General features: G+C 42.3%; 1 protein-coding gene and 1 long non-coding RNA gene across 3 annotated transcripts; one reads left to right on the top strand and one right to left on the bottom strand.

Moving 5' to 3' along the window:
• Window positions 1-2,062: 2,062 nt before the first annotated feature.
• Window positions 2,063-35,406, bottom strand: NPY (neuropeptide Y). Of its 2 annotated transcripts, none has more exons than XM_078150872.1 (4): window positions 35,323-35,406; window positions 10,791-10,978; window positions 7,623-7,703; window positions 2,063-2,352 (listed from the first exon to the last, which is right to left on the bottom strand). In XM_078150872.1, exons 2-4 carry the CDS (start codon window positions 10,976-10,978, stop codon window positions 2,328-2,330), a joined length of 294 nt encoding a protein of 97 aa, XP_078006998.1. In that variant the 5' UTR covers window positions 35,323-35,406; the 3' UTR covers window positions 2,063-2,327. The 2 variants fall into 2 exon arrangements, with proteins under 2 accessions (XP_078006998.1, XP_020848831.1); XM_020993172.2 differs by lacking the exon at window positions 35,323-35,406 and adding an exon at window positions 12,902-12,991.
• On the top strand, window positions 13,143-14,582 carry LOC144456263 (uncharacterized). Its single transcript, XR_013485201.1, has 2 exons — window positions 13,143-13,884; window positions 14,197-14,582. It is a non-coding gene; the product is annotated as an uncharacterized LOC144456263 (long non-coding RNA).
• Window positions 35,407-60,948: the final 25,542 nt, after the last annotated feature.

The following is a 60,948-nucleotide window of genomic DNA, read 5'->3' as shown; positions in this document are numbered from 1 at the left end:
TCCTTTACATGTTTTAGATTCTGAAGTATTCTAGGCTAGATTAAGCCAAGGAACAGCAGAGTCACTGGGCTTTCATTAGAGGATGTTGCATATGTGTGTGTGTGTGTGTGTGTGTGTGTGTGTGTGTGTGTGTGTGTGTGTGTGTGTTCCTCCAATGACATCCTTCTTTGGTGCCTCATAATGACCTGGAGGTGCCTCTGGGCTCTCCAAAGCAGATGCCATCAAAGTCTGCAAGTCCAACCAAACTACAAAGGCTTTGAGGACAAGCCTGCAGTCTTTCATCCAGGAAGCAGCCTGGTTAAGTGGAGGGGGTGAGAAGGCCCCATGGAGTCACAAAGACCTGAATTCAAATCCTGTCTCAGCCACTTTCGACCTGTGTGACCCTGGGTAATTCACTTTAACCTCTGTCTGGCTCGGTTTCCTTATCTGTAAAATGGGGTTAATAATAGCATCTACCTTCCAGGTGTGAGGATAAAATGAGATAATATCTTAACTTGCTTTGCAAACCTTAAAACTTTGGATTCTACTACTACTACTACCACTACTACTACTACTACTACTACTACTACTACTATTTGTAGAGAGACACATCACCAGGGTAGCTACAGGGGGATGGACTCTGGTCACAGCAGCTCTTAAAGGCCATCTGCTATGACACAGAAGGGTGCCAGTCTGTGTGGAAGGAAGGCCCCCTCTGACAAAATCCCGGTTCCTTGCAGCAACAAACCTGGCATGTATGACATGACTCGTTTGGTTTTTTGGCTGTCCATGGGCCTTTAGTTTTAGAATTTTATATGAAGATATGATTTGTGGGCATTGCTTGAGTTTGATGAAAAATATCAAATGTAGAATGAGATCCTAGATTCTGTTACTTGGTAACTATACATTAATTTTAAACAGCCCTGAGTTAAATGTCATTGTAGCGGTTATTTTTTACTGGGTTGTTTGGATTGAAAATCAATGATTACATCAAGGGAAAGGGTTGTGGTAAGTATAAGCAGGTTACAGCATCTCCCTGAAAAGATTGGTCCAGTGTGAAAATATGTCATCAAGGAAAGAAATGGCAGGGAGAGAAGATGGGCTGGTCACATGGTGAGGATGAAGGATAACAGGTGGACAGCCAGAGTGAGCTGCCATAATCCTCACAATGATAGCGTGTTGGACAGACCTGACATGGACAAGGGTGGCCCAGGGTGGGCCGGCGGGGATGAATCATGAGATGCATCATTTGGTGGAATGAGCTAACAGATGCATGTAAGTACTCAGCACTCGAGCACGAAGGTGGAAAAGAGTTCCACAAATTTTAGCATAATTTGATTAACACATTCTATGTTGTGTCAAAAGGTGATAAGGAAGACTCTGTTTACTCCTTTCTTCATCTTTCTATCTAAATTCGGCTCATCCCCTGCACCTCCTTGGTTCCTACTAAGAAAACATCACCATATAACAGATAGATTGAGGCACATGTAGTCAAGAACTGGCGTTCACTAGACATATGACCCTGGGTAGGTAATCTTCCCTTTCTGAGCCTCAGACAACTACAATGATGATGGGATTGCTGTAGTGGATAGAACACTAGAACTGGAGTCAGAAAGACTTGGGTTCAAATCTTGCCTCAGACATTTACTAGCTGTGTGATCCCAAGCAAGTCACTTTCTCATCTTCAAAGGGAGGAAGTTGGACCCAAGGATTGGTGAGGTCTCTTCCAACACTAAATCTGTGATTCTGTGATCCTTTCTACAGAAAGCAAGAGGCTTCTGCAATGGTGGCATCAGGGGTAGCAGGGAAAAGCCAAAAATCTTCTCCGATTTCTCCCAAACTGACCATTAGTTACAGCATTGCTAGTTCTGCTCCCATTAAAATGGGAGCTCACTGAAGACAGAGACTGCCTTGCTTGTTTGTCCTTGTAACTCAGCATTTAACATAGTTCCTGGCACATCGTTAGCACTTAACAAATACTCTCAATTCTATAAATTAATTTGAGTCTTGGTCTCACTTAGCAGATTACAGCCTTTCTCTTCAGGAAAACCAGGGGAATGAATGTGCAGATGCTACTACAGGATATGATGATGTTTAAATAGCATTTAATAACTCACAACAATCCTTACTCTTCCAATAGTAAAATTTTCATTTGCTGTTACATTTTGAATGCATGGTGGTTTATTTAAATAAACATATATTCAAGACAATCATGGGAAATAAACTCAAGGGATGTGGGAAGGGGTGATGCATGCATTGGCAAGGTTGGTAGATCCAGGTAAACCAGGCTTTGTAGCCTGGAATACAGGAAAGAATAGGAAAAAACTGAAGATGAGCTGGAATTCCCATCACCACGTGGAAGGATCCTCAAACCTGTAAAAGAGGAGAATCAATAGCTTGCAAAATGTCCAGATGAAAACCTTTCAACCTCCTGAGACAGTAGAAACAGAAAGAAATGGAGCCTTATAATGGCAGGTGGTCAAAGGGCAAGGATGGGACTTTCCTGATGGGAAAGAAGGAAGGAAGAAAGAGAAAAAGGAAGTGAGGGAGGAAAGAAAGAAGAAGGAAAGGAGGGAGGAAAGAAAGAAGGAAAGCAGGTGGAAACCCTCTTTGGAGGAGCCTTCATTACCAATGGAACAAATCTATGGTTCTCTGGGGCTCAGGGACCATCTCAAAATTTAAAAACAAAGGTTACTATCATTCAGCAAATTGAGGGCATTTCTGTTTTCTTGCAAGTCATTTTATGTTGGAAGAACTAAATGTTTATATTATGAACAATCCTCTCTCTCTCTCTCTCTCTCTCTCTCTCTCTCTCTCTCTCTCTCTCTCTCTCTCTCTCTCTCTTCTCTCTCTCTCTCTCTCTCCTCTTCCCTCCCTCCCTCTCTTCCTCCCTCTCACAGCACACGGACACGTGCGTGCACGCACACACACACACACACCACACACACACACACACACAGAGAAAATTCACAGACAACCTCAAGGTTGTCCAGACTCACCCCTTCATTGTTCTTCCATATGATTTCATCATTAGAAAAGATAATGCAAGTTAGGATGCAATTAACTTTATTTCATTAAAAAAAATTCAAACGGAAGAGTATAAAACAAAGCCACGCATGACTCAGTTTGATTTTTTATTCTCTGAACACTGGGTGGATCTTACCTTCTAGCACCTACTGGAGCCAATCAAACGTACAAATTTACACCTGATTCTCCAACAAATCCTTTGTTACTTTACATACATTTGGAGATCAACAGTCTCCTCATCTCAGACTGAATGGGTGAGCTCAGTTAATTGACAGCATGTCAGTTTCACACAAACAAAAGTCATATACTGTGCCCTTAACCCTGGTCAAGGCTAATTGGTGGGTACTGGGTGAAAGGAGGTGCCTGGCTCAACTCAAAGTCATCACAGCCACTTAGTGCAGTTCACTTTGGAAAGAAATCATGGCAATGGTAGAACTGCTATGCAACTACAGAAAAAGAGGGGTTGCAGCGCCCTCTCCTGGTAACTTAGTTCTTGATGTTATGAATGGCAACTAATGGAGGTCTGGACCAGGATTGTTGGGGAGAAATAGTGGGAAGCTGAAGGTAGGAGAGCGAGGGCATCATCTGTAAGTGAGAATAAATGGTCCACTGGAGAAAGCACTGGGTTTGGAGTCAGAAGACCTGAGGTTGCTCTTACACCCTTGGGCACATCCTTTTCCCAGCTTGGCTCCATTCTCTAAGCAATAGGCAGGGTTCTAAGCAAGAACGTCTGCTTAGGAGTCCACGGACCTGGGTTTGAATTCTACCCCTGCCATGTGCTATCTGTTTGACTTTGGACAAGTCATTACTCTCTGGACCTCAGTTTCCTCATCTGTAAAATGAGGGGATTGGACTAGAAGATCTCTAAAGTGTCTTCTAGCTTTACCCCTCATCATTCACAGAGAATTCCAAAACTTCTGTTTGTCTACAGTTGGAGTTGGATTTGTCAGAGGTAAATCCTGCAATGACCATTCACTCATCCATTAGAAATTGTCCAACATACAGGCCTGTCCTGGCCCAATCTAGAATCTGATCGTTTTATCTTAAAGTGGTAGGTTCATTCTAGGACTGCCCACCCCACCCTGCCCCAAATTCAAGCAAAGTAGAATAGAAAAAGGGAAGGATTTTTTTTTTAAATTTCCCACTCCCTTCTCTGGCAGTCATAATAATTATTACTGTTTTTATTTAATTTGTAAAGCCCTGACATTGAGTTTCAACTCCCTAGTGGATGAATCCATTTTGACTCTGTCTTCATGCATGTCATTGCTATATTTTTGTGTGTATAGCAGAAATATCATTGGCATTGGAAAGAGCTGGGTTCAGGTCCTAATTCTTCCTTTTCTTAGCAGTGTGACCTTGAGCAGGCCAATTAACCTCTGTAAAGCTCAGTTTCCTTGTCTGTAGATGGAGACCTCTTGCATTATGTAAATATTAGTGATTATTTCTTAATGTGGCCCTAGAGTTTGATTCTTTAGATTTCAGTGAGAAATTTCAAAAAAACTATATACAATGATTTGGAGTGCTAAGGGAGCTTTCTAGGAGCTTATGATCTGGTACGTTGTTTCACATAGCCTAAACTTGTATTCTCCATATGAACTATGGGACTCTTGAGTCGGATGGAGCCTAACAGCTAGCTCTATTTTACAGATGGGGAAACTGAGGCTCGTGGGTTGAAGTGACTTCCTTGCTTTGCCTTAGGCCATAGGAATAGAACTCAGATCTGACTGCTAGTCCAGTGCTCATCCAAGTATTCCATTCTGGGTCTTTTAGTGATTAAAGAACCAGTCACTATATTTTCCCACAAACCTTTCATTCTGTCTTTAGCACCACAGGGAGACTCTTTATTGTGTCTTTTAGAGGTTTGAGTCTGAAGTTCATGAGCAGAACAGAACTATGCCTGGGGGCTAATCTTTTAGTACCTGAGATTTTCAAAGGGCACCCAAAATGCAGAGAACTTCAAGGGATTATGGGAGAAAAGACTGTAAGTCAACTTGCTGGGATAAGGTAGTATTTACAGTCTGTTCTTTTCACAGTATCACTGATTCTCAAAGCTAAGAGGGACTTCAGAGGTCATTTAGCCTAACCTGTATCTGAAACGGATTGAATCCCTAACCAGTGGGTTTTCAGCTTTTGCTTGAAGACCCCTAAGTGACAGTGAGCTTACTACCTGCTTGGACAGTTCCACTTTGAGATAGTTCTAATTGTTAGAAACTTTTTTCTTTCTATCAAAGCCTAAACCTACAATCCTGGAACTTCTACCTTTTCCTCCTGGCTCTATCTTCTGGGGCCAAACCAAACAAATTTCACCTCTCTTCCACACAACGGCCCTTCAGATATGAAAAAATGGTTCCCTATGTATCCCAGAAAACTTTCACTTTAATATCCCAATTTACTGTCTTTTCCCCAAGTTTAACAATAATAATGTGTTTATTCTGTACGCTGGAATCTCAAACTGAATATGCCCATTTGTTGAATAATAATGATAATTATAAAAAATAAATAAATGATTGCATTTTTATATAGCATTTACTTTGTGCAGGCACTGCGTTAAATACTTTATAAACAGCTTTTCATTTGATTCTCACAACAACCCTGGGAGATAGGTGCTATTATTATCATCCCCATTTTACATATGAGTAAATTGAAGCAGACAGGAGTTTAAGTGACTTGCCCAGGGTCACACAGCTAGTCTGAGGTTAGATTTGAGCTCAGGTCTATGCTCTATGCACTGTGGCTCCACCTAGCTGTCTCTATTATTAGGTTTTAGATATAGATATAGATATAGATATAGATATAGATATAGATATAGATATAGATATAGATATAGATATAGATATAGATATAGATATAGATATAGATATAGATATAGATATATACATATTTAACTAGTTTTTAAAGCTTGGGATAAATTTAACCTAAAAGTGTTAGGTTAATGGTAATTTACAGGACCTAGAGCCAAAAGTGGCCTTCAAGATTGTTGTGTTTGCCCACTTCATGTTAAAGATGCAGAAACTGAGAGGCCGAGAGCAGTGAATGACTTCCCAAAGTCAGACTGAGATTAAGCAGTAAAACCAGGATTCAGTCCCAGAGCTTCTGACCTCGACTTTCCTCCCACCTCACTCAGTTCTCACAAATATTTAGAGTTTGGAGGAGACAAATCATTGCTTACTAATTAAAAAGCTAAGAAGTTAACCTTTTTTTTTCACTAAGAACTCTTTCCCCAAGCTGGTATTTGATGGGGACAAGTTTTCTTAAAAGTTTAAATCATTTCATAGTTTCTTGCTCATGCTTTCACTTGATTACTTTCTAATTTGCTCCCTGGAGAATGCAAAAAATGGAAACCTAGATTCTTTGAGTCATCCAGACCCATGTGTGGATATAGACAGGGAAATAGACAGACAGACAGATAGATCAATAGAGAGACACACAGACGTGTGGGGGGGGAGGGGTGTTATCATGTCATGGGGGTAGGAATTATTCTGGTTTCTAGGGAGTTGTAGGAGACCTTGCCTAAAGACCTTTCCTCCACTGGCCCACCAACTGAACCTGAAATTCTATCACTAGACTTAATATTTTACATTAAAGCGCTGTCCACTTAGACAAGTCTTCTAATCCTAAGTCTGACTTCCTTTCCAGTTAAAAGGAGAAACAGTTTAACGGTACATTACAATCAAACAAACATGTTTTCAGTTCCTTCTATGCACTGAGTTCTGTGCTAGGGGCCCCAGAGACAAAAGGAGAAACAGTCCCTGCCCTCAGAGCACTTACATTCTGCCGTATAGTCATACACTACCACGCAGGCACCCAGCTACACCCTGTTCTTTGATCCTCGGCATGCTCACTCCAGCTTCCTTCTCAACAGGACTCTGCTCCCTCCCCGCTCCTGGCCACCGGGCATGCGGAGAGCTGCGGTCGGCCTGGGCTGTTTCCTGGGGCTACTTAGTAGTCTCAGTGCGTTTCATAAGAAAGTCCAGGATAAAGGACCAGGCAGACAAACTCAGCCTGGAAGATGGTTTGAAGGCTGCTACCTCACATCCTAGAAGGCTCTTTTAAATCGATATAAATATACACAATTGGAACCTTTGCCCCTCAAGCTCCATAGACTTCCCTAAGACCAGAAAAAACCCTACCGTCATTGCTCTGTGATCTCAGCTCCTAGAGATGCATGCACAAACACCAGCGGGGCTGAGGTTGGTTGCCTGAGACTTTATTGTCTTTGGGAACGACATCATGGGATTTTCTGGACTTGCTATGTTACTCTCATTCTTACTGTCATCACCTACATAGATATGCATGCATCCCATCCCTCTAACATCACTTTCAACATGACACCAGTACTAGTGACAACCGAGTTTTAACCTATTTTAAAACTACAACTGAATTTGCATTTGTTTTTCTTTTGGACTGTTCTTAAAGTATCTTGTCAAATGAAATCATCACAAATCCTTTACAGATCGTGCCAGAAGGAAAAGAGGGGTTTTCAGCTGAGGAGTGGGGAGAGGATCAGGAAAAGCAACATGAGATGTCTATGAGAAACACCATGACTTTATTTCACTAGATTTAGGTCATACACAAAGAGAACTGATGTTTTAAAAAAAATTAAACCCTTTTCATACCTGGATCTAGGAAGGTTTTCTGTGCTTTCTCTCAACAAGAGATCTGAGATCAGGGTCTCTGGGCTGGATCGTTTTCCATATCTAAAAGAAGAAATAATATAAGTTTAAAATGTCCACCCAATATAAGGAAATATTTTTGTGGTTTCATTAGCTTGGGGAACTCCTGGTCTCAGCAACTCCTTAGACCATTACAGTCTCTGACTTTGTTGTTGCTATATAGTCATGTCCAACTCTTCGTGACCCCGTACAGGGTCTTCTTGGCAAAGACACTGGAGTGGTTAGCCATTTCCTTCTCCAGCTCACTTTACAGATGAGGAAACTGAGGCAAACGGGTTAAGTGACTTGTCCAGAGTCACACAGCTAGTAAGTGTCTGAAGTCAATTTGAACTCAGGTCTTCCTGACTCCAGGCCTGATGCTCCATGCATTATGACACCACCTAAATCCTAAAGTTGCCTGAGACATTGAAGGATTAAATAATTTGTCCAGGGTCACACAGACGTGGATAGAAGGAGCATTTAAACCCAGATCTTCCTGACCGTAAGGCTACCACTCTCTCCATTAGGCTGCCAGGCAAATGAAATATATTTATTCATTTTTCAGTATGTGGCTCCTATTGATAATAGGATAATTGTACATATATAATATAATAAATATATAGCAAAATACTATATTTGTTTAACTCTAATCAGAAGACAATTTTTTCTCCAAAAAAAAGTTCTTTTGTAATATGTTCAATAAGCTTCAGTAGCAAGCTAAGGCAATTTCCTAGAAAAGATTACAGCTATTAACAAAATGCCTTTTGCTTTCTCCGGCTGTTTTATCTTCCACATTGTTCCTTCCCCTCGAATATGAAATTATTAGCTTTCTGGGAAACTGCTTAGTGTAAACAATATTATTGCTTTATTGGGAGCCGGAGCATCTTGGTTTGACTCCTTTCTTTATCACTTACCATCTGTGCTTCCTTGTATGAAGCGTGTACATCACTTCACTTTTCTGGGCCTCAGTTTCCCATCAATAAATGAGGGGTTGGACTAAACTAGACCACCTCTGAGGTCCCTTCTATATCTTTGCCCATACTTCTATATGATCCATTAGAGTATAAGCTCCTTGAGGGTAGAGCCTGTTTTATTTATTTTTTCTTTCTATTCTCCAGTACCTAACAAAATAGCTGTTTAATAAGTGTACATTGATTGATTGATTCTAGCTCAAACTGATGATCCCATATTAAATTCTTATAATTTTGCAGACTCCTAGACACATGATTTCATTGTGTTATTCTCCATTTCGAATGCTAAATACATTGGGATTGATTCAAAAGCCTTGCTGAATCCCATTTTTATTGGGATAGAGAGAGAACCTTATAAGGAAAAAACAATTGAACTAGCTTGGAATCAATTTCCAATTATTAAAAAAAAAAGACAATAAGTCACCTTGTCAAGAATACTCTGTATACAAGTAGCATTCCCTCTTCCAGGTAATATGGTGCCATTGGGTGTGAAGTTCTGGGTTCAAGCCCTTCCTCTGATACTCTAGGACACTTGCCAGCTATGTGACTCTGGATTAGTCACTTAACCTCTAAGCCTCTGGCAACTTCCTAGGATTATATACTCAGTTGAGTCTCAAGCAAAATGGCCATAATACCTCAGCTACCCACCATCAGAGCCACTGGCCTGCAGAAGGTGTGCTAGGACAGGCTTAGCTTTGTGTTTGCTGCTGCTTTCTGTTCTGAGTTCTAGAATTATTTCCCATTGTTTTGGGAATTTGACCAGACAAGATTTTTTATTTAAAGGTGAGCCCAAAGAAATCAATTAATTGTGGTCACTCTTTTGACTAAAATGCTCTTTCCACCATATGGGTAGAAGTATTTAGACCTTTCAAATGTCAACATGAAAATGGAACAAAATATTGGAATTAGCATAAGGCCCGGTACGTAGTAGGCAATTAATAAATACTGATTGATTGATTTATAGATTGATTGGTAGCCTGAAAGTGCAGCCCCAATTTTCTAATGGATAAAGTATGAACTCATGTCCTATAGGACTCCTTGGACCCAGAGTTGGGTCTTTAAAAGGAGAAGGAGGGACCTGGATTTTATCTCCAACTTAACTGCTTTCCAGGGACAGGTCTCTTGTGAGAATCAAAGAATCAAGTTGAAAGAACATGAAAAAAAATCAGGATGTGCCATGGAAAAGTGGACTGAAGACATGGGTTCAGATCCTGCTTCTCCTACTTACTACTTGTGTGCACATCACTTCATCTTTCCGGGCCTCATTTTCCTCATCAGGCAAAACCCTTGCCAGAATTTAGGATCAGAACAAGACCTGTAATTTCACTAAGATAGAAAACTGTACCACTGCAGGGCACCAACAACTTTGCAATATATAGTCTAGGAGATTTACATAATAACAATTATAATCATTAGTATTTACACAGTGCTTTAAGATTTGCAAAGTACTCTACAAATAGTATTTCATTTCATCCTCACAAACCTGAGGGGTAGGTGCTATTATTATTCCCACTTAATAGATGAGAAAAGTGACATACAGAGGTTAAGTGACTTGCCCAGGTTCACACAGACAGTAACTTCAGAGTCAGATCTTGAATCTAGACATAGCATTGCTGGGAGAAGCTGACTTCTGCTAGAATCTATTAGAAGAAAATTCTTTTTGTAAGCTTTTTCTATATAGTTCCTTCATTTGGAGCCTGGGACAAATGGAGAAATTTGTTTGTTTGTTAGGCATTTGGGGTTAAGTGACTTGCCCAGTCACACAGCTAGTAAGTGTCAAGTGTTTGGTCTGAGGTCAGATTTGAACTCAGGTCCTCCTGACTTTCAGGGCTGGGGCTCTATCCACTGAGCCACCTAGCTGCCTCCACAAAGGGAGAAATCTGCTTTGCCTTTTGCCCCCTCCCCCCCCTCAGTGCTTCATTTTCTGTATTTTCTCCCTTTGGTTCCCTTCCTTTCTCCAATCTGGCCTCGTTCTCTCCCCTGGCCAGGTTTCTTGGGCACAAGAAACCTGAGCATTGGAGAAAAGGAGCTGCGCCCTCCACAGGAAGAATGATCCTGAAGTCCAGTGGGCTGAAAGGGGGAATGTAGAGAAGTTGGAGGGGCCCTGACTGTGGGTGCCTCTGGGGCAGCAGATGCCCCGACTCCACGCTCTGGCTCCTACCTCTGTCGGGTGATGAGATTAATGTAGTGCCGCAGAGCTGAGTAGTATCTGGCCAAGTCCTCTGGTGGGGAGTCCTGCCTGGGGCTGTCAGGTTTGGATGGGTAAGACTCAGCCAAGGTCTCCAGGCCGATGAGCAGAGATAGGGCACAGGTCAGTACATACAGCCACAGCCGCCTGCTTCTCTCCATCTGGACAGCACAGGGAAAGGATGCTGGATGGACAAGTCTCCTGGTATGGTTAAAGGGAACAGAGATTCCCCTTCCTCCCTTGTAGCCCTCCCTTTTCATCTCCCTCAAGCCAATTCTCTTAGTGCCCCACCCCCACGCAACAGCCCTGAGCCCACAGTCCAGCAGGACCCCTCCGGGTTACAATGAATGTCTGCTTTAGCCTACTCTTCCTGCTCCAGGGTAATGGGAACTTTGGCAAAACTTTGAAGTCTGGAGTCAGGAGGGAAACGGTATTTGAGGAGCCTGGGGCTTCCTATTTCTTTGCTAAATAAGGTTGAGGACTTGGAGCTAGGAAGGGTCTAGGAGATCATCTAGGCCAACCCTTTTTATTTTACAGGCCAGGAAACAAAGGCCCTAAAAGGTTGGCTAACTCTGTGTGTGTGTGTGTGTGTGTGTGTGTGTGTGTGTGTGTGTGTGTGTGTGTGTTGAGGGTGGGGGATGGAAGTTGTGGTTTGGTCCCGAGTAGGTGGGGAGGTAGCTAGATGGCTCAGTTGATACAGGGGTGGGCCTGAGTTCAAATGCGGCCTCAAATACTAACTGTGTGACCCTGGGCAAGTCACTTAACCAGTTTGTCTTAATTCACCTGGGGAAGGAAATGGCAAACCACCTTAGTATCTTTGCCAAAAAAAAAAAACCAAAAACCAAAAAACCTATGGACAATATGGTCCGCAGGGGTCCCAAAGAGTCAGACACTGTTAATAAACGACTGAACAAAGTGGGGAGGTCTCTGTGAGGAACTCCCTCTACCAATAACAGGTCAGCACCTTTCCAGCCAGTTTGGCCTTGCTGAGTTACCTGGGAATAGGAAGAACCTATGTGACTCGCTCAGGGTCAACTAGCCAGGACGTGTGGCATACACATTAGGAAGCAGCAGAGCCAATATTTGAAACTGGATCCTCTGGGTCCAAATCGAACACTCTTTTCACTCTACTAGAAACTTTTTCTGCTACAGGTCGGGCTCTCTCGGGCTGGCTCGTCCCAGCTCTTCTTCCGAGTCAGCGCACCTCCCTGGCCCTACTCCAAGCTTCTGCCGAGATGCATCTGCTCCACTACCCACCTGCTATGTTTGCTAAGAGGAGTGAAGGAGGAAGCTCAGAATCCGAGGTGCACAGCTGGCTGTGCTGGGAGCAAGCGGGCTCGGGACGCAGGGACAGAGCCCCGGGCCCCTCAAATGCGCAGTTCAGACTGTCCATGTCTAGGAAAAGCCGAGGCTACAAGGACCACGGTAACGCAAGGGGCTCCTCCCTGGTCTCCTTCCCACCCTGTTCCCAACTGGAAAGTTAAAAAGATAATCATGGGAAACCCCCAAAGCAAAAACACCTCCCTCTTGACACCTTTCAGCCCAGACATCCACTAAGCATGTTTTGCACACAGTGGGCGTCTAATCAGTGTCTCTTGATTTTTTTTGGGGGGGGGGAGTCGGGACAGACTGTCCTTTGCGCAGTGGTTCAGATTTCTCCCTCTCCCCCAAGAGGTGGAAAGAAACCTCCTAGGGTGAGCCTTGTAGGTCAAGCAGGACCCTGAAATGGAAACTTGGGTGAAGAAAGGGAATACCCCCCCACACACACACACACGCCACCCTTGAAATCTCACTTTGACCTTTCTGGGCTCATAAAATTGGCTCTATGGTAGGAAATTCCCAGACCGGACAGAGGTGTCCTCGATAGAGCTGGGAACTTACGCTAGATGAGAAAGGGGGGCGGGGACAGGGAGAGGGGGACGCAAAACAAAGAAGCTACTCGGATAACCAAGACTTGGAAATCTAGAGAGAAAGAAGCAGCTCCGAGGAATCATCCTTCCAAAGTTCAGCCGCTCTGCCCTCTGAGGGAGGGCTGCCAGAGAGAGCCAGCTGCAGGTAAGCTGGGGTGGAGAGGGTAGACTTACGGTGGATGGTGGTCCTGTCTAAGTAAGGAGATGATGCTTCTGTGCTCTTCTTCTCAGCCGGAGTGAGTTCTCAGCTCTGGGTCGGAGCTGTGCCACGCCGGGGCTTTTATGGCTCTCCGCTCCCCCACACAAAAAAAAAAACCACCTCCCCAGTGGCTGCAGGAGGGCCCTTGGGCGATCACGTTCCGATGACTACCACCCCAACCATTTACCGCCTCCGCCCCTTTCCTGGGCTGCCAGAACGTTACTAGTACCTCCTCCCCTCCTCCTCTTCCCTTCCACTCCGTGCCGGGTGTAGCTGGGAGATCAGGACTCCAAGGTGATGTGTGAGGGTGCCCGTCGGGGGTCTGGAGTGGCATCCCCCTGGAATGAGTGAGAATGCCCCTTCGCCCTCTAGTTAGCTGTCCTCTCTCTCCCTCACCTCCTCCCGTGCCTCCTTTACGGCCTCTTTGGCGAGGCCAAAAACTTCCTTGACGCGTGGGAGCAAGCAAACCCCAGCCCTCGCCGTGTCACTCTTCACCTCCTGGACCCCTGTTTGTCAAGAGGTGAGAGGAGCTGCGCTTCTCCCGAAACCGCAGCCTCAACACCGGCCGAGCGTCCTAGCCTTGCCTAGCTCCTACTGGGACCAACTTTGTCCGCAACTTGCTCTGCTCTTCACGTTCCCCTGAAGGGTCCGACGGAGTTGGCTGTCCGGAGTTCCACTGACCCCTTTCACAGCTGACAAAAGTTTTTACTTCACCTCCAGACCTCCCCAAGCCTCCCCCCGCCCCAGTTTTCCTAGCCAAGAGCTCCCCTGGTCCGTCCCATCCTGCTCTAACTTGGCCTTTCCTCCAAAGCGCTCCTGGAAGGAGCTGGAGCAGAAATCAGCAGACGTTGGCTGCAGACTGTCCCCTCTCCTACGCTAGCGTCTGACCCCGCAGCCTTTGCCTCTGCTCTACCATACCGCGACAGGTGCCTCTGAGACCGTGACGGTGACCGAGCAGGTACCCCCTGGGAACTTGACGAGATTGTAACTGAGGTGCACTTTGTACCCTGGGAGAGAACAAGTAAACGCGTTCCGTCTCCCGAGCCCCAGGAACCCAGTCGGGCAGGCCTGCGATGTTTGACTCATTGGGTGGGTTGGAAACCATGGGAAAAAGCTGGGGATTCCAACAGCCACTGGGGAACAGGAGCCGCAGCCCCTGGGTGACGCTGCTAGCCAGCTACAAAGCCAGGTACAGTCACTTAAGGTTAACCAGTTCGGAGAATCTTTTTCTCAAGGTGCTCAAATGGGAATCTCTTTTTCACAACGGCAGAAACCCGAGCAGAGCCGGGCTGCGCACCCTCATCGCCACTACACACCTGTTGGAGCTCTGGTCACCCTGGCAGAGTTCAGGATTTGGCAAAGCAGGCTGAGCTCCTGCGCACACAACTACAACTCCCAGAATGCTGCCGGCGCAAGAGCGATAGTGCCTACTGAAAAGGCAAAGTCTGGCTGAACGCTTCCAATGTTCAGATACCACAGCTGCTTTTATCAGAGCGCGACCGCACCTCCTCACCTTTAAGATGGAGGGTGGTCCCAAACTGGGTGTAAGTTCTATGAGGTCAGCTTGGTTGGTTGCTTTTTAAATTTCTATAGCCCCAGCATCCAGCACAATGCTTTGCCCATAGTAGGTGTTTAATAAATGATAGTTGGATTGGACTTGACTGTGTCTTTTTTTTTACCTTAATAATAATAATAATAATAGCTGCCATGAACTTATATACCCCTTTGAGGCTCACAAAGCCCTTCACACAAATTATCTCATTTTGTTTTCATAACAAACCTGTGAAGTTTTTCCCCCTAATTTTACAGATGAGGCAACTGAGGCCCAGAGAAGTTAAGTAACTTCCTCAGAGTCACACAGCTACTAAATCTCTGAGGTCAGATCTAATCTTGGTTTTCTAGACTCCAGCTCTGCTCTGCAATCTCACACATTCACACACTCACACACACACCTCAGATTACACTTTTTGAAGATTAATGGTGGTGAAGTGAATAGAGCACTAGATTTGGAATCAGGAAGAATAATCTTTGTGAGTTCAAAGCTGGCCTCAGACACTTAGTAGCTATATGACTCTGGGCAAGTCACTTAACCTCAGTTTCCTCATAGGTGAAATAAGCTGGAGAAGGATATGGCAAACCACTCCAGTATCTCCGCCAAGAAAACCCTTGACTCACAAAGAGTCAAAACAATTGAACAACAACATATTTCGATCTGTTCCTGTGACATATTTCATCTAAAGGATACTGCTTTTCACTGCATGTTGTATTTGTGCAAGAAATACGCAAAAAGTAAGGTTCTCTTAGCTTCTCTGAAAAGTGACTCTAAACAGCCACTAATAAGAGAATTAAATATACTTTACTATTTGTTCTATTTTCTTTTATTAAAATGGAAAAGGAGATAGAACAATTTCTTTAAGATGTTTGAAAATTCTGAAGAACACTTTAAAATGGGAGGTTGATAGACCTATAGAATTTAGAAGGAACAAGATTTAAAACTGGAAGGGGTTCTGGAGATCATCGAGGCCAACCTCTCACACCATTTGACACATGAGGAAACAAGCCCAGAGGTATCACAGGATCAGAACTTCAAGGTCATGGAATCTATTTGACAGAGGAGGAGGCTAAGATTCAACTTGGCCTCATAGGTCATACAGGAATGGAATTGGAAACCAGATGTTCTGGTTTGAATTCCTGTCAAGCCTGTTTGCAAGAGACTGGCTGCCTTCATGAAGCTATTTGGAACCTTGATTTATTTTAATTATTTTAGTTTTTACTAATGTTACCTGTGCCTAAGGATTCAGGATTCAGGATTTCATCCTGTCCTCAGGATTGGACACTTCGGGAGGAAAAGAAAAAGCAGCAGGTTGGTGATGTGTGCTTTAGGCTCCTCTGTGTCCCCCATTTAGGGGACCCAACATGTGTGATTATATTACAGTAGCTCCAAGATACTGGACTTTGCAAACAAACAAACAAATAAATGGATGAGTGAATAAATAAATAAATAGATAAATCAATGAATGAATAAGGCTTAGTTCAGCCTAGTTATAATCTCCTTGCTCATTCATTTTAATACTTAAATATTCATGTATAAGCTTAGGGGCAACTTACTTCTTCTTCATCTATCATGAAAAGCATGACTAATAGCCATAAACTGAGTCTGGGAACATCCTACCTGGGAAATTTCCCAGTGGAATAGAAAAGCTAAGATGAAGAGAGAAAACTGGGATCTGGGAAGAAAAAACAGTGAATTAAATTTGGGTAGGAGTAGAACACAGACAACAAAAAAGATATAAAGGCAATGTGTGCAGAAGCCAGCACAGAGCTTATAGCAACAAAAATTATTTTTAAAAAAAATTTTAAGGTGAAGGATAGATACCTACATTATGCACAGGTTACCTTTCCCCCCTCTACCTTCATCCATTTCTTTGGGTGTATATAGAGCTATAACCATAGTGGGGTTTTTTGGTCCAGGGTTCTGAAATTTACATTCTGCTGATAGCACTTTCACAGTTGATCTTAACAGCTCATTAGCAAGAATTGTTCACGCATACAGGAAACTATCAGATAGCACTCTTCCTCCCTACTCATAATAACCCCCCAAGTTAGCTCTTTCAGGACTTTCCTCACCCCATAGCAGTAGTCTCTCCAGCAAGGACCTCACCATGTCTCCAAGGTATGTGTCTCTCTCTTTTCCGACCTCCCTATATCCAAGTTGAGAAGACCCCTAAGTGTGCCTTTGTGGGACCAAAGGGAGTACTTCTTATATCTTCAATCAATTTACAACTGCTTGTTGTATATGTTACAATGGGGGTTTGGGGGGAGGGCATGGTTTGGATGAGATAATCACTGAGGTTCCTTCCTGCCAACTCTCCAATGATGTAATTGTGTTTACTTTTGAAATGAAAGCTTACTATTTCATGCTGAGAAAGAAAGATACAGAATTTACACATTTACTTTTGGAATCTTAGTGTATGGATAACTTTCCTAGTTTAAAATCCCATTAATTTTAATCAAAGTGGCTTTGCTTTTTTATTGCCTTATCAGTGGTTGCTGAGAGATGAAGGCAATGCCTGAATGTTACATTTGAACTAGATTTTTCTTTTAAAATTGCTTTGAGCTGCTTTCCCCCAAAATATCTAGTTTTTTAATCTAGTTGGGACCTGGAGTATAGTATGTGTGGGTACAGGGAACATTATGTACCAGACATGAAAACAAGACAGAATGTTAATTCAAATTTGAGTTAAGTCCAGTACATGGACATCAACTGCTCTTATCAAATCTGTAAGGGGCTCTGCTCGGAAGGGGGACAGCCATCAGCCATTTGAACTCACAGGGAAGAAAATGTTCCATTGGTTTCTGTGCTGGGACCAGAGGTAAATGCCTCTGACAGCCTCTAATCCTGGGAAGAGGTCCACCTGCAGAACAGAGATTCTACCCCAAACTTGACTCCCCATTACAGAGGCAGTGAAGCTCAGTGGACAGAGAGTCTGAGAGTGCCCTGGACATGCCAGTCTGGGATTCAGAAAGATGTTCTCACCATCTAGGCCTGCTCTCTCTGTCACTTATACAGAGACATGAGATAAGAGCCATGAATTTCTTGGGCAACCAGTCTATCCACAAGGGTTTCTTCAATGCCTTCCTGTCTCATGCTCAGGTTCATAATGAAGGCTAAGAAAAGAGCTAAAAGAGACCTTAAAGGTAATTTAGTCCAGCTCAAAGAAGAAAGCTTAACAAAGGGGAGGTAACAGTGGTAGAGGGGCAATTTGAACCCAGGTTTCCAAACTCTCAGTGTAGTACTTTATAGAGCAGATAAGAAATGCAGGGGATTGAGCACCAGGCTTGGAGTCCAGAAGCCCTGAGTTCAAATCCTGTCTCAGATACTTAGGAACTGGGTGACTCTGGGCAAGTCCCTAAAAACTACTGTCTGCCTCAGTTTCCACATCTGTAAAATGGAAGTATGGCACACGGTTGTCGTGAAGAACCAGTGATATAATAAATGTAAAATGGCTTTGCAGATCTTTAAGTACTCTATTATTGTTGTTGTTGTCCATTTCAATACTCCAAAGAGCCCTGACTGGGGTGTTGGGGCTGCTCCCCTTGCTAATGCACATCTTGATTCCTCTATACCTCAGGAGACCATCTTCCTGAGTTCCTCTGCCCCCAAATTCAGCATACTAAAGCCAGCTTGGGGAAGTGCCTTGCCAGACTTTGCCAGGTTGCTTCTCCAGTGGTTAACCTGCAGGTGGCCACCTCCATTGGTGGGTTCAGACTCCAAGCTTTTCCATGTTGGCAGCTTATGCTCAGCCAAAATGCCTTGAAGTGCCCAGGGGCAACTCTATGCTATGATGAGGCACCAGAAATGGATGTTAGAGAAAGAAAGGCACTCTGGGGCATACGAAAGGAGTGGGAAAATGGTCTTCAACCTCAAACAAATACAACCAGGCTATTTTAAGAGGATTATAGTGTCTAGGACAGAGGAAGTGTCAGTCTCTCTGGACTCTGCCTCAGTCAGACTAAATCTGGGGTGTGTCCAGTAGAAGATGATCAAGATGGAGAGAAAATTGGAGAATATGCCATACATATGAGGCCTGAGCAAAGGAATCAATCAATGATAAGCATTTATTAATCACTTTCTATCTACCAGGTGCTAAAGATACAAGGGGGGAAAAATTAAGTGGTCCCTGCCCTCAAAGAGCTTAAATTCTAATAGGGAACAATGTGTAATCAGGTCATAGGACATATATACAAAACATTCACAAAATAAATACAAGGCAGATACTTTGCTTGGAAAAGAAGGTTCAGAGGGGACACAAAGGGCTGTCACAGCATTAACGTGCTCGATGCTGGAGAGTTGAGTAAGACCACTCACTACAAATGGCAGAGAGGCAAATGTAGGAAAAACTTCCTAACCACTGGAGCTGTCCAGGAACTCACAGGCTGCCAGGGAAGGTGTGCATCATTGGCAAGAGGGGTTAGAATTAGTCTGCGTGGCTCTAGAGGGCAGACCTGGGAACAAGGGGGAGAAGGTGCAGGAACGCCCAGGAAAATAGCAGGAAAAATTGTCATATGACATTGGAGTGCATCAAGCAGAGGCTGTATGGCTCCTTGTCAGGGTCTGGGAGGTTGGAGAAGGGGTGCTGTCATCACTGACTTGGGACAACAGGATGTATACAGATGAAGGAATCAGATGAAGCATCAGAGCCAGAGTATTACTGATGTAAACAGTGGCCATCTGGTCCAACTTGTACATAATGGAGAATTCCTTCTATGACACACCCAAAAACACTACTTAGGGTTAGAATTTAGGGTTAGGGTTAGATTAGAGTTTAGGACTGTGCAAGGACTAACTTTGATGACTTGGCTCTTCTCAGCAATGCAAGGATCTAAGACAACTCCAAATGCTATCCACATCCAGAAAAAGAACTATGGAGTCTGAACGCAGATTGAAGCCGACTATTTGCTCTCTCTTTTTTTGTTTCTTTTTTTCTCGTGGTTTCTCCCATTTGTTCTAATTCTGCTTTACAACATGACTAATGTGAAAATACGTTTAATATGAATGTATATGTAGAGCCTATGTTAGATTGTATGCCACCTTGGGGAGCGGGGAGGGAAGGAAGGGGGAGAAAATTTAAAACTCAAAATCTTAGAGAAGTGAATGTTGAAAATGAAAACTAAATAAATTTTTTTAAAAAAAGTTAGAGTTTTGGGTGAGGGCTATAGTTAGGGTTAGTGGAAAGCAAGCTGAATCTGGTGTCAAAAGACCTTGGCTAGAATTTTGGCTCTGCTCCTATTTATGTGAACTTGGGCAAGTCACCTTCCCTCTTTGGGATTCAATGCTTTCATCTGTAAAATGAGGCATTCAAACTAGATGACATTTGCAGTTCCTTCTATCTCCAATTCTATGCTATGTGGTTACACACTATGAAATACTCTTTCTTTATTTTTCTCTTTCTCTTTTCCTTCCTTTCTTCATTCTTTCATTCTTCCTTTCCTTCCTTCTTTCTTTTGTTCCTTCTTTCATTCCTTCCCTCTTTATTTCCTTCCTTTCTTCTTGAAGACTTCCTGAGGAAGCCCATTTAGCTTTGAGATAACTCCCAAAATTTGAGTATTAGAAAAATTTCCTGCCATTTCCTGCCATTTTCCTGGGCTTTCTTGCACCTTCTCCCACACTTCTCCCAGTTCTGCCTTCTAGAGCATTGCAGACTAAGTCTGATCCCTCTTCCATATGACAGTTCTTCAAATCCTTGAACATAGATAGCTATCATGTTCCATCCCAACTTCCCTGTTCAAACTTTTCTCTTCTTCAGGTTCAACATTCTCAATTCCTTCAAATGATTTTCTTGTGGCTTGGACTGAAGACCCTGAATCATCCTGGCTGCCAGCCTGAGAATGCTCTTTGGCTAACCAATGTCCTTCCTAAAATATGCTGCTCAAAATTGAACTTAGCTCTTTCAATGTAGTCTGACCAGTGCAGAGTATAGAGAGACAATCACTTCCCTTCTTTACCCCAGTACTAGATTCCATGCTTCTCTCACCACAGCCCAAGGTCTCATTTGCTTTCTCAGTTAGCTGTATCACACTACTGACTCTCAGTGAATTTGCAGACCCCCCAAATTCCCAGATCTTACCCTAGAGCTGTGATGGGAGTGGGGGCTTCTGGCTTTTATTGTTTAGAAAGGAGCTCGTCTCTCTCTTGCAAAGTGACAGCTTCCACTGTAGCATTATGGGATTGTCCCAGGAGCTACAGATCTCCCTTGGGCTCCTGCTCCAAAATATAAGTGCAGGGTTTGCAAAGAATTAAGGGGAGGGAAGGAAACCATAATAAGGTGGGAAAAGTAGAGAGAGACATGATCATTTGATGGATGCAGAATAAGTGGACAGAGCTTTTACTAGATTTGGGTACCCAACACTAAATGGAAAGGAAAAATAAAATGAGAAAAAGGCTCATCCTTCCAACACAAGTAGGACCTTCCTGCTGAGAGGGATTGCCGCTTGCTGGCTGAGAAGGCATGCACTCTGGCAGTGCTAATGTAATAGCTTTGTGTCAGAGTAATTTCAGAATTCCATACCGCAGTTCTGACTGCCCCATTAAAGCCTTCTTGGGGATGAAATAGTGGGTTTGCCCTCATCAAAAATACATTTCTATGTGGGAGTGAATTTGACAAGCTAATGAAAAACATGATTACAACAAGAGATGCTATAAGCTATAAGATGGCTCTGTTCCATCCAAGCAAGAAGCCTTGGGTATCCTGGGCTGTACAATTTTGCAAATGGCTAGGTGTTTTGGTTTTTTTTTTAACTCACAAAGAATCGTTCAAAGGCTACTATTTGTCTTCTAGCAGATATAATAGTATAGAGGAAGATAACTATATATTATATCTATTTATATAATATTTATTATTTTTGTTGTCCAGTCATTTCAGTTGCATCCATCTCTTTGTGACCCCATTTGGGGTTTAATTGGCAAAGATCCTGGAGTAGTTTGCCATTTCCTTCTCCTGCTCACTTTATAGACGAGGCAAACAAGGTTAAGTGACTTGTCCAGGGTCATACAGCTGGTAAATATCTGAGGCTGCATTTGAACTCATTTCTTCCTGACTCCAGACTACCACTCTATCCACTGTGTCACCTAGCTGCCCCAAAAAGTTAGGAAGGAGGTTTTCTCTCCTTCTTCAAATCTCCCTAGAGTTCTTTGGTTGGCTCCATCACACTTTCCTATTTATAAGCCATGGAATTCTCAGCAAATTGCATGCTCCATTAGGGCAAGGATTGAGCTAGTTTTAAAAAAACAAACTTTTCCATCCTCAAACTTTTCCAACACAGTGATGTATACACAATAGACAATTAAATATTTGTTGAATTATTGAGTAGTGTCCAATACCTACCAGTCTACATGCTATTTGTCCATTCATTCTGCACCTAATGCCATCACACTTCCTGATTTTACCCTTCTTTAGAAGGCACTTGCAAAGAGCTTCTGACTCCCTTTATTTAAAAAATTATTCATACAAAGATACTCCTTTAAATGGTCCTAGCCATACATTCATCCACACAAGACAGCTGAAAGCAATGTGAAGAGCCATACAAAGAAATTGGAAGGAGGCGATTATGGATTTTCAGAATCATGGTACCACGCAGGTGCCTAGGGCTAACAAATGAATATTTAGACCCCTTCCTATAATAATAATAGTAGACAATAATCCAGTGTCTTATATATTATAATACTTGTAAAGTACTTGGATAGGGCTATTTAAATGCTAGTTTAATTATTACTAATTTGATCCTCAAGAGAACCCTGTGAGGCTGGTATTATCGTGAAAAAACTGGAAGTTAATGAGGTCAAGTGGTTTCCCCATTGTTACACTGCTAGGATGAATTGAGGCAGGATTCGAATCCAAGCCTCTCTTGACTCCAAGCCCAGCTCTATCGACTTTCCTCTTGACGAGCATCTGAGTAAGGAGGCAGGCATGGAAATGGTCGCTCATCTCCAGAGGTGAATAGCAATGTATTCTAGACAAATAGGAGAAACTGAGGATTCATTCATTTGGTTACTGGTCTGTATAGACCCCAGGAGCCAGGTGAAAGAAAATTGTGGGTTTTTCTATTTATTTACTTTCCTATTATTCTGCATGCTCAGCACACAACAGATGCTTAATAAACGCTTATTGACTAACTAATAAAGCAAAAGGCTTTAAATGGGAGAGATTCAACTATCCTAAATAATTTTTCCAAGTTTGAAAACCAACCAAAATAACAATAACAACCCTATTGTGCAATTAGCAAGAACATTTTTTCAAAATACGTCACAGTGACCTCTTTTTAAATTTTCCCCACTGTTTGCAGGTAATCTGCAGGTTTTATGGTATGACAGAATCTGATTAGGAAGGGACCTTGGAGGCCATCTAGTTTAACTCATTCTTGAATTAGAACATCCTCTTCAGCCTTTCCAGCCAGTGGCCATCCAGACTGTGCTTAAGCAGCTCTTGAGGGGGAAGCCGTCACTTCCTCAGACGGCCCATTCCATATTGGGACAGATGAATGAAGTTGATGACAGCCACTCAGTGGGGTCAGTTATCCCAGAGGTCAACACAGCGTCAAAAAGAAGTTGGCACCTGCCAACTTGCTCTAAACCCTATCCATTGCCGGTGTATGGTAGCTATGTTTCCTCTCCCCATCTTCCCGATAAAAGAGGCAACTATGAAACCTTTTGATATTTCTCTGTCTAGGGTTACGGAAACACACAGCTACAAGCTTCTTTTCTAACAGGTTAACTAGTCAAATGCTTTCATTTTATTTCCATTATGAAAAATCCCCCTCTTAATGCAATGTCCATGGTCTTTGCCCATTTGGTAAAATTGGGTCTTTGTTCAAATATCTCTTCTCATCTTAATGTTAGGAAAACTTGTCAGGAAAACACTCAAAAGGCAGTATGATCATCTTTATACTAGCTTCCTTTTGTAGAGAATTACTGCTAATAATTCTGATGGAAATGAAAACATTCCCATCTTTCAGTAAAACAATGAAAAACCTCAGTAATAAAAATGCACGAATAGTAAACACACAGTGGGTGGTGTCAGTTTGACAAACCTCAAAATGAGCTTCCAGGGGAGAGGTGGAAGCAAGAGGGAAAAGGCTGATATCCTAATGTGATTCCCAGTTCAGTTGAGAATTACATAAGTTAGCTCACAGCATTTGAATATGGCTGCTAGCCAGATTTAAACCCAGTACACATTTCCCCTTGCAAAATAGTAGATGAGGCTCTCAATTACAAAATTAAATGACAATGACATGTTACTTTCCACCTATTGTTTTCTTCAAGCTCCTCGAGGGAATATTTCCTTCTGTTTACAAACAAAGGTAACAGATCAGTCTTCGGGATTTTTTTTTTCATTTTCTCCTGAGCAACCTCTCCATCTCTCTGAAGTTTCCTGGTGCTCAGCTTTAGGAGCCTGAGAACCACTAGCCACTGGATCTTAAATAGGAAAGAAGTTCCTGGCAGGAAGGGCCCAAGAGGGGAATTTCCCAAAGAGTAGAGAATATAAAAGGGTGGACCTGAACCAAGGATGTAACAATTAGCTTCTTTCAAATTCAATTTGAACATAATTGTGAGGCTCTTTCACGCCTTCATCCAACTCCATGTCATAATTTGAACACTAGATGCTCTTGGTTTTTCCTACGTGGACAGCACTGCCAAACTCTTCAGAGGGATTGTGGATTTCATTTAACAGGATCTGAAATGCTCCAGGGATTGACGAAGGCAGTACAATGTCATCTGCAAACAGGACCATCTGGAGACCCTCACAATCTATAGAGAATCCTTCTGCCCTTTGGACTCTTATGTTAGACCTCCGACACAATGCTGGCAAATGCCCCCGGTGAGCACACTTCCCTGCTTGAGACTGGTAATCAGTGGATCACCTATTAAAATTATTGCTACGTCTTCAAGAATTTTTTGCCCGGTTTTAATCATAGGCATGGATGATGGGATCCCATTGTTAGGGAAGTTTTAAAGGAGAATTTTTCTCTAGCAAATCACATTTTTAAAATAATAAACAATAAACGCACAGTGGGATGCTGTGCTCTGTCTTTTTTTAAGCCACTTACGATGTTTTCAGTAGCTCTTGTTTCGAAGAGTCGCAGTGACTTCACCCGGGCCCTGACCCATGCATAGCATTCACTCTCCCCCACTCTGCATTGCTCCAACCAGACTGCTGGTGTTTCCAAAGGAGTCTCTCAGGCTCCTGTATTAGACTGCCCTTAGGCTTGGCCCCACTGCTAGCCATGTTTTTTCTTCTTAAGAGTCTCTTGAATCTAAAGAAGTCAGGAATACCTGAGTTCAAGCCCTCTAGCTGATGTGTGGCCTTGGGCAAGGGATTAGCTCTCGGGGCCCAGCAAACTCCCTGAGCTTGTAACTTGTAACCCAGGTGCACCCTGGAGTTAGGAGAAGGAATTTCCTCCCTGAGAGTTCTGTTGCATTAATGAAATCATAGGTGTGAATTAACCCACCTCCCCCCAAAGTGTGACTCTCCTAGCATCCTTACCCTCAGAGCTTTAGGCTCATCACCCAGCCTGGGCTGAACTTGAACCAAATGTCCCTGCAAATGCCCCCTTGCCTACAGACCTCATTTAAGTTTCATCATCCCATGCGTTCCTTCACAAGGACAAGAAGTCCCAATCTAGCTACTTCTCACTGCTGTACTTAGCATCCCTTGGGGATCTTGGCATTCCTCGAGCCAGGGGGACTACCAGTACAACCAAGACGGCTTAGGCAAGAGGGTTTCTAACTTTTTTTGCATCATGAGCCCCTTTGGCAATTGGGAATCCTGTGGTGCCCATCTCAAATTTTTCTTTTAAATTCATGAAATAAAATACATAGGATCACAAAAGATAACCAATTAAATTGAAATGCAGTTGTCAAAAGACTAAAAAGAAATTCATGGACACCGGGGGTTGCACTAAATGATCTCTGCAGATCTAGCTCTGATACCCCCTTGAGTTTTCCATAGCTCCTTTCAGGCTCGCAATCATCACACCGCCCCCACATCTGCACATGGCTGGTTTAAGTGGTTAACAAATGTAGAAAAGATTCCTGGCAGAGGCACTATGCACCATTACAGACGTGCCTTTTGCTCCAGCCCGGGGGCCTCTGGGGATATCATCACTGTAACACAGGCAAGAAAATAAAAGTGGCTGCGTGAGAGCCATCTTAACATCAAATTCCAGGTAATTACCGAGAACATCTCTGCCTCTTCTTGGCAGCATCACAGAGACAGGATTGAGGAAACTGACAGGTAATTGATGACGGTGGGGGACAGTGGGGGAGAGTAAAACCCAGGAACAAAAAGTCTACTGTAATTTTGCAGGAGATATTTAATGTCTGCCCAGAGCAGAGCAAATGCTCAGAATGAGATGCCAGGAGGAGCATCGAGAATTATAATCTTACATACAGTAATCTATCCATCATCGTCATAGGCTTGTAAAGCACTTCCTATCCACAATTACAATTGATTTTCACAATAACCCTCTTTCTTCCTAATAGCCCTATGGGCTATTAGTGTTCTCATCCCCACAGTAAGACAGGGGCAGCTGAGGTTCAGAGTTGCAGTGATTTACCCAAGGTCACACAAACTAGAGAGTGACAAAGCCAGCGCTTAACTCAAGTCTTCTGGCTCCAGCTACAGCACCCCACACACCACAATCATTTCTTTACTAAAAAAGTAGAAAGGACGTGATTAGTTATTAGCTGTCTGCCTGGAGCTCATCTGAGTATTGAATAAAATTCAGTAGCTCTCTGTTCCCAAACAAAGAAACCAAATGGTCCAGACTTATTCAGAATATCTTTACTGTAAAGATTACTAAACACTGGAGACAGAGAGTGGTATTTATGCAAAATAGGCAACTGCCTATTGTGATTTCAGAAGTACAAGGATAATAGTAAAATTAATGTTACTCCTACTACTTATTACTACCACCATGGCAGTTTTGAAAAGCACATGTGTGTGTAAATATGTATGTATGTGTATATGCATATACATACATATATAAAACACATGTCATATATACTATATCAGTTTATTTTTATGTATGTATAAATATATATGCACACACATGTTTGTATGTGTGTATATGTGTAAATATATGCACATACACATGTATGTGTGTTATGCATACACAGACACTCCCAGTTAATCCAGTGTGGTAGGATACCCAGGGTATTACTATCCCCATTTTATGGATGCAGATAATTGAAGAATGACTAATTCTAATTATCCTGTAATTAGTGTCCATGGCAGAATTTGAACCCAGGTCTTTCTGGCTCCAAGTCTAGCTCTATATTCACTGCTTGAGACAGATTCCCAAAGAGTTGGTAGACTCACCTCCTTATCTGCATGGGAAGGTTTAGGGTCTGTTCTATTTGATGTCAGAGGGATGAGCTAAATGACCCATCATGGTCTTGACTGAACTTCATAACTGAGGGGAAGTAAGCCACTTTCACTCCATTTCATTTTCTGTAAGATGAGGTAATGAGGCTGAATGAACCCTCTGGTCAAAAGTTTACTAGCTTATGAACCTAGGAACTCTTTTCAATTGTATGATCCCATGAACACCCTACAAAAAGAAATGTCTTTCTTCCCTATAATCCTCATGAAAAAAAATGCAGCTTTCTCTATTAAGCAACAGTGGGGGGCTTTTCATGTGATTTTTAAAAATACATCTAAAACCTACAGTCCCATGCTTAAAGATACTGGTATTTCACCAATGAGCTTTTCCAAACTTTTCTAATCTTTTCCTCAGATGATCAATCAATAAGGCCTGGAGATATGAAAACAAAAGGGAATTAGTCTCTGCCCTCCAAGACCCTACATTTGAATGGGAGAGACAGCACATATCAATATAAGTATATGACTAATATATATAATATGAATACAAGGTGGTTCTGGGAGGGGCCAATCAGGGAAGGCTTCATGGAGAAATTGGCACCTGTTCTGAGTCTTGGAGACTAGGAACTTCCAGAAGTAAAGTGAAGAGGGAGGGGAGCCCCAGTTTTGGCGCTAGGCAGGGTTGAAAGATGGGCTGTGATCTAGCCACACAGTTCTACAGAATGGGAGAAGGGCGAAATGTGCGAGGTACTGAACAGGCCCAAGGGGACCACTTGGGAAGTCTTCAATGCAGGAAAAAAGGAGTTTATTTTTGACCCAGAGTCAATAAAGAACCACTGGAGCTTGCTGGGGAGTGGGTAGGATGACACAATTAGACTTACAGAATGGACATTTACTTTGTTTTAGGAAAACCTTGGCAAGTGAGAGAGAGGAAAGGGAAGAGACATGAGTTTTTTTTGGCTGGCCTTGCTGCCTTCTAGAATTCAGGGTCATCTTGGTACCATATTGAAGGATTAGAGGAGGATTTTGGTGAAGGAAAATCCCCACACTATATTAAAATGAACATTGGAAACTAAGGCATTGCTGGGATTCAAGTTTTTTAAAAATATTTTTTCCAATTACATGTAAAGATAATTTTTAATATTCTTTTTTGGTAAAATTTTAAGTTTCAAATTTTCTCCCTCTCTCCCTTTTTCCCCTCCTTCCTCCCTAAGACATTAAGCAATTTGACATAGGTTATATATGTACAACCAGATTCATATTTTTCTTGAGAACAATTTTTTAAAAAATTATTCATCAGAATAGTTAGATAGAGCAGTGTAGCAAGGTATTAGCCCTAGTCCAGCATCAGCCCCAGGTGCTTATTCTGGAAACAGCTACTGGCATCCACCAGCCCCACTCTCTCCCCCTCTTCCCTTCTGGAAAATTTTGAGAAGGAATCTGGGACATTTGCATAGGAAGATGGACAGATGAAAGGGCAGGAACATCTCTCTGAATCCCAGAGCCCCGATCTTGTGAAAAAGAGGCATTTGGCCCCAGTGCTGGAGGAGGCAGGGGGTAAACCCACTATAAGCTTACTGATAGTAGAGCCCTAATTGCCAACTCCAGAAATATTCCTGCAGTCACCTGGGGAGACCCTCTGTGGCAAAGAAGGATACTTTGGTCCCTGGAGCCATGAGTTATTAACCCTCATCTGAGGCCCTGGGCTAATCATAGACTGATAGAATAGCATAGTCTTACAGTTGAAAGGGACCACAGTGGCTCCATAATTCAACTTAAAACCAAAAAAAAAAGTAATTGCTACTATAATATATACAAAAAGGGGTCGTCCAATCTCTGTTTGTCAATTTCTAGTGAAGAGGAGAACCTTACCTCCTCAGTTAACCCATTCAGTGTTGGGATAACTCTAGTTTTTAGGATTCTTCCCCCTGACATCAGGCCTAAAATTGCATCTTTGCAAATTTCTGTCTTCGGAAACCCAAACAGGGCACATCTATCCATTTTCCACAGGTACTTGACATAGTGACAATTTCCTAGCCAGCTGCTCAAGAAGAAATCCTCCGAGAAACGATCATATACTGGTGGAGAGTCAAATAGTAGGTTATAGGGAAACAGAGCTGAAGACAATGAGGGGGGAAAAGACCCCAGGATACCTGAGGGGAACAAAGAAGAACAACAGGAGGGACCAATGGGACAGCAGCAGCAGGAGGAGTGCTGCCAGTGAAAAAACAGTGTAGTGCAGAGCAGTTCCATAGAGAAATGAGCTTCACTCTTTCTGGGTGATATTTAGGATGGTACTGTAAGATCACAGGGACAATACAGGGGCAGGGTAGCTATCAAGAGGAGAAAGGACCTAACTTTTTTTTTTTGGTGAGGCAATTGGGGTTAAGCGACTTTCCCACAGTCACACAGATTTGAACTCAGGTCCTCCTGACTCCAGTGCTCTACCCACTGTGCCACCTAGCTGCCTCAAGGACCTACCTCTTGACTCTCTGTGGCTCAGATGTGAGTTCTTTGCCATTCACTGAATAAGTAAAACTGTTCTATGCTTTGAACATGTATGAGCCTGACTGCTTGTAGAGAGAGCTGATGGCCAGCCCTGGAGTTATGTCAGACACTGACATTTCCAGGCCCCATACCCAAAAAGCCATAGAAATGATAGGTCCTTAAAGTGAACTCAGGCCCTTTATGACATGAGGGAGCCTTTAACCCAAAGGTGAAGCCAAACGAGAATCAGAAATTTGAGCACCTGGTTCAAGCAATACAAAGTGTCTCAGGTAAGTAACGATTAATTTTGCAATTCATGGTATGGAAATAATTGAAAAAGTAATTGAGACAAATTGGGAATTAGTTGTAACAGTGATCTACAGATGGGCATGATTAACAAGGCTTAAGGTGGTACTTCCAATTTTAATTGTTCTTAGTATTCCCAAGAATATGGGCACAATAATTCTCTCACTATACATGGATCCACTTTATGCAAACTATTGTAGTCAAATTGATCAGCTATCTGTCCCAGCAGAACATAAGCTCCTCGAAGGCACAGACTATTTCATTTTTCTCTTCATTTTGTCTAGGCTAGCCCCTATCAAGTTTCTGATTAATGATAATGATACTAATAATTAAAATTTGAGAATATTTTAATATGTTTGCATACTCAGTATGCAAAATCTCCAACCTACATAGAATGAAAAGCTTTCAAAATACAGAAACCAGGCAGAAGAAATCAAAACTGTGTGGGAGTAGGAAGAGGTCCATCCCATCCCTGTCATCCTCACTGCTACTGGAGACATCCCAAAGATGCCTTCAGTGAACCTACAAAAGACGAGCTTACATTCTAATATTTTTATTCAGCTACAAGAAACAGGCGTTTTATCCAAATGTGCAAATGCTCCACTGAACATCCAATGTAAAAGAACTAAAACTTGTCTCAGGACCATTTCTATCTGAACTCAATTGCATAAGATGAGCTCCTGAGAACCACCCTAATAGCATGTGTGTGTAGCTGAGGAGGATTAGAAAGCACTTCCCTGACTGATGCCTCCTTCCTCTTTTGTCTGGGGTCCCATTACTGGCCTTGCGTATGGACAGGCAGAGCTGGAGCAGAGCCAGGGACATTCACAGCCTCTGAGTCGGCAGATATCTCTAAGTCACCATGTTTGACTCCTGGTTTCTATTGCTAGTCCCAAAGTCTCTCCAAATTATGCTAGGGATTTTCATCAATAAAGCCATATAAAACTCACTTTCAACACAGCACCCCAACTCAGGAAATAAGAACAGGAAAAGACAGGTCAGACTCTGAAATCCTACTTGTTTCTCTGATGATTAGAGTTGAAACCCTAAATATTCTCAAAAAACATTCCTTATAATGAAAAGAAAAAAAAAAGACAAGAAATCATCTCATGAATAGAGAGGCAGGAGGGCAAGAAGGTGAGTAGCCTTGGAGTCAGGAGATTTGGAGCTGGAAGGGACCTCAGAGGCAACTGAGGCCAAGTCTCCCTTTTTACAGATGAGGAAAAGGAGGCACAGAGAGAGGAAGGGATTTTGTTCAAGGCCACACAGGCCATTAATGGAGCCCTAACTGGCACTGACTCGCAGCGCCTAAATGTGTTCTCACAAATTCCCCAGTTACTCCATAAGCAACTGCAATATGACTCTTCCCTAATACACTTAGCCTCCTTTGAAATTGAGTGAAAAATGATTGCATCATTTTAGAATTTCTGTCCTGTTGTATTTATGTATGAGAGAGAGAGAGAGAGAGAGAGAGAGAGAGAGAGAGAGAGAGAGAGAGAGAGAGAGAGAGAGAGAGAGAAGGAGAAAGAGAGAGAGTGTGTAAGGGAATGAGAGCCTGGGGGAAAGTGCTGCGTGATTCCTGTCAAGTCAGTCAAGGGAGCCCTCCACTCTACCAGAGACAGAGGAAAGGCTTAGAGAATTTTAGAAGAAAAATGATTAAATAATTACTGGTGAGGGCCCTGTCCAGCTCCAGGGGACAGGAAAGGAAACTTCTTTAGAGACATTTCCATTCAAGCACTGAACTTACAAAGCCCAGAGGAGACTGCATGGGGATTGTTAGGAAGGCTGTGGCTTCATTTCTGCCTCTATCTAAACACTAGAGTGGGAGAAAGTAAAGTGTGCTAGATTTACAGCAGAAGAATATAGGCTCAGATCTTATCTATTGCTTAGTCCTTGGGCCAATCACTTCCCCATTTGGGGGCTCAGTTTCCCTCTGTGATTCTAAGTAAGGCCCCATCAGTTTTGTAGGGCCTTCCTTCCCTCAAAATCTAAGTCTCTCTCTGTCTTTCTGTCTCTCTCTGTCTGTCTCTCTCTCTCCCTGTCTCTGTCTCTCTTCTCTGTCTCTCTTCTCTCTCTCCCTCTTTCTCTCTCTTTGTCTCTCTCTTCTCTTCTCTCTCTTCTCTCTCTCTGTCCCTCTCTCTCCTTTCTCTCTTTCTCTGTCTCTCTTCTCTCTCTGTCTCTCTCCCTCTTTCTCTCTGTCTCTCTGTCTCTGTCTCTTTCTCTCTGTCTCTATCTCTCTCTCTTCTCTCTCTTCCTGTTTCTCTCTCTGTCTCTCTCTGTGTCTCTCTCCTCTCTCTGTCTGTCTCTCTTTTCTCTCTTCCTCTTTCTCTCTCTGTCTCTCTCTTCTCTTATCTCTTCTTTTCTCTTCTCTCTCTCTCTGTCCCTCTTTCTCTGTCTCTCTCCTTCTTTCTCTCTCTCTGTCTCTTTTTGTGTCTCTCTCTGTCTCTCTGTCTCTCTTCTCTTTCTGTCTCTGTGTGTCTCTCTCCTCTCTCTGTCTCTGTCTCTCTCTCTTCCTCTTTCTCTCTCTGTCTCTTTGTCTCTCTCCTCTCTCTGTCTCTTTGTCTCTCTGTCTCTCTTCTCTCTTTCTCTTTCTCTCTCTGTCTCTCTCTCTCTGTCTCTCTCTTCTCTTCTCTCTCTTCTTTTCTCTTCTCTCTGTCCCTCTTTCTCCTTTCTCTCTTTCTCTGTCTCTGTCTCTCTCCCTCTTTCTCTCTGTCTCTCTGTCTCTGTCTCTTTCTGTCTCTATCTCTCTCTTCTCTCTATTCCTCTTTCTCTCTCTGCCTCTCTCTCTGTCTCTCTCCTCTCTCTCTGTCTCTTTTTGTGTCTCTCTCTGTCTCTCTGTCTCTCTTTGTCTCTCTGTCTCTCTTCTCTCTCTTCCTCTTTCTCTCTCTGTCTGTCTCTTTCATCCTGGCAAGAAGTTAGTGATCACATTTTTAAAAAAATGTTGCCTTACTTCGTTCCCAACAAGATAGAATCACCTCAGGACACAATCAATCAATTAACAAGCATTTACCAAATACTTACTCTGCACCAGTCACTGGGGATACAAAGGCAAAGCAAAACTTTTTGGGGTTTTCTTGGCAGATACAGGAGCAGTTTGCATTTCCTTCTCTAGCTCATTTCACAGATGAAGAAACTGAGACAAACAGGGTGAAGTGACTTGCCCAGGGTCACACAGCTAGTAAGTGTCTGAGGCCAGATTTGAGCTCAGGAAGATGAGTCTTCCCGACTCGAGGCCCAACATTCTATCCACTGCACCATCGAGCTGTCCCTATACACATAGAAGCATATATACAACAGATACAAGTACAAAATAATAGTAATAGCACAAGGAAAAGAGTATTGGATTTGGACTCCATGGTTTTGGTTTGCATCCTGGCCCTGCTATATATTACCTGGATCATTTAGGGCAGATCATTTCCCATCTTTAGGCCTGTTCATTCAATTAAAAAAAAAGTTGAGGTCCATCTGCTCACTAAGGGCCTGTCAAGCTCTCAGTGCTATATTCTCAGTGGTTTAGTAGATGCCATGGAGAAGGAAATGGCAAATCATTCAAGAAAACCACATGGACATGATCCACAGGGTCACAAAGAGTCGGACATAACTTAATAACTGAACAAAAATAACAGTGGATCGAGTGCTAGATTTGGAGTCAGGAGACACCTGGATTCAAATCTTGCTTCAGACACTCATTTTGCTATGCAATTCTGGACAAGTCACTTTTAACCTCTCAGCCTCAGTTTCTTCTTCAGTAAAATGGAACAAGATAGCATATAATCTCTCTGGGTCATTTTGAAGATCAAATAAGATTGCATGGATAAAGTACCTTGCAAACATTAAGATGCATGTCAATGTCAGTTTTCATGATTATAGGCACAGATCACTGATGTTCAGAACCGAAATAGTCCTATAAAGGTTAACTTTGTGCTTGTGGAGGGGATCAGAAAATCAGGCTTTAGCTTATTCCCACAAAAGAAAGTCCTTCAGGAAAGAAACGTCTCCAGACTGAGAAGAGATAGTCTTAGATGGGAAAAGAAATGAGCCCTTCCCTTTGAATGTCAGAGTTCAGGGCAGAGGCAGCAAGTGCCCATTTGATCTCCTGGCGCTAGAACTGAGTCACAGAGCTTTGTCTTTTCATAGATTCTGCATCCACCGTGATGAAATCGTTTTTCAGGAAACATCCCTGTCGTCCCCTGCACTGATGAAGATGAACTGGGCATAACCTTTCTAGGCACAGGTGATCAAGAGATGCAGTTCTTCCTCATCCACCAGCATACCTTCCGTCACAGAGCAACTGAATCTGAGCTTGCTTTTTGCTCAAGCTCTTGCCACAGCTAAGCATTGGCTGAGGCATAAAGAATCAGGCATACAGAAGAGGATTAATAACAGCACTGCAGCCCGCTAACCCACAATTTGTACAATCGGCTTTTCCTTGATCCCAATATAAAAGACGTGACATGTCAGGGATTTGAGGCTGTTGCATTGCGCTAATCCAGAACTGAATATCCCAGACTCACCAATAAAGCAAGAAAATCAGTGAGTACCATGGGATCTTTCACCACACTGGGAAAACCAGTGCTTAAAATGTTTCTAAGAAACAGATAACAAAGCCAAAAGCTGAATACTTGAACTTCTGTACCCTTTAAAACACATTCTTTCCTATTTCCCACTCATCCTCTTGAAACAGGTTCAACTTTTTGTGATTGCCAATTAAATTAAATCTAGTAAGCATTTATTAAGTGCTTACTACATGCAAGGCACTGTATTAGGTACTGGAGATACAAAAGCAAAATTGAAAATAGTCCCCATCTCAAAGAATTTACTTTCTATGCAGTGGTGAGGGGAGGGGGCGAGAGTGATACAACCCATACACAGATAAGTACATACACGCTCATTTTAAGGGCAGGAGCTAGCTAAGAACAAGGCTTCCCACAGGAGACAGTAACCAAAGCTGAGACTTGGAGGATGCTAAGAATTCGATGAGGCAGAAATGAGGAGGGTGTGCACTCCATGCAGGAGGGACAGAGAGTGGAAAGGCATGGAGGGGAGAAATGGAGAGCCAAGTTTGGGAAACATCCTCAAGCCCCTCCATATTGTCCTTTTTTTTTTTTTTTACCATACTAAGGAAAGCTTTTTAGAGACTTTTGTTTTATCCATTCATTCCCATTCATTTGCCTCCTTCATCTCAATGGCTTTTTCTATGTGATAGATTTCATCATCATTGATTTATTTCAAGTTCAAGGGTTAACAGTGGTTCTGAATCCAGAGCAAGGGATGTCAGCCTTTCTTTTTCAGCCTCCACATGAACGATACGCCCATCATGGCACCTTCCAAAGAGCTCTTGCTCTCATCATGAACTTCTCTGAATGGCACCACTTGGGGAATGGTAGTGAGTATCCCACCTGACTTCAGTCAAGAGATCAGCTCTAACCTTAGAGAAAGCAGCTTCCATCACATGATGACACTGGAAGTGAGTATGCAAGAGGGTGAGAAATGAGTGGGAGGTGAGAAAGTGAAAGCAAACCTCAATGACAACTACTGACAATTGATTCAACCCTCATGTTCCTTGAAGGCAGAGATTATCTCCTTTTTCCTTGTCTTGTCTTTGTATATCCTGTTCCTAGCATAATACTGGAATATCACAGCCATGTAATAAATGCCTGGAAGAACAAAAAATAGTTCGGAAATATGATCAACTTCTCCTTTTTGTATAGAGTATGCCTTACCTTCCTTGTCTCTTCATAACTTATTTGTTTGCAGTAGGCACTGCTGAGGAGAGAAATCTCCAGGACTTCATTTCTCCTGCTGCTTGGAGCCCAAAGAGCATCACTCAATGAGAACAATTTCAGCAAGTCCTGTCTTAGAAGGCTATGTGTCGGGATACATAGTGCTTGAGTCATGAAGACAAAACTTTGATTGGTGATGGTGGGAATCTTCTGAGAGTCACAAGGTCTAAAAAGGAAGCAGCTGGTTCAAGAGTTTTGGGGGCAGAGAGGACACAGCTGGGGAATGGTCAGACTAGGGTGGGGATAATGAAAAGTGCTTTCCTCAGCAAGTAAGCAATGATATTCTCAAGCCAAACAGTATACATAGAACCTTGACAACATGGGAGCAAGCGAAGCAAATGACCCCACCTAAGATCTCCATGAAGGCAACAGGAACGAGGCTGACAGGAAGATGCTGAACCACTGTCTGCCCAAACAGGAAGCAGCTTTCTCATCCTTGTACCAGTTTTCCAGAAAGATTCATTTGTTTGTAAGACTGGCTGAGAATTGTTATAATGCTTAAATTTCTCTTAAAATTTACTTTGCTACTTTGTATCAATTAAATATTCTAGCTATTAGATTTAAGACTGTGAGTAGAGCATGCACTGCAATCGGGCTTGAGGCATATTTGAATAATTGCAAAGTGGATAGAGGCCAGTCCTGGAGTCAGGAAAACTCCTCTTCCTGAATTCAAATCTGGCTCAGACACTTGTTAGTTGTGTGACCCTGGGCAAGTCACTTCACTCCATTTGCCTCCGTTTCCTCATCTGTAAAATGAGCTGGAGAAGGAAATGGCAAACCACTCCAGGATCTCTGCCAAGAAAACCCCAAATGGGGTCATGAAGAATCAGACATGACTGAAAAATGACTGAAGAACAACATTATTCAAAACATTTCACCTGAACCCAAAGTTTCAAAGGGTTCACCAACTAAGAAGTATACATGTTACAAATGTACATCCTAAGATGACTGTGTACACACGTTTGATGTGCTTTCTAACCCACACATTCCCAGTATTACCAGAGGAGAAAAATCTCCTGACTATCTTAAATGCTTTTCCCAATTCTGGTATGAGTTTTTTTTTTATCATTAAATATTCTTTTGCATAAAGGAATAATTTTTTTTCTAGCTGTACAGCAATAAATGTCTAATTTACATTTATTTTTAAGAAAAGAAAATAATTCAATGCTAACAGGTTTGGAGTCTCCCACTGAGATATTGAGCAAATGAATATCTCCTCTCCAAGCTATTAGCAAAAACATCAAATGAAGAATTCTAGAAATGAGGGGAAATGTGTATATTCTGTGTAATTAAACTGTCTATTTTATCTCCCAGGACCCATCCATGCAAGAGAAGTTCATTGCCTTTTGAGCATCTCCCTGCATAGCCCATCTTGGAAGCTGTGCATTAATAAAGCCTGCCCCCTTGGACCATCAGACATCATTACTTTCCATCAGACCTACTACTTTCAGAGTTAATTACAAGGTCAGCTAAGAATCCTGTTTGATCCTTTCTGACATTAAATGATTTCAAAAATGTATTGGATTTTTTGTTTATCTGGGATGGTACCAGTTTGGTGGGCCAAAAGATTTGTGTCTTCAAGGACTTGGTTTCTACTTGGGATGTTTATTCCATATTTAAATGCAGATTGGTTCTGGTAAAATTAGGTGCTAAATTACATTGAAAAAAAGTCACTGATTCAGACGATGAAGTTCTAAAGACAGTGGAAACACATTTTCTCTGTAAGCATTCTTTTTGTTTGGTTAACATCTTTTGTTCCAGGGATATAATGTCAAGAAACACAAATGTCACTTCAGGGCAGATCAATCCATCAATCAATGAATGAATATTTATTAACAACTTACTGTATGTGGGGCACTGAAGAGACAAAGGCAGAAACAAAACAATCACTGTCTTTGAGGAGTCATTTGCATATGTAACTTCCCAAATAAGCATATATGCATGTATAAAACAAGTACAAGGAAGGGGCAGGGGAAGGGAAGGGAAGAATGAGGAAGGGCAGGAGAGAGGAGGATCAGGAAAGGTGTCATGTAAAGGTTGGGCTTGAGCTGAGCTTTGAAGGGAATGAGGGATGCTAAGAGGTTGGGAGGAGGAAGGAGTGCAAGCCAGAGGAAGTAAGTTCAGACTTCTCCTGGGAGATCATTTGTGGGTCTGCCCAGAGCCACCAAGCAATCATCATTGCCCCTGAAACCTGTGGCACCCAAACCATCCTCCCTGGCACTCTTTTTCTGGGTTCTTCAGGTATCTATATGGTGAAGTGGCTAAAGCCCAGGCCTGGGAGTGGGCAGAGACCTGAGTTCCAATCCTACCTCCCACACTGACTAGCTTAGAGTAATCCGTGATCCTGAATAAGTATCTTAACCTCTGGTTACCTCAGTTTCCTCATCTATTAAATGGGGATAATAATAGTACCTACTTTCCAGGGTTATTGTGAGGATAAAATGAGATAATACTTGAAAAGTTCTCCGTAAACCTTAAAGCACTATATAAATGCTACTTATTATTATTCATAATATTGGCTGCTGCTCAAGCATCTCCATTCTCTCTTCTCATCACACGACCACTACCCTGATATCTGTGCTCAATTTTGAGGTCCACATTTAGAAAGTGAGCTCATGGAAGGGAGGAGCCACATTTCCTTTTCTTTTTCCTGTATCCCTTCCAGTGCTTAACAGTGCAATAAGGATTCAGGAAGGACTTACTATGTGCCAGGCACTGTGCTAAGCTGGAACTCAGCAATTGTTGATTTAAGTCATTTGTTAAACGTTATGTTCCGTCTATGGCATGAAAGCAAATTTTTCATCAATAGCTCTACCTTTGCAAACAGGAGACAAAGTAGATGTCTGTCAGTTGAGAAATGGTTAAACTATGGTGCATTTATATATTGGAAAATGACTGTGCTTAAGAAGCAATGAATGTGAATAATACAAAGAAATATGAGAAGATCTATGTGAACTGATACAGACTGAAGTCAGCAGATCCAGGAAAATAACACACCCAATCATTACAACTATCCATGGAAACGGAATAGCAGCAAGCCAAATGAAGCTGAGCCCTGCAATGATGACTACACTTGGCCCTGGGAAGAGAAGAGAGTAAGCATTCCTGGCCTCTCCTGAAGTGTGGACCATGAGTGGGAGCCATCACATAGACTGTCAGACATGGTGCAAGTGATGTTTAGTTTCACTGAACTTGTTTTTCCCCTGTGCTACTCTCTGGGCAGAGGGTAGGGATATACTTGGAAATTAAGGTGATATAAACATAAAAGATTGCAATATTTTTTTTAAAAAGCATTTATAATTTTGTGTTTAAAATCTACCAAGAGCGCTATGTGGAGGACAAGAAGGAAATCTTCATTCCAAGATGCCAGAATAAAGGCCTCGAGAAGTGAGCTCTGGCGGCAAGTTATATGGATATAGTGGGACCTCTGAGGTCATCATGCCCTTGTTTTACAGATGAGGAAACTGAGTGTCAAAGCAGCTTGCCCAAAGTCACACAGACAGGAAATGGTAGAGCAGGAATTCAAATTCAGTCCTTCTGGCTCCAAATGTTTGACATCACCCCTACAAGTTGGCCTATACATTCATGACTACTGGACACCTCTATAGGACGGTCAAGAGGAGTAGATACTATAGAAAGAGCCCCAGACTTGGGGCTCCTATCCCAGCTCTACTAATTATTACCTCTGTCACCTTGGACCAGTAATTTAACCTCCCTGGGCCTCGTGCTCTTCATTTGTAAAATGAGAAGGTTGGACTATATGATCTCAGGGGGCCCTTTTAGGTTTAGATCATTGATCCCACATCATTCAGAAAGCAGCCCAGCCCAGCCCAGCAGCAGCTGAGCCCAGTCAAGATACAGATGGACCTGCTTGATCCAGTGGAACAGGGTCTGGATGGGTCCATCTGAGATGCCACGCTCTGTGAGAAGCCACCCAAGCAGTGCAGCAGAGGACCACACATTCAGAGCTAAAGGCCATCTGGCCAATTCTTGACTTTTACAGACAAGGAACAAAGACACAGGCTGAGGAAGTGGATTGCCCAAGGTCACACATGTAGTGAGCTGGGATTTTGACTCAGGACTTCTGAGTCTGAATGAATACTTTTTACACGATACTATACTGCCTCCAGGTAACTAACCTCTCTGGGCTTCAGCTTCCTCATTTAAAACCAGGCAGGCTTAAACAAGATGGCATCTAACGGCCCTTCCACCTTCCAATTTATGGAAGCTTAGATCCTTCCAGTTCTTCAGGCCTCAGTCTCTCCTTCCAAAAGATGGGAGGGTTGAAAGCAGTGGCCTCTGAGGTCCCTTCCAGCCCCAGCGACGAGGCTGTGTTGGGGGGTGGGACCTCACTAGGAGATACTGGCTCACAAGGACTCTTTCTGACACTCTCTTTCAACACACAGTCTCTCTGCCGGCACAAAAACAGTCATTATCCCATTCAGAAAGCGAGGTCTTATGAGACCATCTGCGCAAAGCTCCTCTGTGATGCTAACGAGAAATCAGTCGCTTCTTCGGCTGGATTGTTCAGGAGCCTGGCAGCAGTGCTAAATGCGACTCCCGGAGTCAGGAAACTGCAAGACGGGACCAGTGCTCTCTGTTGCTAATAATGACTCGCTTAGGGTTTTAATCACCAACCTCGTGGTGAACAGAACGGAAGCATAAGACTGGGAAAATGATGAAGCTATAGGTATTTAAATGGAGTGGTGCTCTGCGTTCAATTAGCATGGTGATGAGGCGCCCGTTTGTGTGGTATTCAAGCTGACGCCAATGATATTTTAAGATTAGACATTATGGAATCTGAGTTTGACTCCTGAAGCAGTGGAAAATGCTACTATTTCCTTGACCCTGAAGAAAGGTTTCTGGATAATCGGAATCAGCGCTAAGAAAGCTAACTTGGGAAATGGAAAATAGGACCATTTTTATGAAAAAGAGGTGCTACAGGACTGGAAAAAATTGAGACGTGTGCCTTTGGCCCGGCCATCTCAGGTTGGGGGTGAGAATGCAAGATTCAAAGTCAGAGAACCTTAGCTTACATCCCAGCTCTTCCCTGGGGGCCTCAGTCTCCTTGTCTGTAAAATGGGTATTTGGTCCTGAGGAACCATAAAGCCCATTCCAGCTCCAAATCCACAATCCCAAATCACTTCCTCTCTCTGAGACTCACTTTTTTTCATCTCTGAAACGAATGAGTCCGACGAAGCAGCCGTTAGCACAGACTGAGCCAAAGGACTTCAGAGCAAATCGCAGATCCGCCACTCACTGCCCAGGTGACCAGGACAAACTGCCTCCTTTCTCTGGTCCTCTTTGTCCTCTTGCGTAAAATGAAAGTGTTGGACAAAGATCCCTTTTGGCCCAAAATCTATGATTCTATTAATAGGCCACATGAAAAGACTTTGGAGTCAAAGATCCTGGTTCTACCGGTTTTGGTCATTGTGATCAGGGCTTAGCACAGCACCTGGAACGTAACAGGCGCATAATTAATGCTTTATTTTTTTTAGGAATGCTTCTTGATAAATTGGTTGATCTTAGTTGAATCATTTAACATATGTGGGCCTCAGTTTCCTCATCTGTAAAATAAGCAAGGTTGGATTAGATGACCTCTAACATTCCTCCCAAGCCTAGGGATGAGGGTGAAAACTAGAGTGGGTTATAGGAAAAGAGAAAAGAAGAATTAAGAAAAACACAATCTGTTTGGGAAGTTTTGTTCTTCCAAGTTCATGAATCCATTTCCTCAGCTGTGGAACCAATCTGAGCCCATCCCTGCAGATGCTGTTTGAGCCCATTTGGAGCCATCCTAATCACTCAGTCACCATCTGGAGAAGGCATCATCAGTGAACTATAGGATCACCACTCTCCCCATTTTTTAATGGCTATTCTATAATTCTTCTCTTGTGCTGCTACTACACTCCAGGAGACTCTCCCCTACAAAGCAGCTTTGAGGCACCAGCATTTATAGTCTTTATTTATCACAAAATGCTCTCCTCTCTTCCCACGCTCCCTGCAAGATTTCACTGGCCAAAAGACTCTCTCATCTTCCTCAAGCAGAGCGTGCTACGTTTGCATTGAGGCATCCCAGACCTTGGCCCCCAGGTGGCAGTTCCTGTATGCTGAGAACGCTTTGGGATTTTTCAAGGAGCCCAGAACACTCATGAAAGCCAGGGTTATCAGGCCTACTCACAGCTCCCACCACAGAGACCACAAAATGGGATTTTAATTAATTGAACACTTGGGTCCTGGTCATCTGGAGGCTGATGATGAAGGACAGAGAGAGAATGGACTAGCTGGAGGTGGGCAACAGAGTTCATGCTTAGTTCTCAGTCCTGGCCTGCTCTCCATCATCCTTCAAGTATCACTCATTCTGGACCCATTTTGATCCCTGACTGTTTCATCTCCCAAGCCTCAATGGCTTTGTCTCATCTGGTGCCCTCAACAATCCTGAAAGGTGGGTGCTACTATTTTTCCCATTATGAAGGAGAAGAAAGTACAGCTCAGATAACTTAAAGGTGACTTGCCCAGGGCCACACAGCTAGTAAGGATGCGGGAAGGGATTTGAACTCAGGACTCACCTACTCCATACTAGACATTGTATAGTTGCACTAATGCCCCCACTCCCAAATTACTTTGAATTAGGGGCAACTAGGTGGCACAGCGGATAGATCACCATCCCTGAAGTCAGAAAGATCTGAGTTCAAATCCAGTCTCAGACCAAACACTTGACACTTACTAGCTGTGTGACCCTGGGCAAGTCACTTAACCCCAATTGCCTAAAAGTAAAAGAGAAAAGAAAAAGAAAAACCAAATTACTTTGAATTTCCCTCACAAATACTTTGTATTTATGTATATGCTTACATGGTGCTGGAGGGTAAGTTTGATTTCAGATTTAGAACTGAAAAAACACAAAGGCATTAGCATTTAAAAAGTTTCCAGAGTGAAGATCAGGAGAAGGAGTTTGAGGGGCAGGTATTCTGGGCATCAGTCACAAGTGATCTAAGCCAATGTCAATTCAATAAATGATTATCAGACACTTGTGTTCAGTCCTGAAATGGGAATAAGCATTTATAGGCAAACACTTCTCACAAATATCTTACTTGATCCTCACAGAAACCCCTGGAGATAGGTGCTATTATTATTTACATTTTACAGTTGAGGAAGCTGATATTAAATGATTTGCACAGGATGATACAGCTAGGAAGTATCTGAAGCCAGTTTTGAACCCAGGATCCTAGGGCCTTTCTTTCAGTGGGTAGGTCCACACTGATGTTATCAAATTACAAACTGTCAAAGCTTAACTGGACCTTATGGGCAACTCTCTCATGTAGCAATTAGTCCAGAATAAGTTAACACCACCTAAATAATGTCTTTGGGGAGAAGGGGAACACAGGTTCCACAATGTGCTTTCATATGGCTAGAGAACTCCAAGAATGGGAATTCCCTTAACCAGCCCAGGCAGACAATGCTGTTACCTGGGGCACAGAGAAAACACCAAGCTTATCCATGGCCACCCAACCTGTGTGTGTCACCCAGGACTTGGAGCAAGGTCTTGCTGGCTCTGATGAGAGCTCCTCCATCCATTGGTCCATGTTTCCTCCCCCTTCTCTTGCTTTTTGTGTATTCGTATTGTTTGCCCAGGTAGAGGGACCCTGTCTTTGTCTCCTTGTGGGTCTCATTCAGTACTAAATGCAGGGTTGGGCCTACAGTGAGTATAAGGGTCAAGGACTTCTCTGTCTAGAAAGGACCATGTGGTCCAACCCTCTCCTTCAACAACAAGTTAGAGACTGAGGCCCAGAGAAGAGGAGAAGTGATTTGTCAAGGTCACATTTCCACTGCTAAGGTCATTCCCCCCAGTGAGGAATGTAAGCTCCCAGAGAGGCAGTGCAGTGATGGGATTTTATACTTGGCATTAGGAAGACTTGGATTCCAATCTTGCCTCTGACTCTGAGTGACACTAAATGGGCAAGTCACTTTCCTTCTCTGGGACTGTTTGCTTATCTGTAAAATGGGGATAATAATAGCACCTACCTCACAAGCTTATATCAAGGCTCATTGGGACTAATCATAGGACCATAGATTCAGATCTGGAAGGGACTTCACAGGAAATCTAATCCAGAGGAGTGCCCAAGGTCACAAAGGTAGCAAAAAGCCTAGGTGGAATTCTCGGCCAGGTCCTCTGCCTCCAGATCCACAGATATTTCCATTGCACCACACTGCCTTTCTTCAGGGGTATAAACCTTAGCAAACCTTAAACACCATGGACAGGTCCACTGTTATTACTTGTGAGAGAATAGACAATGTTACACTTTTTTCTTTCCATCCCTTATCACTTAGCAAAGGGCCTTCCCCAGAGCAGGCAATTAATAAATGTTTCTTGGATTCAACTTTCTATACCTGCGGCACAAACCTCACCCCACCTCATGTGACTCCTGCACGAATGGTCACAATCTGGGATTTCTTAGACATGGGCTGTTCCCAGCCTCCAGATTCTGCTCCTTTCTGCTGACATCTCCACTCCCAGGGGGGAAGGGGAGAGGCAATCAGACTGTCTTTCTTTGCTACAAGTTTTTGCTCAGATGATTATCAGCAGTGATTTTTAAGGGACTCCAGGGCCTTCAAAGCCTTTCCTTCCCCCACTCACCACAAAGGTAAAAGGTTCATTCCATCAATTGTCTTAGAACCCTAAGAACAGAAACGCTCAGAATTTCAGTAATGAGGTGTATAACAGAACAGTGTCCTGTATCTTGCTTCCAAAGAGGAATGGGCCTCTCAGCTCCTGCAGTTAATGGGCTCCCACTTTGTCACATTATGAGCCCCAGGCATGCTTAGAGATCACCAAATAAATATTTAATGACTCCATGTGAAAACTGCCGCTGGGCATCTCAGCCAATCCTCTGGCAAGTGCAGCAAGGATAACAGAGGAAGATTCCTAAAAGGCTAAATCGTCCTTCAGTTAAGACCATTACAAGGAGAGACAGTAGGAAAGAGCTTGGAGTGCATTCCTAGAACATCAACTACTGCTGCCAGGCAGGGCAGGGAGGGGAGGGCCAGCTGCTGGGACATAGCTTATTATAGCAGAAGTGGAGATTTTTACCCATGTTTTAGTATCCTTTATCTTCACTTCAGTGTTAATTGGTATCATCAGTTCATTATTAGTTGTCTATTATGTGCTAGGCTCTGGGGACCCAAAGACAAAAATGAAGTTGATCCTGCCCTCCAATTTCTTCCATTGTACTGATGACGAGAGCAGCTTCATCTGTAAAATGGGGTAGTAATACCTATGATACCTCAGAGGGCTCTTTCTTGAGTCAAATGAGAGGTAATGGAAAAGGCTTCACAAAAACAGAGTGCTGTATAGGTGTCTGTGATGAGTATTATCTGAAAAAGAGCACCTACCCTATCTGCTTCACAGGGCTGTTGTGAGACTCAACTGAGATCACAGAAGAAAGAGCTCTTATTAATGAACAGCGATAATATCATTGAGAAATGTACTGCTTAGAGGGCCAGTCAGGAAGACTTGGGTTCAAGTGTAACTTCTGACACATCCTAACTGTGGAGTGGTGGAAGGGGCTTTCTCTTTCCTTATCTACCACATTGACCATACAGTTTTAAAGGGCCAATTGGAAATACAGAGACACAGTCACCTGAGGGAAGAAGACAAAGAGTGATACCCCTGCCAGCAGAGAATAGAATTGAACTATAGAGAGAAAAAGACCCTGGGAACTCAGCTGGGCAATTCACTCAACAAAGAGCCTATATCCAAGGGGAAGGAGCTGCATAAGGACTCTATAAAAAGAGAAAGGACTTTCAAGGACTTATGGGTTGTCTTTACCACACATGTATCCAAAAAGTATGCTTCACCACCATTTTGCTCTGAGTTTACTCTTTCCATGAATGCTGTGTGTATTTGTGGAGAGTACACTCCAGGTTTGAGGAGGTGGGGACAGGAAATGTTTTGTAACTATTTTCTCACTCTGCCATTTGAAGAAATGTCTTTTCTAAGAGCTAATTTAGTGGATTGGCTGATCATTAATGGAAAGCATACCAGTGAGGGCTCATGAAAGATAATTGAGGAATGCAACCCTACAGGGTGATACCTAGAACTTGAAGTATCAGTCTTCCTCTGGTAAGTCGGCTCAGCAGCACAAATCCAAGTTGGGGGAATGGTCCAGAGGGAGTTTTACACTAAGGATGAGTTATGAAGTAGTAATGAGTTATTACCAAGTATCTTGCACAATATCAAACAGACGAAGGAGAGGAGGGAACGGAGAATCTTGCCTTTGACAGGCTAGTGTTTCAAGTGTTAGTCTCTATAATGAAGCACTCCCTTGCAGTTTATGAGGCAGGGATGAGATGACAGGAACCTGCAAATCTCGGACACATGACAGCTTGGCCTCCTCAGATCATTAGCAGAGGGTCAGCCCATGGAAAGTATCTATAGAGATGAGAAAGGACACAAGAATGAACCCATTCATCAAGATAATGGCAGCCACATTCAATTTCATCTTTCCCCCAGTGCAAATTGGAAACCCAGAATAGGTCATTCTCCCTTAGTCTCCATCTTCTAACAGGGTCTTTTCTTCACAAAATGCCATAAAAGGACAATCAAGCTTTTTAAAGTAGTGAAACTGTCCCTCCATCCAATCTGCCTTAAGTTTGAGGTTGCCCTTTACTAAAAATTATCAAGGATTTCTTTTTCTTTATGGAGGAGGAATGGGTCAGTATTTGTGAATTCACTAGTGTGGTGAACTTCCAGTAGGGAAATTCCATCCACCAATGCAAATTGGCAGGTCATCTTTAACTTGAGAGTCTTAGAGAATTGCCTGGGGTTACCAAAAGGTATAGTCACACAGCCTTTATGTGTCACAGGCAGGATTTGAACCCAGGTCCTCCTGACTCCACAATCAGTTATTTATGCACTGTACTACACTGTTTCTAAAGGAGGATAGATTAGACTTTTGCTCTTGTTCATCCTTCATTTTCGAAGAGGACCAATCACATCGAAGGGGGATGTCTTGACATGTGTCTGATGGATAGAGAGATACATACATATATACATATATACATACATACATGACAGGTAGACAGGTGGATGAGTGGATAGATAGACATATACACAGATAAATTATCATGTATATATGTTTGTGCATATTTATATATTTGACACTTAAGTGTAAAGAGAGACATATACAAATATATGTATTAAGTACTTTATACACAAAATTATATATATATACATATATATATAATAGGTACTTAACATTTGCTGAATAATTGGAAAATGATTTCATATAACAAATTCTATTATCTTCCTATCTCCAAGTCTAACACTATCCACGTGGCAACACTGCCCCTTCATCATTAAAAACAACTATTTTTAAGTCCCACTACGGGATCAAGTTGATGAAATGATCGATGGAGCGAGGATGACAGCCTTAGGGTTGGCTCAAAACCTCTTCTTCATTCTGTTCTTCAACCAATTAATTCATCCATTTTGTCCTATGATAATAGATCATTTTTTCCCCTAAGGACTGCTATGTTATTAGTGTCCAGGATTTATTTTTTTAAATAGTATTTTATTTCTGCCCCCTGCTCCCAGGTATATGTCAAGAAAATTTTTAGCATTCATTTTCACAAGATTTTGAGTTCCAAATTTTTCTCCCTCCCTCCCCTTCCCTCTACTGAAAATTGTAGGCAGTTTAATATAGTTTATATATATATATATACATATATATGTATATATATATATATGTATCATGTAAAAATATTTCCATATTAGTCACAGTTATGAATGAAGAAACACATCAAAGGGGGGGGAAGCCACAAGGTAGAATAAAGTGAGTGAAAAAAATATGCCTCAATCTACATTCAGGGTCCATCAGTTCTTTATCTGGATATGGATAGCATTTTCCTTTGAAAGTCCTTTGTATTTGTCTTAGATTATTGTGTTGCTGAGAAGAGCTGAGTCATTCATAGTTGATCATCACACAGTGTTGCTGATATTGTGTACAATTTTTTTTCTTGTTCTGCTCATTTCACTTTGTATCAGTTCACAACCCCTCTTCACCCAAGAAATTTTTACATGACCCCCGGTATATAGGTATATAAAGTAGGTATACAAATCAAACATTCACTGATAACACATCATAAAGAAATTTATTTTAAAACAATTCTTTGGTATACATATAATTTTACCATTTATTAAAGATGAAAGCAAATTTGCATACTAATGAGATGGATGTGCTTATTTATTTTTACATAAAGAATTAAAACTTGGTAGAATATTTGATACTGCAAGACGCAGAGCATCTTCAACATTTTTCAGAGTTGATCAGTATTTTGATTTTATAATTGTCAATGCTCAGAATGCCACTTCACATGAATACATAATACAAAATGTCAAAAGTATGTTTAGGGCCATTTCAGAAATTGTTGGAAATTCTGTCCTAATCTCAAGCCAAAATTCATTTAACGTAAAAACACTGCAATTCATAACAAAAAATAGTCTCAAATCTGAGCTGAGGTGTTTCTGGCAGCATTCATTGGTATTGCATGGAGTGACAGCATGCACAGTGCAAAGTGGGCACATTATGTGTTCAGAATCAAGGCTGCAGTGAGGTTGTGTCATGTAACATTGGCAGCCACTGCCAGAAGCACCTCAGGTTCATTATGCATTTGATTTCTAATTAATTTTTGGTCATTGCATGTTCAGAAACCTTTTACTGATGCCAAATTTTTCACAACCCCTGCATTCAGTTAGTTTAAGAAATGTTGTTCTAATCAAAAGTGATTTAGGGCACTTATTCATATGCCTATACATACCTTTGGTTTCTTCATCTGAAAACTACCTGTTCATATCCTTTGACCATTTATCAATTGGGAAATGGCTTGTAGTCTTGTAAATTTGACTCAGTTCTTTATATATTTGAGAAATGAGGCCTTTATCAGGGATACTTGCTGTAAAGATTGCTTCCCATCTTTCTGATTTCCTTCTAATCTTGCTTGCATTGGTTTTGTTTACACAAAAGCTTTTTAATTTAATGCAATCAAAATTATCTATTTTACATTTTGTAGTGCTCTTTACCTCTTGTTTTGTCATGGATTCTTCCGTTCCCCATAGATCAGACAGGTGGACTATTCCTTGCTATTCTAATTTGCTTATGGTGTCACTCTTTGTGTCTAACTCATGCCAAAGGTTTGTCATCTCTAACTTTTATGATAGTCTATTTACCTTCTTAGTTTCTTTATTGTTTATTTTTTGGTTGGATTTATTGAGTTCTGAGAAGAGACAGTTGTGATCCTCCACTATTATAGTTTTGCTATCTATTTCTTCCTGTAACTCACTTAACTTCTCCTTTGAGAATCTGGATGCTATACCACTTGGTGCACATATATTTAGCATTGATACTGTTTTGTTGTCTATGGTACCTTTTAGCAAGATGTAGTTTCCTTATCTCTTTCAATTAGGTTCTGGTTTTACTTTTACTTTATCTGAGATCAGGATATCTACCCCTGCATTTTTTTTTACTTCAGCTGAAGAATAATAGATCCTGCTCCAGCCCCTACCTTTATTCTGTGTGTGTCACTCTACATCAAGTGTGTTTCTTGTAAACAACATACTGTAGGGTTCTGGTTTTTGATCCATTCTGCTATCTGCTTCTGTTTTATGGGAGAGTTCACCCTGTTCACATTACAGTTATGATTACTACCTGTGTATTTCCCGCCATCCTATTCTTCCTCCTGTCTGTCCTTGCTCTCCTTTCCCTCCTCACCAGTGTTTTGCTTCTGTATACCACCACCTCTGATTTGCCATCCCTTCTGTCAGTCCCCACTTTACTTGATCTCCTCCCCTCCTACTCCCCATTCAGGTAAGACAGATTTCTTTATTCAACGGGTTGTGTACATGATTCCATCTTTGAGCCAATATTGATGAGAGTAAGGTTCAAGAAATGCTCATTGCCCACCCTCTCATCTTCCCTTCTGCTGTAATAGGTCTTTCATGCCTCTTCATGTGAAATAGTTTACCCCATTCTACCTTTCCCTTCCTTCTGCACCTATCACACTCTTCCTTCTCATTTCTTAATTTTTTTATGTCATTCGCTCACATTCATGTTATACTCATATCTTCTATGTATATTCCTTCTAGCTGTGCTATTGGTGATACAACTTTTAAGAATTACAGGCATCATCTTCCTGTGTAGGGATGTAAATAGTTTAGCTCTACTGAATCCCTTTTGTTTTCTTTTCCTTTTTTACCTGCTCATGCTTCTCTTGGGTCTTGATATTGGAGGTCAAATTTTTGGTCTAGTTATGGTCTTCTTATGAAAGATTTAAATCCTTTTATTTCATTGAATGACCATTTTTCCCCTTAATGTATTATGCTTAATTTTTCCCAGGTAAGTGATTCTTGGTTGTAGTCCTCCTTTGCTTTCTGGACTATCATGTTCCATGACCTCCAATCCTTTAATGTTGCAGCTCCCAAGTCCTATGTGATCCTGATTGTGATTCCCATTATTTGAATTGTTTTTTTCTGGCCACTTGTACTTTTTTGTCCTTGACCTGATAGTTCTAAAATGTGGCTATAATGTTCCTTGGATTTTTTACTTTGGAATCTGTTTCCTGAGTCACCTCAGTGGATTCTTTCAATGCCTATTTTGTCCTCTGGTTCTAGGCCCTCAGGGCAGTTTCCCTTGATAATTTCTTGAAAGGTGCTGTCCAGGTCCTTCTTTTGATTATGACTTTCAGGTAGTCCAGTGATTCTGATACTGTCTCTCCTGGTTCTATTTTCAAGGTCAGTTGTTTTTCCCATGAGGTATTTTACATTTTCTTCCATTTTTTCCTTCTTTTGAATTTGTTTGATTGATTCTTGATGTCTCATAGAGTCATTAGCTTCCACTTGCCCAATTCTAACCTTTAATGTGTTATTTTCCTCAATTAGCTTTTGTATTTTCTTTTCCATTTGGCAAATTGTACTCTTTAAGGAGTTGTTTTCTTCAGTAGATGTTTGTATCTCCTTTTCCATTTGTCCAAATCTACTTTTTAAATAATTTCCCAGGCTGTTGACTCTTTTTTCATAATTCTCTTGCATCACTCTCATTTCTTTACCCATTTTTTCTTCTACCTCTCTTATATGATTTTTAAGCTTCTTTTTGAGCTCTTCTATGAGTTCTTTCTGGACTTGAGACCACTTCCCATTTTTCTTTGGAGTTTTGCTCACAGGTGTTTTGACATTGTTGTCCTCTTCTGAGTTTGTATCTTGGTCTTCCCTGTCACCATAATAACTTTCTATGGTCAGATTTTTTTTGCTGTTTTCTGCTCATCTTTTTTTTTTTGGCCTTTTCCCTTTCTTTTAAACTTGAGCTCTGCCCCCAAGGTGGAAGGGGTACTGTCTCAGGCTTCTCGTGCCCTGGCTCCTTACCTGGTGCTGTGCTGATGTTGCCCTGAGCCCTCCATGTCTGATACCATGCTGAGGTGGTGAGGTGGGGGTTGGCTGGCACTGCTGGAGGCTATTAGGGTCTGGCAGCTTACCTGGTACTGACCTAGGGTCCTAGTGATGGTGTCTGATGTGTGCTGAGACCCAGTGGGGTGTTTCTGTATTTTCCCCGGGCTTACACTGAAGCACTCAGAGGTTTGGCCTACTTTCTTGTCATGCTGGAGGATGCCTGTTTGTCCTGGGCTGGGCTGAAGCACATGGTGGCTCTCAGAGCTGGAGTCTGCTGGTTCCCCTGGTTATGTGAAGGCATGTGGGGGGTCCTGGTATTGTTGTTTGCCTGCTCCACCACACTGAGGCTCATCAGGATCTCTTGCTGTTTTGCTGAGGTGGGTGCTTGTTGCTGGTTTGCTGAGATGCTTCCTGTCAGGTAATGTGCTCCCCTTTTACCCAAGTGAGATAGACCTTTCTTTCCAATCTTCCAAGTTTCTCGGGCTAAAAGATTGTTTCACCCCATCCTTTTGTTGGTTCTGCCATTCCAGGATTTGTTTTGGGGCACTATTTTATGGTTGTTTGGAAGTGAATATGGAAAAGTTATAACAATTTACTGCTTACTTGACCTTCTCGGCTTCTCAGTGCCCAGGATTTATAATAAGATGTATAAAGCTAGGGCTTTCTTTACACACATGTTCTCATTTTATTACTCCCATTTTACAGATGAGGAAACTGAGTGTCAAAGACATTAAGATCTTTATCCAAAGGCTCACAGCCACTGAGTGTTAAAAGCAGGATCCAAACCTAGGTTTCACCTGACCCCAAGTCCAACACTTTTTTCCCACTGGACCATTAAAGTGAATGTATTATTTTATAATCAGTTTTATAATTGTGTCTTGGTCTTCCCTGTCACCATAATAACTTTTAAAAATATAACATATGACATAATAACTGTTTTAAAATCAGTCAGTCAATACTCTTGAAAAAGTAATGTCATAGGAGAAGCAAAAATGGCAGAGTGGGGGCAGCTAGGTGGCGCAGTGGATACAGTGCCAGCCCTGGAATCAGGAGGACCTGAGTTCAAATCTGACCTCAGACACTTGACCTTGGGCAAGTCACTCAACCCCGATTGCCTAAAACAAAAAGGAAAATAAATAAATAAATGAACAAACAAACAAACAAACAAACAAATAAATAAATAGGTGAATAAATAAATAAATAAATGATGGGGGGAAATAAAAGATGTGTTTGCTTTAAAAAAAAATGGCAGAGTGGAGAGGATTCTGTACTTGGAGTCAAAAAGACCTAGGTTCATATCCCATCTTTGTTACCCATTGGCTCTGGGACAGGGCAAATCACTTCATCTTAATGAGCCTCAGTTTCTTAATCTGAAAAATGGAGCTAACAATACCTCTGGTGCCTACCTTACAGGGTGATTGTGATTCTCAAATAAAATCATATGTGAATCCTTTGAAAACTTTAAAGAACTTTGTCAATGTTGATTATAATTATTATAGGTGAACCAAACCTGGAATTTGTGTTATCTGACATTCCAGGGCAGTGGTTTCAAAGAGATTCATTCTCTCACAGCAGTTGGAGAAAACAGACTATTTACTATTTTATCTTAACAGATGCTTCTGAACAAAGGAAACAGGAAGCTGGTACCATCTTGTCTCTTAAAGACTGTTCAACACAGCTGACTATAGTTGGGCAAATTAGCTAGCAGTCTTTGCTGAGAAGTCTAACAAGTGGCAATGAAAATTACAGAAGCGATTTCATGAGTAATCAGCTAAAATTGGGCTGATTTCCATCTTGTTTGCTGGTTGTGCTCATGGAACCTGGAAAGGGAGCCGCTTCCTATGTTTTACTTCCAGAAATCCCAAAGACTCCCCTCCAGAACTGGAGCCCGCCAAGACCTACCCATGGGTAACCGAAGCCCACAGGCATCAGAAGCAACTTTCCACAACCTTTCAATGACATGATAACTAGCAAAGTGGAACTAGGGGCATCCTGGGTTTGAATTCATTTACTAAGGAACCAAAGTAGAGAGAGAAATGGCAGAACCCATCTAAGTCATGGATGTCTTCTCTGTTCAAGTTAGCTGTTCATTTGGATTGCACTGATTTCATATGTCCAAAGAAAAAATAAGTAGATTTTAGTACACTCTGCCTCCTCAGTTCTTTTGTATTGTACTTATGTGGGTCTGTATACATGCTGAGAATGAAGCCCCTGGAGACAGGAACTGCTTTCAACTTTTTGCCGTTAAAAACATTAGTTAAATTGAATTAAAATGAACAATAACAATCGATTGACACAGTGCTTTAAAGTTTTCCAAGTACTTCACATATGGTCATTTGCTTGATCTACATGTGGTCCTACCAGGGCAGAAGGCGGCGAGTCTGTCTTCTCTTCATGCCGGATCCAAGGTTTCTTGGCCGATCTAACACTCTGTTGACTGATCATGAGCTCACAGTCCATTAAAAGGCCCAGATGTTTTTCAGCTGAGCTCCCTTGTAGTCAGCCTTCTGTCACCTTGTACTTGTGAAGTAGATAGCTGGAAGATAGGGGTAAGCCTTTGAACTTACTCCTATTAAATTTCATCTTATTGGATTCAGCCCAATTTTCTAGCTGTCAGGATCTTTTGGGATCCTGATTCTGCCATTCAGAGTGAGCTGGCTCTCCCTGTCTCGTGTGTCACCTGCAAACCTGGCAAGTATCGCCACCTATGCCTTTATCCAAGTCATTGATCAAAGCACTCAGTGGCCCAGGGCCAAGGGGACAGATCTCCAGGGTACATTTGGATCTGATCCTAATGAAATCCTGTGAGGTAGGTAGGGTAAGTCTTTGCATTCCCATTCTACTGGTGAAGAAAGTCACTTGCCCTAAGGCACACATGTTATGAATAGCCGAGCTGGCTGCTACTGCACGCAGTAGGCAGTTAATAAATGCTTATTGTATTTTAAACATCTGCATGCTTATAAATAGGTGGCCCAGTGGAGAGAACCCTGGATTTGAGTTCAACTCAAGCTTCAGACACTTATTACCTATATGACCCTAGGAAAGTCACCTAACCTCTGTCTCAGTTTCCCCAATTATAAAATGAGGATAATAATAGCACCTACCTCAAGAGCTCTTGTGAGGATCAAATGAAATCATATTTGTAAAGCACTTAGCACAGTGCCTGGCACAGAGCAGATGAATAATAAATGCCTATTCCTTCTCTTTCTTTATAAGCAACATATCTCCATTAAAATATTTACTTATTATCTGAAACATATTTTACTCCCAATAAACTCAGATCTTCCACTTGTGGCCTGTGTGACCTTGGGCAAGTCCATTAACCCCTCTGGATCATAGGCTGTCATCTGAAGAATGAGGGAGTTGGACTACCAGGCTTCTAAGATCCCTTCTGGGGGCCGCCAGGGGGTGCCATAGTGCACAGAGCGCCAGGTCTGGAGTCAGGAAGACTCATCTTCCTGAGTTCAAATCTGGCCTCAGACACTTACCAGCTATGTGACCCTGGGCAAGTCACTTCATTCTGTTTGCCTCAGTTTCCTCAGCTATAAAATGAACTAGAGAAGGAAATGGCAAACCACTCCAGTATCCTTGCCAAGAAAAACCCAAACGGAGTCACAGGAAGTCAGATGTGACTGAAATGACTGAACAAAGATCCCTTCTAGCCCCAAATCTATGATTATTATTAACCCTGCAGGGGAGGTACAACAAGTCTCACCTGCGTTTCATAGATTAAGCCACTGAGACCCAGAGAAGGTAGCTGATCTCCTGATCTCACAACCCAAAGGTAGGACAGAAGGTATTAGAACCTGTTTCTCTCCTGTCTCCAAGCTCAGAGTTTCTTCTAGTCTCAAATGGGAGGGGTCCTCTGTCAGAGGTCCCCAGCCATGTCCTGTTTTTATGGCTGTTCTTGTGTTCATTGGGTATCTAACTGAATACCATTTTCTTATATAGACTTCCCACCTTGGGTTCCCAAAGTTAACAGTGACTCAACAGTCTGAGATAGAGGGCCCAGAGGACCTTTACGTAATCCATGGAGGATTTCCCAGAAGCTGTTGATTCTCCTCTTGGGAAGTGTGACCCAGGCCGCTGAGGATGTGGGTTCTAGCTCAGATCTTTGTAGATTGTCAATGGTTGGCCATTTCCTTCTCTAATTCATTTTACAGATGAGGAAACTGAGGCAGACAGGATGAAGTGACTTGCCCAGTGTCTGAGGCCGGATTTGAACTCAGGTCTTCCTGACTGCCGGCCCCATGCTCCATCCCCTGTGCCATCTAGACGCTCCAATGAAAAGACTAGCACTAGCTAAATAGAAATTTTGAAATACAAACACAGGAGTCAAGAGAAACACAAAAATGTGGGCAATCAGAAGGGACTTTATAAGGATGAAGTATTTCTGTTCTAACGAGGGGAGGGTGATGACACAAATGTCTCTTCAGAACATTAACATCTTCAGGTGTCAGAGAGGGAGTTAAATAAGACAGAAGGCCTAGGAGTGGTTTCATTTTCTCTGGATCATCTTAAAAGAAGAAAGGAAGCAGAGGGGGGAAAAGGGGAAGAAGGCATCCTCATTGACTGTCCACGTGAGCTCAATAGTTACCCCACCCCAGCCTCAGTTTCCTCCTTTGTCAAACAAGGACATTCGATGATATCTGAGGTCCCTTCCAGCTCTAGAGTCATGATCCTTGGCCACTCCTAGGGCCTTACAAAGATGGTGCCCACCTCTTGAGGCACAGTTGGGTTGGTAGTTAAGGCTTCATACCCATAGCAGCACTGTTGCTCATCTTGGCCCCATTCAGGCCTCCTCAGGTTGGGACTCTTTTGTGTCGCTTAAAAAGACCCCCTGTCACTGCCATCCCTTCACCCTTGCTTATCTGCCAGGCCTCACAAACATGGGAATATGGCCCTGCAGACACGCTCACCCTCCTTTATGGATGTATTATTTTATGGGCAGTGGGGAAATCAAAGGCTCAGTGTATGCAATTTAATGTGCAGAATTCAGACAGTGACCAGGTTTTCTCCAGCCCTGAATTCCTGAGTCTTTTCCCTCCTATTCAGTGTCAACTCATCAGATGGAGTGAGATTAAAGAAGAAATCTTCCATGGTGACATCTCTTCCAGCACCTGGTGGTTGATACTCCCAGAATCCCTCAGGGGCTTTGGGTAACAAAATTTTTCATGAAAGAAAAGCAGCTTTTTCTTCTCTCTTCAAAAGACAGTTTGCACAGGTAGCTACATGCATTTGCCTTTTATTCAAACACAAAACGGCCTCCCTGGTTATTAAATACATCATTCTCTATTGTATTAATAACATGCAAATTAAACATAGGTAGACGAAAACGCACTCTCCCCCTTCCTTATCTCCCCTCCAGGCCTCATCTTTACAAAATTCTTGGAAATAGCTCCCAGGCCTTTAAAACTGTTCGTTCTGCAGGACCACAGACTTAGAGTTAGAAGAGATCATCAAGTTCAACCCACTCCTTTTACAGGTAAGAGAGGCTAAGTCACATGCCCAAGGTCACACAGGAAGTCCCTATCAGGGGTGGGATTTGAACTCAGGTCCTCTGACTCCAGAGTGAGGACTCATTCCAGTGCCTCTTTTATTCAGTCACTTATCAAACTTAGAGAGGCTACCATGGCATAGTGGATAGACAGCCAGCCTTGGAGTTGGGAAGACCTGGATTCAAGTCTTGCCTCTGACATCACCAGCCAGTCATTTCATTCACTTCTCAGCTGCCCCTGAAAATCTCTAAGACTATGAGTTGTTTAGAAAGTGGCAATCAGCATTGGTGAAGGGATCATAGGATGCTGGGAGAACAGATTTAGATCTGGAAGGGAATTTGGAGGCTGAATCTGCTTCCTCGACTTATACATGAAGAAACCAAGCCCAGGAGAAGTGAAAGGACTTGCCTTGGGCAACTCAGGGAGGTTCCTCCCAGGAACTCTCTACGTGAATGACATTACAATTTCAAAACAAAAAACAAAATATGCAAATCACCTCTACCCATTTTCCAGTGCTGCCCCCACATGGCAGCAAACACGCTACTTGTTGGTGTTGGGCTGTCTGTTACATGACCCCATTTGGGGTTTTCTTGGCAGAAATACTGTAATCTGTCATTTCCTTTTCCAGTTTATTTTACAGATGAGGAAACTGAGGCAAATGGTTAAGTGAGTTGCCCAGGGTCACAGAATTAACAAGTGTCTGAGGCTGGAATTGAAGTCAGGTCTTCCTGACTCCAGGCCTGGTGCTCAATCCACTGCATCATCTACCTGCCCTATTACATGCTACTGCTTAGCCCTAATTGCCCTAAGTAAGCTTTCCTTTCACACTCTAAGCCCTTGAATCTGAGGCGATTGATCAGAACCCTGACCACTCCTCACCTCCCCTGTATGGCTCTAGGCTCACTTTCAGGGGATATCAGCTTCTAATATTTTTTTAAAAATAAAAGAAGGAAGACATCTTCCCTCATCTGAAAGGGGGACTAAAGAATCCTATTCCTTAGTTTGCATTAAAATTTTACCCTCCAGGAATCATAGAGCTTCCTACAAGTTCTTGCTGCTCAAAGGCAAACTGTAATCATAGAATCATTGAACTTTAAAGCTAGAGAAGGGCCCTAGATAACACCTAGTCCAGCTCTGTCCTCTCCTACAGATGAGGACACTGAAGTGCAGAGAATTTCCAAGAGGCTATATCTGGCTAGAGCAATGCTGAGCTCCAAGCTTTCTGGTTCCCAGGTGGTGTTCTTACCACAACTCTGAGATGCTGTTGCTTAGCTCACTTGTTTCTACCTGATGGAAGAGTATAAGAACCTCTAAATGTTGGCACCCAGAGGTCATCATCTCCAAGACGCTGAATTTGGAGGGGAACAAATCAGGAAGGTGTCGACAACCCCGACATTCTGCTGGTACAGTGGGGTGTGCTCTACCCCATCCTTTCCTGTTCCCCATCCCATCCCACATTCATGGCAGCAGCCTCCCCAAAGCAGCCATGGGTCAATGTTCCAGGTATCTACTCACTCATAATGGGATGATCTCCTACATCTCCCGACTCCATTTGAAAGCAACTCTCATGCCATTCACTCTAGGCATGGTTTGAAGTACTTAGTTCAGTCAATAATTTCTAGTTATGGCTTTGGATACATAGCCAGACTTTTGTCATTGGAGGGATTTCTCTGTCATTCTTTACCCTCTTGCCTAACCCTTACAGTCTCTAGCCTTTGTGCCACCCCAACACACATACTCTAACTTCCATGAAGATCTCAGAAAATTTCCAAGGTGCTTGACTATGCCCCAGTTCTCTACTCCAAACATACACACACACACACACACACACACACACACACACACACACACCCTAATATTTAGTTTCTCCTTCTTGGATTTAGTTAATTAATCTCACACCCTACTCCCCAGTGAGGTTTTACACAAACTTCTCATCTGTGTAGGGTCAAAAGGACTTCTCAAGATTATGCTGGGCTAGCATCTTATACCATGTACCAAGATCAAAATGGGTATCTCAATTTAGGATAGCCAGGAATAGTTTACCTGCCAGATGTATGAAGAAGGGAGGAGTTTGTGACCAAACACGAGATAGAGAACATTATGAAATGCAAAATGGATAGTTTTGGTTACATTAAATTAAAAAGATTTTGTACAAAGTCAATGCAATGCCAAAGACTAGAAGGAAAGCAGAAAGCTGGGAAACAAATTTTACTGCCAGTGTTTCTGATAAAGGCCTCATTTCTAAAATATATAAAGAACTGAGTCAAATTTATAAGAATATAAGTCATTCCCCAATTGATACATGGTCAAAGGATATGAACAGGCAGTTTTCAGATGAAGAAATTAAAGCTATCTATAGTCACATGAAAAAATATTCTAAATCACTATTGATTAGAGAAATGCAAATCAAAACAACTCTGAGGTACCGCCTCCCACCTATCAGATTGGCTAACATGACAAAACAGGAAAATGATAAATGCTGGAGAAGACGTGGGAAAATTGGAACACTAATGCATTGTTGGTGGAGTTGTGAACTGATCCACCCATTCCGAAGAGTAATTTGGAACTATACCCTAAGGGCTATAAAACTGTGCTTACCCTTTGATCCAGCAATGCCATTATTGCATCCCAAAGAGGTCATAAAAGATAGAAAAGGACCCACATGTATAAAATTATTTATAGCAGCTCTTTTTGTGGTGTTCAAGAATTGGAAATTGAGAGGATATCCATCAACTGGGGAGTGGCTGTGGTATATGAATGTAATGGAATACTATTTTTTTATGAGAAATGATGAGCAGGTTGATTTCAGAAAGAAGGAAAGACTTACATGAACTGATGCTGAGTGAAGTAAATAGAACCAGGAGAACATTGTACATAGTAACAGCAACATCGCATGATGATCAACTTTGATAGACTTGGCTCTTCGAAGCAATACAATGATCTAAGACAATTCCAGAAGACTGATGATGGAAAATGCTATCCACATCTAAAGAAAACTATGGAGTCTGAATGCAGATCAAAGAGTACTATTTTCACTTTTTTTCCTTTCTCACAGTTTTTTCCTTTTGTTTTGATTCTTCTTTCACAACATGACTAATGTGGAAGTATGTTTAATATGATTGTACACGTGTAGATTCTATCGAATTGCTTGCCATCTTGGGGAGGAGGGAGGGGAGGGAGAGAAGAAGGGAGAAACAATTTGAAACTCAAAATCTTATAGAAGTGAATGTTGAAAAGTTTAAAAAAAAGTTAATTTTTTAAAAAGAAAGAACACACTGATCTGTTTACTTGAATTCTGGCAAAAACCAAACTTTATTAAAAATGGAAAAAGAGAAGAAAGGGAAAGCAGAAAATCCTACAATCTGAGCTTTCCTCCATCTTAGAGAACTGCAAGAAACATGAAAGCCTCTTTGTAATTTTCCTCTTTTATTCTGGGCTATGCCTGCCCCCTTCCCAAGGTATAATTTATTCCACCTCCTCTAACCCTGACATCAATGTAAATGGAGCCTGATTATGAAGATGTAAGATAGCCATTAGCCCAGGCTTCTGAAGCATTACTTTTTATTATTTGTGACAGGAATGAAGTGGATTATCTTCTAACCCACAGACGGCACAAGCTTCCAGAAGAAGGGGGAGAAGGGGGAGGAGAAGTGACTCAGGAGTGCTCCATTCCTGATTGAGTGGCAGGGGCAAAGGACAAAGAGTCTGGAAAGCCAAGATGGGGTGATTGTGATTCCATTAGATGTGCAGAGAAAGTTAGCCAAGAAAAGCAGATTTGTGGGGTAGAGACTAGCACTTCTAACACAGACTTCCTCATGAACAGGCTTTTCAAGACTGTTCATCCACTTTTCAGGTCCACCTGGCACTCAGCTTTAACTGTGGCTCCAAGAAACTATAGCATGTGCAGCAACCACACCATGGCAAAACCTGGACAAAAATTACTAACAATTATACCAGTCCAAAGTGACTTTGGCTGCTTTGGGAGATCACGGGCTGGGTTCTCCCTCCCTGGAGGTCTTTGGGCAAAGGCTATGTGACCACTTATCAATGGGGGGATTTGTACAGCCATGGATTGATCTGAAACTCAGTGATTGAATTTGTTCAAGAAGAGCTTCAAATGCCAAATGACTTTATATTTGATCCTGGTAGCAAAAGAGAGCTACTGAGATCTATTGAGTAAGCAGAGGGGTTATACAGTCAGACCTAACTCTAGGAAAATCACCCTGGCAGCTGTGTGGATGATGGATTGGAGTGGAGAGAGAGTAGTGACAGGAAGATGAGTTAGGAGGCTATGGCAATGGTACAGGTGAGAGGGGATAAAGGCCTTAAATAAGGTGGTGGCTGTGAGCTGAGAGATGCAGGTATATGTGTAATGCTGGGTATTATGTGTGTGGCTCACAAGGAAGTAAGGGTAGCCATTTCTAATGTTTCATCCCCCTCCCCCCACCTTTTTCCAAGGGACACCATAATTCCTTCCAGGAGGAGACGTATGTTGGGGTCAGAGGCTAGCCACTCTGTTGCTCAGAGAGAGAGGAGCTACCCGCATAGAATGATATCTATTTCCTCCTTCAAATATTGTTAGTGTAAGGGAAATGACTTTAAGGTTCAAGCTAAACTTCTCATCACTGCTTATTA

This window comes from Phascolarctos cinereus, unplaced genomic scaffold, assembly GCF_003287225.1.
Source record: "Phascolarctos cinereus isolate Bilbo 61053 unplaced genomic scaffold, phaCin_HiC Scaffold_1;HRSCAF=81, whole genome shotgun sequence".
Classification (NCBI taxonomy): Eukaryota; Metazoa; Chordata; class Mammalia; order Diprotodontia; family Phascolarctidae; genus Phascolarctos; species Phascolarctos cinereus.
This window is presented reverse-complemented; position numbering and strand designations above follow the sequence as displayed.

Bases quoted from the DNA above. Each gene is read 5' to 3' on its own strand.
- NPY (XM_078150872.1), bottom strand. From the start codon at position 10,978: ATGGAGAGAAGCAGGCGGCTGTGGCTGTATGTACTGACCTGTGCCCTA. The intron at 7,704-10,790 runs GTAGGAGCCAGA...TTCTTCTTTTAG, and splicing joins AATCTCATCACCCGACAGAG to ATATGGAAAACGATCCAGCC. The intron at 2,353-7,622 runs GTATGAAAAGGG...CCTCTTTTACAG, and splicing joins GAAAACCTTCCTAGATCCAG to GTTTGAGGATCCTTCCACGT.